At 37.2% G+C, this 72,089-nt stretch overlaps 1 protein-coding gene across 2 annotated transcripts; it reads right to left on the bottom strand.

Moving 5' to 3' along the window:
• Window positions 1–18,482: 18,482 nt before the first annotated feature.
• Window positions 18,483–70,651, bottom strand: CHD1 (chromodomain helicase DNA binding protein 1). Of its 2 annotated transcripts, XM_014951479.1 has the most exons (36): window positions 70,436–70,651; window positions 54,681–54,885; window positions 53,559–53,663; window positions 52,197–52,264; window positions 49,942–50,091; window positions 49,372–49,649; window positions 47,816–48,041; window positions 46,878–46,978; window positions 46,444–46,622; window positions 45,274–45,401; window positions 44,477–44,693; window positions 43,815–43,904; window positions 42,755–42,945; window positions 41,488–41,676; window positions 41,012–41,174; window positions 39,350–39,502; window positions 38,790–38,861; window positions 37,208–37,357; window positions 36,477–36,625; window positions 36,145–36,241; window positions 35,961–36,056; window positions 34,813–34,989; window positions 34,473–34,633; window positions 33,164–33,205; window positions 32,336–32,466; window positions 31,784–31,922; window positions 30,896–31,046; window positions 29,787–29,909; window positions 29,306–29,443; window positions 26,925–27,188; window positions 26,366–26,506; window positions 24,119–24,297; window positions 22,141–22,237; window positions 21,871–21,928; window positions 20,744–20,954; window positions 18,923–20,074 (listed from the first exon to the last, which is right to left on the bottom strand). In XM_014951479.1, exons 1-36 carry the CDS (start codon window positions 70,486–70,488, stop codon window positions 19,711–19,713), a joined length of 5,436 nt encoding a protein of 1,811 aa, XP_014806965.1. In that variant the 5' UTR covers window positions 70,489–70,651; the 3' UTR covers window positions 18,923–19,710. The 2 variants fall into 2 exon arrangements, with proteins under 2 accessions (XP_014806966.1, XP_014806965.1); XM_014951480.1 differs by lacking the exon at window positions 26,925–27,188 and having other exon boundaries at window positions 18,483–20,074.
• Between the last annotated feature and the right edge of the window lie 1,438 nt (window positions 70,652–72,089).

Genomic DNA, 72,089 nt, shown 5'->3' with positions numbered 1-72,089 from the left:
TGAGATGCGTTGTGGAAACGACTGTAGGAAACAAAGAGAGCTTTAAATATATATATGTTTAGCATACACAGAAGGTGGCCATCGTATCTGTTAGAGCTTACTTTGTTGATCTTCCACGACAAGCTCTGTGGAAGGCAATATCGCATGATCATCAGTATTTTAATGCAACAACTAGTAAGCTATTACTGATGCTGTCTGTTATTGGCCTTTGTCTGAAAAAAGTTAGCTGGTGCCTTGGATATTAGTTGCTTATTCACAAGGTTATTTTAAGTATCTTCCAGAGCATTTCTAATTGGAGTGTTTCCTAATCCTATGCTAACAGAGCTCTTAAAAGCAGCTGAGGATAGTTCTCTGTAGATGCGGAGTCTTGACAACTTCCCTAGGAAGCACGTCACAGAACTCAGCAGAGAACTACATGCTTAATCCTTCTTTTTGTTCATATGTATGGCTCCTAAACAAGGTTATTATAAAAGGAAATAGTATGCCTAACGACTGTCAAACCAAAAATTCTTTTTTCTCTCTTCCTGGAAAACCTGCCTGGAAGAATAATCTGCATAGAGCGCCTCTTAAGTGGAATGCAACTCAAGAGAATGCAGGGTCTGAGAACAACCTGACTTTTGTTCTTATGGCCCTTTAGTACTGTATTTCCTTTCAAACTGCTGCTGTACTGCCAGAAAATAGATCACTGACTATTTACATTCTCTTACCTTAGCATTATGAATACTATGCATTTGTTTTATGGGTTTTGGGGACGTGCAAGGGGCTATTTACTTGCACCCCAAAGTGAAGCCAAGCAAGGTTGCAAGCTTTGCACTGCCTAATGAGAGTTTTGTTAGTGGAGATCTTTTGAAAAAAAGCCCAAGTGACTTGTGACTTTCTTCTCCTTTGACAGACTCATAGTACAGTTTCAAATCTTGCATTCATTTTCTTCATGTAAATACAACTGTGATGTTTTACACTGACATTTTCATGCTCTGGGTTATTTTAATTCCCATTTGTGTCTTGACCGATACAAACTGTATTCCTTTCTGTCTTTCCCTGTTCCAGCTATTAAAGACTGCTATCTGTACAATACCTAGACATGAGTAGTAATGACTCCCTTTCTTTTTTTAGAAGGTATTCTTTGTTGTTTACAAGATAAGCGTTCTCTGTGTTGTGCTGCTAGTTGTCTTCATCTGTATTGAAAACAAACAAGGGTTGTGTGGGTCAGTGTTGTTTGTTCATGAGATTTTATAATTCTTATTAATTGGCTTGGTTTGGAGAGCAACATAGCCACAGATCAAGTACAAGTATGCAGGTAATTTCATTGTCATGTTGATGTAAAAAATTGCATCTGTTCTGATTCAGAATTCATTTAATCCGACTGTGTAAATTACACTGCATTGAAATTAAAAGCTGCTGATAGTAAATCAACTGTGAGCAGTAGGATTGATTGCAGACTCCGGATACATGCAGGAGTATGTCACAGAACTGATAACTAAATATAAAAAGGACTTAATGTGTCGTATGTGGAGTGCCAACAACTTATTTATAGGAAATCTTTTCATGATTGCTGCAGTTTTAAAGGTTAATTTCCACTTTTTTTTCTACATGGTAACAGTAGAAGAATAATCCATTATATACACAAAGCATGTATGTGTCATTGATTTCAGTATGTGCTGAGGGCTGACTCTACAAAAGGTTTTATATGTCTAGTTGGTGTGCAAAATTGAGATACACAGTAAAACCTTCTAGCTTGAACCCTGGTGTTTCTTTGGGATCTCTACTCCTCTCTTCTTTACCCAGTAAAGTCCCTCAAGGAACCTGTATTTTTGCTGCTGAGCAGAGAAAATACACAATCCTGAGGGTTGCACCTGCACCCTAGCCAGATTGACGTGGTGTTCGTCTGTCTGGTTCACTTGTAGGGCTTTTTTGGTAGATACTCGACCTTGCTCACTCGAGTTTGGCAGGAGTTTGGGAGACTGAAGTTAAAATTCCTCATCTGCCTTGATCTTTTGGGAGAGTGCCTGCACTCTAGCACTGGGAGCCATTACCATATAAATGCCCCGATGGGTACATTTTAAATTCCAGCCTAGGTTCCTACTCAGAGGCTCCCTATGTGTGCTAGAGACAAGCCAGCTGACCCATCATTTCCTGCACAGCATTGGGGCTGTCTCCCAGGCCTGAATGGTGGGTACACCTTGGCCCCTGAAAGCCCCACACCTGACCTTGATGCAGTGCCAGTGGTTTGGCATGACCTGCCTTCATCTAGTCCTCGCTCCTTCAGGTGCTGCCCGGCCAATCGTCTCTCCCCAGCTTGCCTAAAACACAATGAACTAAGCTATGAAAGACAGGTGGTACCAGAATAGACCTTTGGAAAAAATAAAATTTGGCAGTGTTTTTCATTTATTAATTTTACAATACTTAGGCAATTAAAAATCCTGTAAAAAGGCCCTAATAATTAAACTGTGGCTGTCACAAGTAGTGTTTGTGATTCTTCAGAATGCTACCATTTCAGAATATATTATTTTTTTCAATGTGCGTATAAAAAAGTCACAAGTCTCACGTCACCTAGCAAATGAGATGGCCTTTATGTATGCGAAAGAGATCAATAAATAGTCCCACTGGGAAGTCAGATACAGATATTCCTCTATAATAAGAACAATGGGTGAAAAGCAATTTCAGAGGTACCTACGTCAATGGCAATCACAGTCTTATGCCCTCTCCCCACAATTAGTTAAGTCTTTTCAGTCAAAAAATATCAAGTCCTTCAGGGATGACCCTCTGTGTTTGAGTCCTTGAAAGTTTTCTGCAAGTAGACATGCGTATTCCTTGACAGAAGTGCTAAGAGTTTCTTCATTGTCAGCAGAGCTTTCAGCTAACCCTTGTAAGATTGTGGATTGCTTTTTGGCTTTCTCTAGATGCATTATTTTTTATTGTTGACCTGCTCACAAAACCTGGAAATCCTGATGTTGCTGTTCCACTCACTGAAATAAAGGACCTTGAGAAATGTAAACACTTTCTACATCTGGGTTTAGATTCTGGTAAAAGGTCTAACTTCACAGTTATGAAAAACAAGCCAAATAGAACTTTGTTCAAAAAAGTGTTAGAATATTGCTCCTATATTGCTCAATGGGAGCAGAAATATATAGTGAAATCTCTAGTTCTGCACATTTCACAGGATTTTACTTTGGCTTAGTTCTACACTGGCTCGAACAGAGCAAACAGCTGTTAGCAGCTGGAGTTCATTACATGATCTGGAACACTTCTTCCCATTTTCCAGGAAAGATCGATCTCATCCCGCCAGAGATGTGAACCAAAGCATGGTAAGAGGGAGGAGGAAATATGGAGGTTTACTTTAAAAATTAAAATCTTACCAGGTTTTTCAATGTTAAGAAAAGGTTACTTGCCTGGTAGAGCTAACAGTTATAATGGAAATAATTAAAATCAACATGCTATGTAAGATCTCTCTGGATAAAAAACAACACCCAAAACTTGCAGCGCTGCAATCTAAAAGCAGTTCATTTATAAGTGAATGAGTCCAATGACAAGAAGCAAAAAAAACCTCCAAATTTTGGCTTTGCTCAGAGGATATTTTTACTGGACATTTAAACTGCCAGTAGTTAAGTGGCAGTATACTAGCCTCTGGTGGAGTACTTGCCTTAAACATAGAGCTGCTAACTGCATTTTAATTGTGGACAATAAAGGTTATCTGACAGTCATTAATGAAACTTCCCCAGATAACAATTTAAGTGGGGTTTTTTTTCCCCTAATTTCCCCTCAGTGGGGTTCTTGGAGACTGTGTATATGGATCATACACTGAGAGTCTGCTTGGTTTTTAGTCTCAGGATATAATTTTCTAATGTGCCAAAGTGACTTTATTTGGTGGTTTAGACCCACTGAGACAATTAGGCATTTCTCCATTTTGAATAAAGAGCCTATCCACTGCCACCACTTCTCACCTCTGCTCCTTATCCACAGAGTAACCATTCAGTCTGCCCTGCTCATAAAAGGGGAGTACAATTCTTCCTTTCTTCATTTATTCCACCCTTACACATACTTGGAATATATACGGATTAGAGCATCATGTATCAGCTTTGGATGGATCACTGCATCCCTGAATCTTGCGGAAGCTCTTTCCCCTGCTTGTGCTCCCCAAAGCTTTGTTTCAAGCTCATAGCACTCACTAGCAATTGTTTTTTTCTAAAAAGCATCAAAACACTTCTCATAACTTCCTCACACTGAGTGCCTTATGCTGTCAAGGAAGCAGTGGAGCTGAAGTTACCATTTCATCTCTAGGTTTTCTGACACCCACAAATCTAATTCAAGCGAGCAGATAGGCAGCCCACAAGAAAAAAAAAATCATATTTCATTGTGAAGTTAATGGAACTTTGTGTTCTCACTTTCCTACATTTTGACACTTTCTACTGAGACCGAAGAAATTCACAACACAGCCTTCTACACATGGATAATACCTATCCCATTTCTGGGATTGTGTCAAGAACAGTCTTGCCAAAGCCACAAGGGAAAATAAAAACATCAGCCTTGAGATCTGGCAATCCAGGGGCAAATGAAAATGCCTACTGGATTGAACTCCGAAGGATGACAAGTATAGAAACGAGTCCTCTTGGGTGTAGGCAGGAGATTGCACTGAGCTGCCCAGACCTTTGAAGCCAGGGGGTATTGCTGGCATGTGATCAGAAGCACAAAATTTAGAAAGGCAGTAAATTTTAATCCAGGTAAGTGAGGCCCTGCAGCTACTACCGGCTTATGCAACAGCTGTGTGCAGGCTCTGATGACTCCAGTATTGAGTCTAAGTGTCTAAATTCTTCAGAGATTAAAGGCTGTAATCCGTGTAAGTTAACAAACTCCTGTTTTTGCAGGTGAGCCTGGATTTTGACCATCCACAAATCCATGGGACCTGACGAGATGCATCCCAAAATCCTGAAGGATATGGCAGACATGGTGACTTAGCCGCTCTCTGTTGTATTTGAGAAGTCATGGCAGTCAGGTGAAGTCCCTCAAGACGACATCCTCCATGCATGTAGAGAGGCACCCAGTCACGAGGACTTTCCAGAAAGAGTGTAAGCACTTCCCCATCATGCAGTGCTCTCTGCACATCCTTATTAGTGTGCCTACACTTGGGATGGGCCCCCTTCTGCCAAATATTGCTAGCTTCAAGGTCTCCCCTGTCCACATTTCCATATGCCCTTTGCCTGTCAATCTCTTGGCTGTGCATCATCCTCTCCCTCCTTTGCTGTTCCTAATTTAAAGTTTTTCTCACCAGGTTGGCCAGACTTGAAAAACCTGACGAGATGTTTTGCCACACTCAGTCAGGTGAGACCAATTAAGAGTCCTTGATCCTCAAAATGGCCTGGTAGTCATAAAAGCTGAAATGCTATTAATTGATACCAGCTGTAAAAGTGGTTGTTGACCTGCAGGATCTACCCTCTCCTCCTCAAGCTCCTCCTTTCACTGGCATGTGACACCACTGGGCCCTGGTGCCCTTTGTCCTTGTCTCCAGAGCCCCGTAGTTGTTTTAGCTCTGCTCCAGGTCTGCCCTGGCTTCATTGCTGGTGCTCATGTGGAGGAGCACGGGGGGAATAAAGAGGGGAAGGGAGGAGAAGAGCCCTACAGCAGGCAGTTTGGCACTGCTGCCACTTGCCACTTCCCCTGGCCACTGTGGGGCTCAGGTGCAGCCAGCTGGGGCACTTCACCAGATGCTGCTCCCAGCCCCTCATCTGCTATCAGGGCACTGTAGGTCTTCTGTAGGTGCACACTTGCAGGTGTGCTGTTCCAGGACTGAAAGCCACCAGTTTCCAGCCTTTGCCCTCCTGGGAGTCTTCATTTCCCACACCTGCATGCACAGACTGTGCCTGCTTCCTCAAGTGCAGCAAGGCTTCAGGCTTTTGAAGCCACAAGCATCTCAGAGAAGCTGACATATCCCCTACTGCTATCAGGAGACATGACTGAGGTCAGGCAGAGGTTAACAAGGCTGCAATGCACTGCCCTAGACTTTAAGAACAGTGGATTGCTGGAAAAACTCTCCTTTGCCCTTTGTCTGCTTGCTATGTGGTTTTTTTTCCCATCAACCCTAAGGTTCATGGAAAATGCTGTCATGGTATCATCCTAAGCCATAATGAAAGTTTCACTTTCTTTATCCGCCAGCTGAGACATTGAATTTAAAGGTCCTCTCTTAGATTCCGTGATGCTTTGCTGCCCTGTTCTCGTCTTTCTCTCTGCTGCTCTCTCTGACGTTCGTTCCAAACAATAAAGTGCATCAGGCTGGAACAGGCTGCCCAGGGCAGGGGTTGGGTCACCATCCCTGGAGGTATTCAAAAGACAGGTAGATGTTGTGCTTAGTGACATGGTTGAGAGATGTTTTTTGGCCAGTGTTAGGTTGATGCTTGGACTAGGTGATCTCAAAGGTTCCTTCCAACCTAAGCAATTCTATGATTCTGTGATCAGAAAGAGCCATGATGACCTGACATTTGTGCCATAGTGGTCATTTTAGAATCTGATTGTTCTTTCAGCAGGAAAATAAAACAGGGCTCACTTCACAGTCTAGAAAGATCTGGAACTAATTGTACCAACCGTCCAGTTTTCAAATTTTCAGTTTTGGAATTCATTACAAGAGGATTGCTCCATTCTGGAACTCAAAAAGTAGAGCTAACGTATTTTACATAAGAACTAGGTTTATGAGAAATACACAGACCGTAAGAAGCACGAAAATCTCACCTATCAAACTGAACTACTCACGAAGCTGAAAATAAATGCAAAGAATCTTACGGTTAATCATCAAGTATTTAACATTTAATTAACAATCCAGCATGCCCGACGCGTGAAGAAAAAATAATCCACACTGCGAGCATCCGGGGTACTGCATTCTTTGAAATTACTGACCATTGCTGGTAAGTTTAGGGGAACCAGTATTTACTTACGACTATTAAGTAGATTTCTTTTAATTTCTTTTTTCTTTCGGTAGGAAGCTGTGGCAGGCCTCCAATCTGAAAGGGGACGCGGCGCCCCCGCCTTCCCAGGGGGCCCTTTCAGCCGCTCACTTGCCCTTCGGCGTAGCCGGAAGAGCAGCTCCCTCTTGTGGCCCGAACTGGAACTGCTACTCAGGATCCTTGGCAAGCGAAGGAACAGTCCTACCCCCACCCCATCCCCCCCCCAATCTTCTACTCCGGATGAAAAATGTATAATTATAAAATTGTATTGCTGTCATATGAGAAGGCTGAATAGCGGAGTAAAGGAGAAAAGAAAGCATATCCTGTTACAAAAAGCACATAATTTAAAGTGAATTTCCAAAACAAAGTGAATCTCAGTTTAGTAAGTAAACAGCAGTACTTTCTGATTAGCAAATAGTGCAGTACTTTCTGCTCACTCATAAAACCCCCTCTGCACTATGTTCACTTTCTAAAATCGTGTTAAAAGGCAGAACCAAGAGCAGTTAGTATCTGAAAAAATGGGCGTAGTAATAATAAAGCACTCGAGCACATTTGAAACGTACAGGCATGCATTTACAGTAGCTGCCATAGGGCTGTTTCTTGGTGATACATGTGAAGGGAAAAAATACCATCAAGAAGAAATGAGGATAATCCATCAGAACCTGCCTTTCTCAGGCACGTTCCACTTTTTGTTAATCAACTGGATTCAGTAAATACAGCAAATTGTTCTAATAATTTTTACTATAGTGGCAGAACAAAGCCATTATTTTTAATATAATACAAAGTGTTTGGTGCAAATGGAGAGTACCTCACTATCTCATTAAAATTCTAAATCAATAAGCTAAAAGCCAACAATGCATAAAACAGCTGGAACTGTGGCAGACCATTGCTAATTTGTACCCATGTGTGGGAGACCTGGAGTAACCATGAAAGCAACGGACTTGGAACAAAAAAAGGACAGACATGGTGTCCCTGCATCTGCTAGGAAGCACCAATCTGATGAGACCTACCCAGGGTGGGAAGTGTTCAGTTTTTCTGCTCTCTTTCAGTGCTTTCCTTAGGGGGAAGGAAAGCTCTGTCTACATTGTCAAGTCACAACTGGAGTGGGTTTGTAGAGGAACTAAACTGCATCCACAGCCTGGCTTCCCCTGAAATTAACCAGCCCAGGGCAGAGGGATACTGCTCCTCAGTGTAAATCAAAGTGCAGAGGGTGGAAGGGATCAGGAAATGCTCTTCTAAAATCCACTCCTTACTCTGTCCGAAATTCCACTGTAGATGCATGGGATGTTTTCCACGTAGTTCACATTGTCTGGAAGCTTCTGTACACCCACAATGTACACCCATCAGGCACTTAACTCAAAAGAGTCTGAAAACAGTGACGATCTCAAACCTTTTAAGACCATGTTCTAAAAGTTCTGGGTTACTGAAAGTAATAAGCCAGAAATGCCAACAGATATTTCGGGACAAGAGCATCTGGGGAAAAAAAAAAAAAAAAACAAACAACAAATAACAAAAAAAAACACCCCCAAAAAATAAATATAAATCAAGGCATTTCTTCCTTACCAGACTTCCAAAAAGCATATTTCTACTAATAATACAGTATTTTCTTTTACATATGGCTATCTTGTGGACTATCTTATGGATCTTTAGTCCATCATATGGACTAAATGGATATCTTATTATCTAAAAATCTCAGATGCTGTAGAATCTGCGAAGTGTCCAAATCTAGGTGGTTGAATGGTTATTAAATAAACAATTATCATTACTGACTTGTGAATGCTATAGCTATTTATCCCCCCTCTCCCGTCCATAGTAATTATGATTCTTAAAGATGTTGCAGTTGAAGAATCAGAGTTATGACAGAGTGAATAACTTCCTGTAGCATCCACTGCTATTTGGGTGGCAAGGTGAGGGCATTGGCAGAGGATGTGTTTATTTTAAATAGCTGTAACCACTCAACTCTGTCTAAATTCCCTGTTTCTGGGAAACATCTGGCCATGAGACCCAGGTGGTGCTGTTGACTGCCACAGGGCACACATGTGCTCTTTCATCTGCAGCTGTGTGCTAGCATTCCCATGAATGACTACAGAGGAGCTTCTTTTGCAGCAGGCTAAAATTCAGATTTTTTTCCACTGTCTCTGTGGAACAGTTGTTTCAGAGCCAGTCTTCCAAATCTGGTATCTGCTTTGCAGCTAGGTTCAGTGTTTGCCAAAGATCAAAAGATTTTATGCTTTACAGATTTACTTTGCTGTCACACTGCTAAAGGAGATGGATGATATGTTGGAGCGGTCAACCACAATGTTTGGTGAGACAACTAACTACTTTGAGACAATGTTGTCCACGGATGATGCCAACTACATAGCCCAAAGGTTCTTATTTTGTCATTGTGTGTAATTTTGGCATCTGGGTGTTTATATGTGGGACACCAACAAGGCCAATAACATTAATGTGTTTAGTTTTAAGATTACATGCAACCACTCAACATCTTTACAACAAATGGGAAGAGAGAACCAAGGGAAGGTTGCAGCTGTCCCACATTTGCCCCCTCACAGAGGTACCAGCAGGAGTCTGTGTCTCACTCATGACCCTGATGGGCACTTTTGCTCAAAAAAATTCCAGAAGGAGCAATTTTGTCAGAACAACTCTGGTCTCTAGTGCACTGGAACTCAAAAACTGAACTTTAAAATTTTCATTCAACTTTGCACTCAAGTTTTGAAGTGTGAGAAAGAGAGGAAGAGAATTACATATGAGTTCCTACCATAGAGAAACAAGACCTCATCTGCACACAGTTCATTTCCAACATTTGTGAAGTGATGAATATCTTGGAACAAGTCTCCCTCAATATGCCTGTTTTCAGCTTCCTTGTTTTATTTCCCGCATCAGCCAAGTATTTTATTTTTAAGTCAAGAGCCAATGAAAATACTTGGTTTAGTAATCAGAATTCCCACATGCTATATTTCAGATGAGTCTCATCTCACAGCTTGCCCCAGCAGGAACACCTGGTGCTGGCCATGCTTGCCTTCCTGCTGCAATCAGAGATCCTTCCTGGAGGGTGCAGGAACAAGCTAGGAGAAAAAATCCTCTCTCAGGCCGAGAGATCTGAGTCAATCCTGATGGCTGAAAGAAGATATGAAGGGATAAAGAAATACTGAATAAATTGTAGCATTTGGAAGCATGAGGTGATGATAAAATAAAATGCATTCCAGTATTTTGGTGATCAAAAGACATTGCTACTAACTGATGTGTGTCTCATGTCCCCCTTGTTAAACTGGAATAACACCAATTCATCTCATAAAACATGTTTTAAAGCATTTGCAGTGCTAAATTGAGTGCATCACTGCACCTGAGAAGAAATTACTGGTTTTCTATTCCATTATCATACACAGAATAGTGATAAAAGAAAAGAAATACAGGATTTACTTCATGTACCCTACAGTGTACTCTCATCATCTACTCCCTGCAGTGGATGAAGTGGGCTTGCCTAGAAAACGTACCTGGGGGCTCTGTCATTAAAGTTGCATCATAAGATTTGAATAGATGGGTCTGAATTAAGATTCTGCAAGCAAACTTAGTTCTGGAATCTCCTAACTTTTAAGTGATTTGTTTTGTAATTATGTAAAAGTCAAGTCACTCTTACATCTATGGAAAAAATAAAAAATACCGTCAACTAAAAATATTTGTGCCTCAGTTTTGAATGTTTACAGTGTATTTATTGAAAACATTTATTTTGTAAAGAAACAGTAGGTCGTCAGTCCATCTGTTTATTCTGTATGTTATTATACTACAATCCCATATAGTAAGCCTGTAAGTTATGAATGGAAAAATATCTTGACTCACAGTTAATGTAAGCAAATTTCAAATTAATAATGACAATGTCTTTTTTTGTAATTATGGAAACAGAGGTTGTGGTTCTAATAATAAGGTCTGGTTCGAGTTTTATGCTTAAATAGCATTGTGTTCTCCCTATTAAGAATAATTTTTGACCAAATCACAAGAGCGACCCTTAAGTACGGATGGAATAGTCAAAAGGTTAAAACAAATTGGATCATTTACAAGTAAACTGGTGCTATAAGATACATCACACTTCCTTATTTTCAGTACTGTAATCTATGATTGTCGGAAGCTATGACCTTGAACTTCGCAAAAGTATTTCAAGAGATAAACATACTTGCAGATGGTAATAATTGGGCCTACCACGACTTTCAGACAGTTTCACATTCATTTGTTTCCATATTCTGACTGTATTCTTGTCTTGTCTTGTCTTACAATGAATTCACTTATTTAAAACAGAGTGGGGAAGGCTGCACTATCAAAGGTCATATACCAGATAGAATGGGAGTTTATACTTTAAAAACTTGGCTATGGGCTTCCGACAGATTTATTGCGGAGGTTCAGGGCCATCGCAGTTGTGTGTGTTGCTCAGTCATCGACTACATTTCACAATTTCAAGATTCACAAGACATAGCACTTAATTATGATACTGATAGGCATAGATAGTTTCACAGAATATATTCTTAAGCACTTCCAAAACTCGTAACACAAGATTAAATTGAGCTTCACTTAAACAAATGATGATTTGATATGCTCACAAAAATCAGAGTTTTTAAGTTCTCTTTGCTCCTCTGTGATTAAGAAAAATGTTAAAGAAACATTTGTTAATTTCAGTTTCTCTGTACGCTACAGGGAGTGTGCTGGTTTGAGGACAGGTAGTCACTCACTTAACAAAACTAGGACTACTGCAAACCAAAACCAGTAGTTGATTTTAACTGATGAGTGAGAAGATTCTTTTCAAAATGCTCCAATTACTTCTGCAAACACTAACTCTATTGCGGTTAAAATTCAGTTGGGGTCTCAAAGTACTATGGTAATAAAAGGTCTCTCACTAGTTTCTTATGTGTGATCAGTGGTATGTGATTTTCTGACATGATTTGTGGATGTTTATTTTTGAGAAGACAGACTTAAAACTGAGCTTGCTGAAAACCTGTGACAAATAATATATATCCTTTTAGCAAATAAATAATAATAATGTCCAAATATGTTCTTTGGGATTCAGCCTTAGTGCCTGAACTCAATCCAGATCTAAATTTAAGCCCTCTAACAGACCAAATGTTTATGTTTTAAAAACCTCTCAAAGTCTTGCATCAGTGGTTTCTGTGTCTTCAATAATCATGTATTTTTCAGCTCTCTTGCAACAAAGCTCATGAAATGTACTTTGACAGTAGCTGCTCTTAGGATGACAACTGAACCTCTCTGCTCTGGAGCACACTGGTTTAACCCATTCTAGCAGTTTTGCCAGGTCCTTGTTAACAGCTTAAGAACTGACTTGCAGCATATCTCACCTTTGCTTTCTCACCTTCATTCCTCTATATGGCTTTTAGCCTAGCAGTTATTACAGTAAGCACCCATCTTCGCTGTATGAACTTAAGTCAGATAAGAACTCTTCATTAAGCATTTCCCAAGAACACAACGTACTTCACAGAATCCTGGATATGTCACGTGAGGAACTTCCACCTCGGGGGTGTCTGAGGAGAAAGATCTGGGAGTCCTGGTAGATAGCACACTTTCCATGCACCAGCAGTGTGCCCTTGCTGCCAAGAGGCCCAATGGAATCCTGGGCTGCACAGGGAGAAGTGTGGCCAGTAGGTCGAGGGGGGTCATTCTCCCCCTCTATTCTGCACTGGTGAGGCCACAACTGGAATACTGCATCCAGTTCTGGGCTTCCAGTTCAAGAGGGACAGGGAACTACTGGAGAGAGTCCACCGTAGGGCAACTAAGATGATTAAGGGATTGGAGCACCTCCCTTATGAGGAGAGGCTCAAGGAGCTGGGACTTTTTAGCCTGGACAAGCAAAAACTGAGGGGAGACCTTATTTATGTTTTTAAGTATCCAAAGGGTGGGTTGAAGGATGTTGAGCCAGACTCTTTTCAGTGGTTTCCAGTGATAGGGACGAGGGGCAACGGGTACAAGCTGGAACTTCTTTACGGTGAGGGTGACAGAGCCCTGGAACAGGCTGCCCAGGGGGGTCATGGAGTCCCCTTCTCTGGAGATCTTCAAGACCCACCTGGATGCAGCCCTGAGTGATGTGCTCTGGGCAATCCTGCTTTAGCAGGGGAGTTGGACTAGGTGATCTCTAGAGGTCTCTTCCAACTCTGACAATTCCATGATTCCAGATTCCTTTTCTAGTCTCTGAAAACACGCTTGGCTGATTTAAGGGAAGAGCAACCTGCCTGGGTTTCCATAATCCTCACCAAAATGAGAATTCAAGCTTTGGTTTTACAGCGCTGTACAAGCTTCGCTAACTGCCACAGCCGCCTGAGCGTATTAGCTAGCAATAGAGACAGCACACCTTTAAACAAATTCAGCTGCTGAGGGGCTGGAGGCTGCGTGCATGGGTGCACAGAGATGGGGGCCCTGGAGAAAACCAATTGATTAGAGAGTGCAGTTAAGGGCATGGGTAGAAAAACGTTGGAATAGGCTTGGGAAGATGGATTCACAAGCTGAGCAATGGGGAGAGGGAGGGGAAGGTTCAAAGGAAGGGTTTCCTGGCTCGCTGCTGGGGGAGGTTAGCAAAAGAGCACACTGAGGAACGATGAGGTTGAAGCTGTGGGGAGGGACGTTGGGCTGGGAAAATCAGGGGCGTTCAGTACCAAGCTGGGCTGCGATACTTCAGGTTTGAACAGCAGGGATCAGAGGGACTGGCAGGACCCTGGGGCACCACCTTCCCAGCAACCGCCTGGCTGGCACCCAAGAAATACACACTCACCTGACCCCCCTTTCCCAACAAACCCCCCAGACAGCTGTAGGACCACCATCCTTCCAGCAATGCCCTCCTGCTGCTGGTGCAAACATGACACCTCTTCACCATACGGGACCAACCGCGGTTACGCCCAGCCCTCACAAATAGTTCCACCAGTTTGCTCAAGTTTAGGATTACTATTTTTGGCGTGAAATCCTAAACAGAAAAATATGTCATATGGCTTTAGTGAGTAGTGCGTATTTTCACTGGCTTTCATTTATAGCCTTCACACAAAAAAAAGGCACTATGTTGTATTAAAAGTTTGCAAATCAGTTCCACAGAAGAGCTGGTACAGCCGGGTTCACTTTCTCTGTGAGAAATTGGACTACAGAGAAAAATGAAAAAGGATAAGAAACAAATCCCATGAATATCCTGTTTTTACTGCTCCGTGCCCATGCTGTGGTCTGCACTTCCTTTCCAGAGGCCCTTCAAGCGCTGCCTGAGATGGACCCGTGCGATGTACGAATTGTTCTGGCAGTCTGTGTTCTGCTGCCCTTTTCTCAAGGTGCTGCAGGGTCCTTGGTGGCCATGGGGTGGGAAGCAGATTGATCAGTATCTTCTTTATATTCAGTCATATAAAAAACATATGCCACCAAGGAAACACTTCAGGAGGGCGAGGGAAAATGGAGCACTGCTGCCTGAGTATCCATACATTCAAGATGAGGCCTTCCACATGAGTTCTATAGTGGAAGAGAGGTCCAGGTGTGCAGGAACTTCCATAAGAGGCCACGTTGGTTGCTGTGGCCAAAGGCTGTGGGTCACTTGTTACAGAAAGGGGAAGCAGTTCGCCAAGGTTCGGAGGGCAGCTACCTCGCCTATAACTCTCATGTTACTGCAGACCATTACAGGGCTACATTCTTCCTTATAGCTAGAATAAAAGAAGTGCTGTAATGAATCAAGCTGGGACTAAATAGTTGGGGGGTTACAGCCACATCCCAGGCGTTGACTAAACACAGAACTATAATTAGTCGCTTTTAAGTTTCTTCAAAAAATTGCAGTTAGCACTGATGTATCTCAAAGGACTATTGCTCAGTTTACTTCCTGTAAATGATTAAGATTCATGAAGGTAAGTCATACTATACAATGGTAGAAAGCAAATTTGAAATACAGTCCTGATCACCCACAATAAACGCGCACACAAATTTTCTGTATTTATCAGAAAGTTTATGTAAATAATGAAGTTTTGGAGTAAACTGAAAATTACGCACTTGACCAAGACTTGCCACTTTTCTTTAAAACAACATCCCCTCTTAACTTTTTTCTATAATACATATCATACAGAATATCAACAAATATCTAAGATTTAAAAAAAATATTTAACTGGGAATTATATTGATATAATATAAATTAAAAGCCTAATGCTGAGCTTTAAAATGTAAAACAAAGTAAGCAGCTGCCACAATAGGTTTCTGAAGAAGCTACAAATAATTTTAAAAAGTACATATTTTCTTTGTTATGTTAGGTCTAGAAATAGTGATTTTCAACATGACGACGACGACAATTCTTACTTCTTTATGCAAATTAACAATCATCATTAAATGTCATTATTTATCCCAAAGGAATTTTTCACTTGTTAAAAATTTTGCAAATAAAACCCCAAAAGATAATTACCAATAAAATGGTAGGGCTAAAAGGTCGGAAAATACATTATAGAAACATTCTTTCTTGTCGTATTGGCCGTATCTAAAGAGGGATCCTTCACACTGTATGCAGTGTGAGAATATAAGGATGGGTGGACCAGAACAGGCTCCCCATTACTCAGTTGTTCTCAACTTTTGTCTTAATAATAATAACTGGAGTACGAAGGAAAATCGAAAGGATAAAAAACAAATAACAAATTCCATGAAAAGTCCTCCTTTCTGCTCCTACCAGTGTTGCACACAATTGTATTTCTCAGCTACTGCTTCTGGAGCGTTTCACAAATAAAAGCTTCAGCATAAAGTTTTAAGAACAAAGCTTAGATTTCAGGTGCAGCCATACTGGCTTGTTGGAAGAATGGAGATACAAGAGATACAGCACGATGTATCTGTCCCAACATAGTTCAGTAAAATAAACCTTCATCACTACAAGTGGAGGACTTGTTTCAGTACTTATTTCATGTACTTATGTATGTACTTATTTCAGTAGTTTTGACTCCTCCCTCACAGAAGCAAGAGATTGCCTATCTTTATTTCTGTACAGGTAAAAATGAGACAACCTCATTTCAGCCATAGTACACAAAAAGAAGCTAGGATTTCATTAGTTTGCTGTTCAAATAAAACTTCATCATGGGAAAACTTCCAGTAGAAGGTTTCATCAGGAAGAAAAGCTGTGTCAGGATGATCTCCTTTAGTGTGCCTTCAGTCTTGCCCATCTTCTTAAGTAATGGTGAGGTAATTTCCTACCAAAAAAAGCTGTTGTCACTGAACACCACACTAAATTTAACAGTGGAGCCAAACAGCTCCTGACCAACAATCTACTCTTTTCAGCAGTACTGGGAATGGTAGACTAGAAATACATCACAGGATTAAGATGGAAGTCTTAGACCTCCATGCATGGTAGACGCAACACCTGAATCTTTATCAACAGCCATACGAGGAGTTCTCTTGCAGTCACCAGAATTCTTACTTTCCCAAACCTCTTATAAATGGGCAACATTAGTATCTGATGGATGCTTCGAAACTGGACACACTCCTCGAAGACTTTTCATTACAAATGAACAAAAAGCAGCATCAAATCTGCATGCATAGAAAATGAATTCTAAATAGCTTATTTGCAGAGGACATGGGATTCTCCTAAATAGTAAAATACAGTTGGCCTCCATTGCATATGGTGCTGACTGTTATCTTCACCATCACATTTTACACTTCAGTTGAAACCAGAGGGGAGAAATCTAAACAGCTGCAAATGCGAATTGTAAATCTGAATATGATTGAATAAAAGTTAACACAGCAGCCTAAGCAGCCTAACTGCCAAAGATCCTAATCATCAAAGCCACCAAGTAGTGTGTCTGGCTTATTTCAGAGACAACTGAGATGCAAACTAGCCACGTTATATTTGACATGCTCAGCCACCGTGCCATAATACAGCTGCACTGAGGGTGAACCAGGCACGATGGGACTGCTCTCTCTATGCTCTATTGATGGATTTATGCAATACCTAAGCAGTAATGATCACTGCATGTCTGGAGATGCTCCAACCTCTTGATTGTCACTACTGGAAGGACAAGACACATGGCACACGTGCGCAACCTTATCAGACACCACTCCACTCCCTAAACACTGCTTCAGCCACTTAGCTCAAAAGCAAAACAACTCAAACCCCTCCAGATTCTGGGAAAATGAAGAGTCAAGAAATAAAGCAGCATTAATTAACTGAGTCACAGCCTACATTAAACAAGCTTAAAACTTAACGTGCAGCAACTGTGCCTACAGTGAGATCCTAACAGATGCTCTGTGGATAGATTTTGGTGCTATACAAATGTTTTCATGTAAACTTGTTTAATTGGAAAAAATGCTCAACACTGCAAGAGCAGAGAAAAATCAGAGCAACAGATATGGCTCCAACCATATGATACCAGGCTAGATCTCCCCTAATTATCAGATTTAGTATTAAAATTTAGTACTTAAGAGTTTAATGCTTTTAAGGGTAAACCTGAGAATAAATAATGCTGTAGAGAAAAAACACAGCAGAAAACTACAAGAGCCCATGTGTCCTTTTAGTTTAAATTTAATTTTTCAGATAGAAGTTATCTATGTACAATCAGTGTGCATTGTAACAATTCTGTCAATAAAGTCATTCAAATCTTCTAAAATATTAACTGGCTGCATAGCACATTTGAGATTATTGCCCATGTTGAAGAGGGAACACAAATGGATTTACAATAATTTTGGCTGATTTGGATTCTGAAGTGTTGAGAGACTTAACACTCCTCCTTTAAAACCAATGCACCTGAAAAGCTTTCCAGAGCACAGTTTAGTTGGATATTTCTTACCATTACAATCAATCACAACACTGAAGCCTAAGCAGCCTAACTGCCAAAGATCCTAATCATCAAAGCCACCAAGTAGTGTGTCTGGCTTATTTCAGAGACAACTGAGATGCAAACTAGCCACGTTATATTTGACATGCTCAGCCACCGTGCCATAATACAGCTGCACTGAGGGTGAACCAGGCACGATGGGACTGCTCTCTCTATGCTCTATTGATGGATTTATGCAATACCTAAGCAGTAATGATCACTGCATGTCTGGAGATGCTCCAACCTCTTGATTGTCACTACTGGAAGGACAAGACACATGGCACACGTGCGCAACCTTATCAGACACCACTCCACTCCCTAAACACTGCTTCAGCCACTTAGCTCAAAAGCAAAACAACTCAAACCCCTCCAGATTCTGGGAAAATGAAGAGTCAAGAAATAAAGCAGCATTAATTAACTGAGTCACAGCCTACATTAAACAAGCTTAAAACTTAACGTGCAGCAACTGTGCCTACAGTGAGATCCTAACAGATGCTCTGTGGATAGATTTTGGTGCTATACAAATGTTTTCATGTAAACTTGTTTAATTGGAAAAAATGCTCAACACTGCAAGAGCAGAGAAAAATCAGAGCAACAGATATGGCTCCAACCATATGATACCAGGCTAGATCTCCCCTAATTATCAGATTTAGTATTAAAATTTAGTACTTAAGAGTTTAATGCTTTTAAGGGTAAACCTGAGAATAAATAATGCTGTAGAGAAAAAACACAGCAGAAAACTACAAGAGCCCATGTGTCCTTTTAGTTTAAATTTAATTTTTCAGATAGAAGTTATCTATGTACAATCAGTGTGCATTGTAACAATTCTGTCAATAAAGTCATTCAAATCTTCTAAAATATTAACTGGCTGCATAGCACATTTGAGATTATTGCCCATGTTGAAGAGGGAACACAAATGGATTTACAATAATTTTGGCTGATTTGGATTCTGAAGTGTTGAGAGACTTAACACTCCTCCTTTAAAACCAATGCACCTGAAAAGCTTTCCAGAGCACAGTTTAGTTGGATATTTCTTACCATTACAATCAATCACAACACTGACAGTTTAATAAGAAAAAAAAAAAAAACCAAACAAAAAATAAAAAAGCCAAAACATGTCTCTAAAGTATCCATAAAAAAGGAGCACTAAATGGAATTAAATGTTCCCTTTCCCCATTTTTACATTCTGAACAGTGATTCCATCAAGATATTTTATTAAAACATATAAGTACACCAATTATGTTTCATACTTATGACAAGAAGGCCTGAGTTGGTGGGGAAAGGAACAGTCAAAAAAAGCCTGAGAGGGGAAAAAGCTCATTTAATTAAGTTACAATAATTTACAGCCATTCATGTTTGTGTTTTTTTTTTTTTTTATTATTATCATTTTTGTTTGTTTTGTAAAAAGGCATTATAACTGATCACAAACAGGAGAAATCCTGGCTATTTTACAGTTATAGGTACAGAATTTAAATATTCAAGCTTGTGATGAAAAGCGGCAAGGTGGTCGCAGTGTACAATGTAAACAAGTAGCTTTGGAAAGTGAACAAAGTCCTTGAGAGTTCTTCACTAATAAACAAAAGAAAATAAATTCCCCATTCCTTCCTGAAATATGAGCACAGGTCAGTGTTTAAAAGTTCATTTACAAACATAATTTAAAACGTGTTCAGCCTAAAACCACTTTAACATGAAGAGTTTTATAGTAAGATCCAGTCTGAAAGGGGCAGTGTTGAGGTCCCTGTAAAAGTAAACATCTTCCATTTCTTAAAAAAGAGTGCCACAGCATTTGCAGCACAGTGCAGCATAAACTTTAAATACAAAAATATTTTTCTTCTGTTGGGATAATAGACCTTGCATCCTGGAAAGAAGTAACAATACTGCTACTGATAGAATATCCAGTCTGTATCTTTCAAGTCATGTAAGGCAATTACTGTGTTAGTTTACTGTATATGGCTAAAAGAAGGTCCAGAAAATGTCAGTCTTTGTTATGTTTTCCGGCTACTCCATGTATGTTCAGGTGTACTTTTGTGATCTGATGAGTGTTCAAATGGAGATCTGTGTCCTAGGGGAGATCTTGAACCATAAGGAGACCTCTGATCTAATGGTGACCTTGGGCCACTACCCGAAGCTCTGTGGTCCATTTGCCAGTCTGAGTGGTACCTATAATCCCTAGAAGATTTATGATGGCTGTACTCTGAAGTGGAACGATGATCTGAATGTATCCTGTGGTCTGAATGGGAACGGTGATCTGAATGAGCCCGGCTGTCTTTTAAGCTTCCTTCCAGGTTTGACCTGTGGTCTCTGCTCCTGTAGTCATCTAACTTTCTATGTTTACTGTCACTGTAGTATCTAAAAAATAGATATTATTTGTATTAGTGTTAGTGAACGCACATTGCGGCTCTTAATTATGTCAAAAGCAGGTCCAGAGGAAGGCTACGAAGATGATCAGAGGGCTGGAGCAACTCTCCTATGAAGACAGGCTGAGAGAGATGGGGTTGTTCAGCCTGGAAAACAGAAGGCTCTGGGGAGACCTTATAGCAGCTTTTTAGTATGTCAAGGGGTCCTACAAGAAACCTGAAGAGGGACTTTTTAAAAGGACATGTAGAGATAGGAGGAGGGATAATGGCTTCAAACTGGAGAAGAATAGATTTAGATGGGATATCAGAATAGTTATTTGCTGTGAGGGTGGTGAGACACTGGAACAGGTTGCCCAGATCAGTCATGGATGCCCCATGCCTGGAAGTGTTCAAGGCCAGGCTGGATGGGGCTTTGAGCAACCTGCTCTAGTGGGAGATGTCCCTGCCCATGGCAGGGTGTTGGAACTAGGTGATCTTTGAGGTACCTTCCAAGCCTAAACCATTCTATGGTTCTATAAAAACAACAGAACTGTAATGGAAAGACACACTAGTTGCAATTTTGCATTACTTGAAAAAGGTATTTTGGTGCTTGCTACAAGCATACTTAGAAAAACAGAAGGGGAATTCTGAATGGATTTTTAAAATTACTGAAGACACTCACCTGCTGTCTTGCTTGTAGTGATCCCAATCTCTGTGATCTTTTCCATTACTGAAGGCTGAATAGGGCCGTTTCCTAGAGTCACTTTTCTTGTAAGCATCTCCCTGATGCCTGTCTTTATGATGATCATGGTATTGTGACAAATGTCTATCAGAAGAATAACTGTCCCTGCTACTGTCATCATGGTTTGTATTCTCCTTCAGCCTTTCCACATCTATTTAATAAAACAGAGGTTAAAAGGGAGTCTCATAAAGTCATTTCTTCACCCAATTCAAACAGCACTTCTGTCAGACGTAAAGCCGTACGAAAGCAACTTAAAATTTCACAGAAACAAGACCTGAAGAGTTGAAAGACAAATGCACTAATGCGAGTGAAGTGAAAGAAATCTGAGAAGTAAGAGGGAATCAAGCTAGAATGTAGACTTGGAAACTGAACTTTTCAACTTTTCCATTCAGTCTATGAACTAAGTGTGGTCCAAATGATAAGTAAGCACATGTGCCTTTAGTACAGCAATTTTAGACAGAATGGTAGCAGCTTTCTCTCTAAGAAGGGATGGTCTTAGCATGAGTAAGTTTTCAAGGTACACCTTGTTAATGAAAGACTTTCACTAGTATTCCTAAAATACATTATGCTGACTTTAAGTCCAAGAAAATATACTCTAAGTGTTGCATAACACAAGATAAAAGCAAGTATTACAAGAAGCAGGTGTGGCAGCATAGAAAAATCGGTGTTATTGTCAACAATAAAAGACAGCCCATGTAACTGATTATAAACTATGACTTCAAGGAGTAACTTGCCTTCGTAACAGTAATGACAGTAAAACAGCTATAAACAAGCACGGAATTTTCCATCATTTTACAGGTTTTGTGTAGACCTCTCTTCATACCCAAAATTAAATACAAAAAATATTTCCAAGATTTTTGTGAAGGATGGTGAATTAACTTGCTACTAAAGCCAGCAAGTACCATACTCTGTCTACACTCAGCTGGATTTCATTAGCAAACTAGAACTTTTGCTAATCAGCCCATCTCTGTGATACACAGCAGTATGGGACACAGATGTAGGAGATGTGAAATGAAATAAACACGAAAACTAAGATATCTAACAAGAATATACTTAAGGTTGCTTACCTGGATTTCTAATTACATGTGTATTCACATTGCTGCTAATATTCTGGTCATTTTGTTGCTAAAAGAGACAAGTACAAAAACTCATTGCTAAATTCATCTGAATTAATTAGAAAAATATTCTAACAAAAGAGACTACTACCAAAACAAATGCTACTTGAAGTGTATTTCTGTGTTCCTTATAATACTTTAATAAAAGAGTTACAATACTTATAACATATATATACACCCACGTGTGTGTGTGTATATTTAGAAAGGATCTGAAAATACTACCTGAGACTCTTGGCGTTTTTTGATTGCATGTTTATACAGTTTGTGCAGCTTTCTGGCATCAAATTCTGTAAACTTAGAGACAAAAATCCACAAGTTTCTGAGGAAGAAGAAAAGAGAAGTCATATTTCTTCTATACATTTTTTTCTTGTATTATGCAACAGAACATGGATTTAACTGAAATTATTTGAATAGTACTTCAGTAAACCAGAAACACTGTAAGAATTACACAGTATTGCCTAGCTGCACAGCAAACATCACCTAGCTGTATTTCAAACACTGGAAAGATTAATTCCTTTAACAATTTGTCATTTTGTAATACTTTTAAGTACTTCAGCATTCAAAGTGCATGTAAAGTAGTACTAATAACAATTATGTTAACATAATGATTTGTGACGCTGCTTAAGAATGTGCTATCAGTTTATGTATGTCTTCTGAAAGTTTGTTTGAATTTTGAGTAATTACCACTCAGCAAATAATAATTTAAGTAAGTAAAGTAAGTAAAAATTATTTGAAATCTCTTACAGTGTAAGACCTTCGACCTACGAGCCTTAATTCATGAAAATATCAGTGAGACAATTTTTCCAAAGAATTCCAAAGCCTGGTAGAAGATTTTGAAATAAAATGAGAACTGGGAAAGAGGATGGAAGTGACATGGCAGTAAGTTTCTGTCTAATCTGTGCTCAAAGGAATGAGGGAACAAATCAAGTCTTTTGGCATCTAGATGCCCATCTAGATGCCAAAACCCTGAAAAAAGAAATTGCTTCTACTATCACAGGTAAGAGATCAGAGATCTGGAATTCTTTTTATCAAATTTACAGGCGGAATGCTTAAGAGATTACAGAATACTAGAGTTCAGAAGTATCTGAAGTGTGTAGGCTCAGAAAGCACCAGTCTGCTTATTCACTGTGATTATTTAAACACTGTAATTTTGGTCTAAAGGTTTGCAAAAGTAGCAAATCAGTCAATGGTGTGCCTAATGACACCTCTATAACTTTACATAAGCTAAGTCACTTAACTAAAATATGTGTTTTATTAATCTACATATAATACTATAGATTATGAACAGCAGCTGTATTACAATGCCAAGATCTGTGTCTTACAAGTTTCCACTTAAAGAAATACAACATTTACCAAAATGTATCTTAGATCACCTTACTATTCTGAAGTAAAGCAAGTAAAAACATCAGAAGCATTCTCCACTAATAGAAATCTACAAGAAAACGAAGCACTTCTATATATGGAAGTGCAGGATGTATTCTCAACCATAAAAGATTAAAATGCACATTCCAATAAAAGTAACTCAAACTGCATTAAGACTTTAACAATGAAATATAAGAAGTTTCCAAACCAACATTTTTAATTTTTTTAAATTGTGACCTCACAAGGATGCACTCTTCTTTCATTTTTGAAATACATCTGTATGTACTTGAATGTATTGATGTATTTGAAATACATCTGTATGTACATAATGTACATCTGAGTACATTATGGTAAATACATTTATCAAGTCATAGCTAATATGTCATATGTAATTTAATTTTAGAGTATATTTTAAAAAGAATAAAGAACTCTGCAACTCAAAATCATACAAAAGTCATCACAAATTTAGAATTGCTATTTTTAACATGAAATAAAAAAAACTCCAACACCTCAAAGTTGAAAAAAACCAGATCCTTAAAGGTAAGAATTCTTTTCCACTAAACCCAGTCTAAATAAAAAGTTACCCAGTGTTTGCTTTCTGTTGTAAGAACTGAGATGACTCCACCTGCTGGACAAAAAGCATTGCTATGCAGTATGAAAAAGTTAATCCCTTGAAAGAACAATCTACAATCATGTTGTTATAGATTCCTATTTGAAACAGCAGAAAGATACAAGAAAGGGAGAGCAAGAAACAAGTTAAATAATTAAAAACGATTCTGCTTAATTGAAGCAATTATAGATTTTTGTTTTTCAAGAAAAAAGGAAGAGAATAACTTACTTTCTCCACTGTTTTATTTGTTCAGGATTTGTGTACTCCTTTAGACATTCAGTAATGTGATCCCCAATTTTGATTAGACACTGTCTAGTGTGTTCCAGCTGCTCTCTTTCAGAAAGTCCCTTCTCTGGTCGGTCCAGCTGTTTTAATGCTGCTTTGACAGGCCTCATTCTTTCTTTGCACTGCAAAATGGAAAAAAAAAAAAAGTAGTTATGAATTCAAATAAAAAAAGAAAAAATAAGTATTCTAAGACATGACCCACCCTTTACTGTAATATATATATACAGGCAAAGACAGTATTGTTACAAGCCAAATGAAGCACAGGACTTTCTCACAGCTTTTAAAAATGTTTAAAAATGTTTTACAGGTTTCTTTTGGAAAAAAAGTTGTATTTTAAACTCAGTTGGAAATCTACTCCTTTATGAAGACATTAGATTGTATAAAATACTGATATCAGGGATTTAAGGAAGCACTAGCTTAATAGAAGGGATTTTCTGAAGAAAAGGACTCATTACAACTCGGGTTTACGATTAGTTACAACTTTCAGCACAAGTTTAGGGGACAAGACATACTTTTTAGCACCTTGAAAGCTATACAAACTCAATGCCAAAATTATATATGAGAGTGTTCAGTACATTTCAAGAAGATACTTTCTGCAACAGTTAAATGTGGCATTCAGCAGAAGATTAACACTGCTTCTCTGAGGAGTTTTTAAACTTTAGTCCTTGCAGATAGTAGTGGAACTTGTGGTACCTAGAGTTTGGGTATGCCTCGATTAGTAACAACAGCAACAGCAAAACAAACATATGTCATATATGCATTCTTGACTTTTCACACTTTGAGTCAAATGTTTTAATAATAAATCCAGACAAAGCCAGGTAGCATGATTTAAATTACAGACACTTGCTTGGGAATACCATTTAACTACAATGGCATGGTAAAAAGACTAAATACATACTTTCCTTATCATAAAGAGCCAAATTAGTTAAGCCTGAACAACCCAGAGTAGCAGTTTCCATTTGCAAATGTAGTTATATATGCTAATTAGACTGCATCTGATCATGGCATAAGATAAACATACATTCCAGAACAAAAAACCTGGCCAAAAAAAAAAAAAAAATTCTATACACAAACCCAACCTAGAATTAGAGTCTCAGTAAAAATTAAAGGAGGTAAATGTTTGGAACGGAGTGCCACTACCATGTAAGCATCTAGGGACAACTCAAAAATCAGGGAAGATGATGCATTGCCAGCTCAGTCCACTAAGTAATTAAGCAGCTATATTACACATTACACTAGCCACAGCTGAAGGTAGCCTTTAAAAACAGCTTAGAAAGTGCACTAATTAACGTAGAAGTAATCAGAAAAATAAAACTGTAAATGAAATGAAGTGATTTTCTGTCACTCAGCCACACAAACACATCTACCTGAATCACTTGAAGCTCATCCTGGAAATCACAGGTAAGGTACTTGGAATGTTTAGAATAAAACCATACATAGACCAGTCACTGCCATACTTAAGAGAATCTTACTTGCACGTTGCAGCCAGCACCCACAACAGCCCCAACAAACTTGGCTGGCAGAAACAAACAACTGTTGAAATCTGAATGACGAAACACTCACAGGAGAGCACTTGAGTAATTTCCTTGATTCCTTTCCAAAGGCCCCAGCCAACTTTGTGTGTTTTTTTCCTCTAATATTGATTCTGTTCTTAAGAAGCAGTGATTAAACAAAATTCTTCTGGTGTCAAAAGGCAGTACTCCAGCAAGGTATTTCTAAGGGCTTTAGCATTTGTTCCTTCCCTTGTCTACTAATTAAGTCTGCAATACTTCAGGAGGGAAGTGCTGAAACTTCATTTGTTATCTTACAAAAAGTAAGTAATGATAAAGTAAAGCCACAGACTCCAGCAATTGCACTGAAGTTCATTCATGTTTGCTCTTTAAGAAGCAGGATACACAAGTTATTCTTGAGAATGTATCTTTGCAGTCTATATATTAATTCTATTCAGCACACAGACTACTGCTTAAGTTTTCCTGCTATCCTGCATAAATACAGTAAACAACAAAATAAAACTACTGGAACAAAGACAAAAATTACCTTAGTACAGTGTCAGTAACATTCCTTGATCTGAAACTTTACTAGCAAAAGATCACCAGTGTTTCTGTGCCCAATAACAGAATTAAGAACATCAGAAACTATCCTCATTTAGACTATCAAGTACAAACACTAACTTATCAAAAAGGGACTTACCACACTAAAAGTTTTCTGATCCAGTTCTTCAGATTCTTCCAATATAGGAACAGGTTCACTAGTTGCAGTAATATGAACTGGAGTATCCAACAATGGAATTTTTTTAGTTTTTTCTTTATTTTCAGATTTGATTTCATTTACCTAAGAAGAAGATACAAAATTTTTAAGTAAATTTATTTTGGCTCTGGAATTGTCTGATAATATATGACAATCCCCGTAACTACTACATTCTCTTCAGTAATAATAAAAAAATATGCTGATATTCAAGACAGTGTATTTTACTTCTTCTGTGGAATGGAAAAGAAGAATGGAAAAGGAATAAAAGCATTTTAAACTTGTACTCTCATTCCAGCTAAGATACATATCATTGAAGATGTAATTCCCCATTGCAAATGCTTGACCTCATGGTTTCTGGTAGTAGAAATAAAACTGCAAATGATGTAAAAGACTTCAATGAAATGACAACTGATTAGATCCAAAATACCTTTTCATCTCAAAATCATTCATGTAAACCTAGTAGCCTTTTCTAGTGCTATATAAGATAAGTAAACCTAGTTACCTTCTCTTCCTTTACTTCTTTTTCTTTCTGTGTGGATTCTTTAACTTTGTTTTCTCTCTTTTCTTTAATATCTTTTTCTTTTAATTCTTTCTTATCCTCTTTTTCTTTTTTCTCCCTTTTCAAATCCCTCTTATTTTCCTTTTCTTTTGTCTCTCTTTTTTCTTCAGCTTCCTTCTTTATACCAATATCTGGCTCAGGCTTTTCTTCATTTTCTTTTTCTGCTTTAATTTTTTTATGTGGTTGTTTCACTGAAACAATCTCATCCTGCAATACGCAAGCATATACGTCACATCAGACTGAGTGCCTATCTATGCAAGTTTCGTAACTACAGATTAAAACATACTTTTTATCTGTGCATTTTTTTCTTTTTGGACAAAGATTTAACAGCTATTATATAGAACTGAAGGCAGTTGTAAAGAAAGATGAGAACTACTCACTTCCTTGATGTGACAAAGCAAGTACTTGATTTGGCAGTGGTAGTTGGGGGGTGAGAAATTATGTCCATTTAACTTAGAATTAACATAGAATTCTATTCCTTTAAAAGGTAATTAGGCTCTGAAAAGCTAAAAACTTTAAAGAAATAGTCTTGCAAAACTGAGCTGATTGGTCAGGACACTCAAATGAAGGAGATGTTAGAAGACCTCTTTCTAGTTAGCTTTGTCCAAGTAAATTTTTACCAATCCAATTTTAAACATTCACAGGAGAAGGTAACAGAGTCCCAACTTCTTTTTTTCCAGAGGTGTTCTTTTTTACTAGGCTTAAAAAAAAGTCTTGGTTACAGTTGTCTGATAGGCACCCATTTAATTAGTTGAAGGTAAAAAAAAATACCACCCTCCACTGCTCTTTACGATGTTCACTTGTAAAGCTAGAGATGGAAACTCAAATTCTTTCAGACACAGAAAAGTACTACAATATGTAAAGTATTATGTACAGGTGCAAGAATTACTGTAATCTTGAATTTAACTCAATACACCCAAAGAAGGCATATATAGAATCCACTGCAGAAAAACAGATGAAAGAATGCGTGATACAAGTTACTTAGATGAGGTATTGAGTCATCAGTCCAACCAGGACTTCAGTATTTAGGTATCGTGGAAACTTCTCAGCAAAAATCCAATGACTTCAAGGAGTTTCCTGAATGTTTTAAAAGTTAAACAGGTAAGTTTTAAATATTGTACATAGTATGGCAGCTAAGTAGCTAAAGCCACTCAGGTGGTTAAAGCCCCTCCTTGTGTATGGTCCAGGTTTCAGAAGTGCAATTGTCAGTCTGTGTCCAAAAGTATTAAAGTGATGAATAACTGTTATTAAATATACAAAAAGGGACAGCATTCTAGGCTCTTTCCCAAAACATAACAAGTCAATGAACTGACTGGCAGTGTCTCCTGTTTTGTATCTATAAACATAAGCCAGTCTACATTCAAATTTTTAAAATTTTTTTCGGGCTTTACGTTTTATTCCTCATAGTACAATATAAATATATACAGGAATGCTTTAGTTAAGAATTATTACTTTTTATAGATGTATCATGGTTCTTCTAAGGCTGACTCAGTTTTAACTGTGTATAGTGAAAACTCCTCAAGAGTCAGCTGACAATTACAATGGTTTTTACTAGTTTAAAGTCATTATGCAAGACACTTCAATTTAGTTTATTTTAAACCAAGTAGAAAGTATTTTAGTGATTCATATAGATTTGCACTGATTTATTTAAACTACTTTCAAATTTTTTTAAAAAAAATTACCTATTTTTTTTACCTAAATTTTTATCTGTAGTGGTTTCTGCTGTGTAAGCGTTAGAAATTAAAAGACCCAACAAAGGCAGAGGCCTAAATGAACATATCAGAAGTAATGGAACACAACAAGGTTAAATAGTTGGTTAGTTTTGGATTATAAAAGCCATGACTTATACACGAGATTTCCCATGCAAGTCTGGAAGTATCATTTATTCAAGCTGACCTTGATGTTTTTTCCTGAATAAAAAAACTTTACCTGAATAATGTCTGTCAGTAGTTATAACACATTAGCCAGAAACATTAGTTTTATAATTGTGTGTTACATTAGGTTTGCATTTCTTTTCATTCATTTACAATGCTGAAGTCTTTAAAGAATGCTAAAACTGAGCAATGCCACTTGTAATTAAAACAACATTTTTTTGTAATATAATTTGGAAAACTACTTGTAATTCCTCAGCTACTGGCTTCTCATTAAATTAAAACAGACACAGTCTTCCATGTGCTTGTACTGATGCAACATCAACTGTAGTGCCCACAGGAAAGGATGATGTTCAGGTGCTTCAATTTTACTAAGCCAAGAGAAGATAAAATAGAAATCGATACTAATAGAAATAACTGAATAGCCATCTTTATCATATGAAAGGTACTTACCTTATTATCCTCATCATCCTCTTCATCAGATTTTTCCGAGGGTTGTGGTGAAGAATCACTTTTTATTTCTTCTTTTATTTTTGCAGCCTTTATCACCTTATTCTTCTTAGTTCTTGTTTTCCTCCGCTTTGAATTGCCCTGAATGCAAATTGGTCTCTTTAATATGTCAATGGACAAGCATCTTTGCACAACAGTTGCAAAAAAGATTTGCTTTCACATCAAATAAAGGGTTCATTTTATTCTATTTACAAATGGCCACCACTTTTCTCAGGGCTGGAGACACAGAGTATATATACAAAGAATGAGAAAATAGTACAATATGAAACTCGCATTGAGTTAGTCTTCTGTAATACGATTAGCAACACATAGCAATGCTACACAATGAAGAAGAGTAGAACTGAGTACAAACAAGAAAAGGATCAGCTACCATGCCTGTAAGTGTATTGTTTTATCTCACTAACGAATGCAAAATTTTACTTACTGCCCCAGCAAGCCTCTGTGCTTCCTTCCTTGCAAGGTCTTTATTCAGTAATTTAATGAGGTAGTCTGCACGAGTCTGTAACTGCTTTGCCTGGGGTTTCTTATCTGGATCATCAGGCAAAATCTGAGGAGAAAAACGGTAGTATCACAGTTATAAGTACATATTAAGAAGTTTGGAAGATGGTAGCCTGGAGTACACAGAACAAACAGCTGCGTAAAAGAAAATGGAAAACAATCAATTTCAACTGTACCTAGCAAGTATGCCAGCATGCTTGAAGCAATGGAGAATTTCTTAAATGTTTTCACTTCTCTCTAATCTTGCAGCCAATTGGAAATTTCCTCACAGTTTGAAACAAACTCAAGAAATCAGCCTCAGATTTTTGTTTCCACTCTGATACTTTAAGAAATTCTGGCACACAACTCCTAGTTCTGTCTCATTTATCTTTTAAATGCAGAACTCTCTACAGTGTATTGTAGAAGCCAAAAATTATAAATGGGTGGTTCCAAGAAACCAGCAAATTAATGGAAGGCAGGAGTAGGAGTCACCGTTGAATGAACTGGACACAACCTTTGCTCCTCAAATGCCAAAGCTGTAAGTTGTTGGAACTGTCACAAAATTTACTTCACCCCGGTGTTTCCCTTAATACCTGTTGCTCACTAATGCTAAGGAGCTACTGCACTAATTCTAGTACAGCTATTCTCATGTTCTGAGTGAAAGACAGCTTCAAGTGAAGAACCTGGGCATTAGTGAGGATGGGGAAACCTAATCAAACCTCTAGAAAAATCTCCCTTCCAAAAGTTCAAGAACACAAAACAGACAAAACTAGAAAATCTCAAATTGAGAAGCAAAATACTGAAATTCAAATCACAGATGTCCAACTACGTGGAAATGCAGCAACAAAATTGACTGCAAGAACGCATATTTCAACTGAATACACAAGACCGTAAAATCTAATAATATAGCATAAGAACGATACTAAGAAGTATAACTGATGTATAATGTCCCTGCAAATTCCAGTTTTCATAAAATGAGCTCTTTCAGTACCTGTTCTTAGTAGCATTATCACCTAAACAAAGACAGTCCTTCATGAAATGCTGTAGATGACATACCTTCTGTGTCAAACTGAGATCAGGATCCATTTTTATCATTTCCCAGCTGCCATAACCATATTCATAGATGCCTATTAACAGATTGGAATCATCTTCCTTACCCCAATCTATATCAAAATGAGCAGCCTTGGTGTGGCATGGGATGACATATCTAGCAGAAACAAATTAGAAAGACAAATAAAGGATTTTTACTTCCGAAGCTTAGCAAGGCAGAAGGAGCATATTAAAAGTGATGTAACTAGATTTATTTTCCCTGCTAAGATGCTGGTATACTTCATAAATTAATTCAAGTATTTATTATGTATTCTTAACATTTATATAAAACATGTATTGAAAGCCACACTGAAAGGTATTTTAAAGCAGATTAAGACTAAAATATGAAGAACACACACCTGTCCGTGGCCATAAGCTGCATCACAGAGCGGGCTAACCATGAATAACAGCATAAATCATCATCCAAATGTAACTGCTAACCAAGTGGACAATTTAGGGATTGTGATAGACAAGGTGGCAAGGGAAAAAGTTCAGAATGCAGAAATAACTACTGCTGCACTTTGACAGATAATGCTTTCCCCTCAGACAGAGATGACACATAAAGCAGCTCCTCAGCAACCATGAATTCTAGTCCTGATTATTATTTGTAACTGAATAGAGTCCTCAGTGAATACAACTGAGAAGCCAAAACTAGTACTGGCTTCTACAACATGGAAAGAACAAATGAAAAACAGATGTAGAGCAGGTTATTGCTGCTGTCCTTATAGGGAATTGAGAGACAATGCTGTCACAGTGTGCTTTGAGTCAATATTGTCTGAAAAAACCCAGTAAAACTTGAAATTTTTTCTAAGTTACTACTTCCTTTTTTAAAAAAAAACAAACCAAAATCAATACCTTTTTCTTTCTTCTGGATCTGAAGGAATGGATTTGTGCAACGGTGCCAACTCTTCTTCATGAGAGATAACTAGCTTTGCATTCACCTGCACTCCTGAGATTCGGAATGTTGGCCCTTTAACTTTCCCAAGTCTACCTCCTTGAAATAAATGACAAAGGTATTAAAATATCTACCTTTAGGAATATCACGCAGAAAAAAGTAAAGAAAACAAATAAGACTGATGCTATAGCAGCAAACTGTCAAATACCAAATGACATTTTCTTAACTAAATGCTTAAGTTTAGCTCTGGAATAAAAGGGTCTTCCAGATAATAACAGCAAATAATAAGATAATAAAGCAAAAACATACTGCATTCTCCAGTGAGAATTCACACACAGAAAGGGGAAAACTAAGTAATCTTCCTACAATGCGTTTTTAAAAATCACCCAGCGTGTCAGCATATGTTTATATTTTCCCCCAATAGAACTGTTTTCTGTTAGGATCAGAGTGCAACAATAATTCAGACTTTTTGACATTTTTTATTGCCCCTAAGTCCCTTGAACATATTTTACCTGCTCTTTCTTGTCCAGATGAATTGTCCTTTAAAGCTTTAATGCATCCGTTATGTACAAGCTCTCCCAAACGTCTAAGATCCGTCTCTGATTTATCAACTAGCTCAGCATCTCTAGCTACAGCATCTAACCTGTAATAAAAAAATACAGGTTTTTATAGCTCTGAAACTTGAGTAGTTGTGAATGACTCCTTCAGACTTTGAAACTAGAGAAATCATCATATCAGTCATCTGCACTTGCTATGCTGTGATCCAAGAAAGAAAAATAAGTGATTCAGGTATCAGAGGACCAAAAACTGTAAAGGACCCTAACCCTACATCGTTGAGTTAAATTACTGTACATTTCTTTAAAAAAAGAAAAGGAATCATTCTGTATCATATGTCCATTGGACTACAAATATTTATAAGGAAAATAAGAACGGCAAGTTTTTCTTAAAATATGGAATAATAAAAAAAGCTTAATAATAAAAAATGACAATAAGGAAAATGCAAAACTAAGTTTGACAGTCACAGTGGGTAAACCGATAGGCTTTCAACAGGGTGTCAAACAAGACAACTGAATGATTACCACCAACAAAGATTAAACAAGGCAGTAGGTAAAGTATACAGAGAAAGAGTAAGTCCTGCAAATTGAAAGGTTTGTTGTGTGGCTGTTTGCACACATACCATATGAAGAAAGGGAAGACATTAAGCTAGTCGTGCTATATTGGAGGCAGAAGACTAGACTCTGTGTTTTCTCTTTAGACTAATGTTTCTTGGTATATTGTTCTTAATTTTTATGAAAACAAGGTTCCCAGTTGCCACACAAATAATAATCAAACAAATTTACCTTTCAAGAGGGCCACCAAATTTCTTGTAACTCTTGATAAACCTAGTAAAAGAAAAAAAATTTGCCACTTAAATACATGCTTAACTAACTTCACTGGTTTTAAAATTGTATTAATACAACTATTAATCTTGGTATAGTGACAAACGGACAACAGAAGAAAAACCAACAAGTAGAGAGAGTAGGGCAGGTTAGTACACCCAGATAACCCAAAGTCAGAGTTTTATTGGCTTAAAAACTGATGTAAATAAAACAATAGAAGGTACAATTTATTTCAGAAAATGCTTTATTAATTTCACAAGACAGAAGATTCAGCAGCTGGATGTGTCTAACCATAAAAATTTAATGCAGATTTACAGACATTATGCCTAACATAGTAAAGGAGCCACCTGCAACAGGTGATTTGAAGAAATTGAAAATATGACATTAAAGATATTCTCTGTAGGAATGTGTAAGTGCTTGAAAGAAATGAGATGCCTGCGATAGAAAGGAAATGAAATAAAAATAAAATAAAGAAAAATAAATTTAAAAAAGAAAGTTTCCTGAACAATCAAGGCCTCAAATTGCTAGTGCAAGCACAAGAACAGCCTTGAAAAAAACACCAATTCGCTGTGTTGTTAGATGAAATGGAAAGGCACAAAATTCTTTAAAGTCACTTCTCTGACCAAAAATATTTTGAAAGCTTTACAGCATTTAGACAAACGTGCATACTTGAATTTCAGAAGCAAACTAGCATTTCAGAAAAATTCCTTCTTCCTGTACCAAAAAACTATTTTAGCACCAAATATTGAAAGCACCTGCTGTACAAGATTCAAATAGATATTTTTTTTTAATTTAAAGAAGCATCACATTAACATTAATTCAATAACCATGTCAAGAAGTTTAAAAAGAAAACAAAATCCAGTCAAATTTTTGTAGTTGTCACTAAAAATGTTTTATGCATTCTTTCAGCACTGCAGTATTTAGATAAAATGGAAGCCCATTATTTCACTTGCGTATCAAAAGAAAAGCTCATTGTAACATGTGGTTTTTGAAATCACTGTCCTCATGGGTTGCAGGGAATTAACAAATTTAAAACAGTCAAGGATATTTTTCAAACTTAATTTTAGCCCTCACTAAAATGTATTCAATGTATTCTTGCCATGACAGTTCACTACGTCAGAACCACAAGGTAACACAAGGGAAAACATTAAATGCTATAATAATAAAAAAAAAAAAAGATTCAAAAAATTCAGGCAAAACATACTGACTTCTGTACTGTCAATGAAAATTGTCTTGTCCTTTTAAACGTGCATGTCCCCCCATATCTTACCGCCTGATCTCTGCATCACTAAATCCTTTAATATTTTCTCGAGGAATAGTTCGTGGCCTTCCACGTTTTTTCGGCCGTTTTCTTTCTGAGATGGAGTCACTATCAGATCCAGAATATCTTCTGCTCCTACTGCGCCTCCCTTCACTTCCATTAAAACTGATCTGGAATTTCAGAATAAATAGTTCCAAGCTATGTGATTAATGAACATTAAAAGTTTTACCTAGCCTGTCAAAAACGTGTTCAGAAAAGGGAAAAACCAACCTCAAACCCAAAACATAACATCTCCCAACAGCAAAGTAAACCAACAGCAACATAAAAGTCAGTCAGAATCAAGAGATACCTGTTTTGCACAGTTTCTCATCCTTGGAAGCATATATATTTCTTCAAGTTCTTTTTGTCTTTCCTCCTCTTCTATTCTTCGTCGCTGGACTTCTGGAATGATTTCTTCCCAATTTCTTGAATTTCTTTCTGGTTCCAACTCAATATCATCTTCATCCATATTGGAAAAGTTGGCCACCTTGTTTATCAGGATATAAGTATTTTCATCAAATCAATACATGACTTTATTTGGAAAAAAAAAGAGCAACTAATATATTGTAGGAAAACAAATTTCTTGATGGCATATTTTAGGCATGTATATATTTTATGTATTTTTATATATGCTATTGTTTTATAATATATAAAAAATTTATTCACACAAAGTGCTTCTTGAGAAACTGTCCCTAATTAAAGTATTGTATTCATTTATGAAACAGACAGACTCCATACAACATGGGCTAAGATGAGAAAAGATGAGAATGTTTTTTTTCTTTTAAAAGTTGACTAATACAGATGCATAATGAAATATCTCCCCAATAGCTGTATAATTGTTATTTGACTTCCTTCAAAAAAAGGCTGACAACATTTGATTGCCCCAGTTAATGTGAAGCTATGGTAAAAGTAACTAAAACACATTAATACACTGTAGAAAACAAAATACATTGCAGATGAACAATCAGCAGGAGAGCTATTTAAGAATCTGCTGGTCTAAACAAATACATCATGTTCTGCATTTTTTTTCTGCACCCAAATTCTAATATGTTTAACTGATAACATTTTGCATTCAAGTCTACGTTAAGGATAAAAGCCATTTCTAGAAGTCATCAACTAAGAAATGCAAGCTTTCTATTTTGAGTTCAACAGTACTGCAGCTGTTAAACAACAAAGGCGGCATTTAAAACACAAGACTACCTAGAATTCTAATCATTAATACATTAATAAATATTTCTTCTTTTATTAGCAAAATACATCATGTATTTTCCAATGTTTATACTGATGGTAGGTATTTGGCATAGGTCAAAATGCATTTTAGTAAAAAGAGATACGGAGTTGGCTTACTATGACATGTATTTCATAAGAATGAAGAGACTGATAGGTACACAAATGAAATATAGTGCCATTTAAAAAGGAAAATGTAATTATGGCATGAGGGAGGGGACTGAGCAGTACCTTAAACTGTGAAAGCAACTCATCTCCTACAGTTAATGGACCTGGCTCATTTTCCCGAGTTTCTGCCCTCTTCAAGATTTCATCTATATCCATTTCCTAAAAAAGAAAAGTAGTTTCTTTTTACAATGAAATTGTATACATGCTTTTGGTTGTTTTATTTATCTAGATGAGAAATACTACTTACCTGAGGCTCCTGTTCTTCCCCTTCAGGTTCTTTAAAAAGTTCCTCAGCACCAAACTTCAAAATCGCTGATAACTCCTCCTTATTAAAAGGTGTTGAGCTGAAATAAAGGATGTTTCAGGAAAAATATTTTGTCTTAGCAACGTGAAAAAGTTCTCTCTAATAATGAGTCAATTAAGCTTTATTATTTAAAATCTACAAAGACAATATACTTTGTATCTTTACTTATTTAATCTTATTTTGCCTTCCATTAACCAAGGGAAATAACTTATGTTTTCACTTACTTATCAAATATACTTAAGGGAAAATTAGTATGGAAATAAATTCAAATATACCTTGAAGGAGTAGAGCCTGTGTGTAGTATGGTTTTCCCTGTAGTGTCCATTCTCTGAATTACTAAGTGATCTAACACCATCTTTTTCTTCGCTCTTTCAAGAATATCTTCTTCTACTGATCCTTTCGTGACTAGTCGATAAATATTAACCTATAAATATTTTTTAAAAAGTAAACAACATGGAGAAATCTCAGTCTTCACTACGTATCTTCTGAATTTATTGACTGTTTTCCAATATGAAATACTAGTTCAATCATGCTACCACAGTCTTTACTTCAGCATTTAAATAAAGAACACAGTGAAATAAACTCTTACACCTGTCTTTTTTAAAATTCAGTGATTTGGTACAATCATTGCCACAGGCAAAACTGCCACATTTCCTATTATTACTGTATGTCTTCTGCTAGAAAGAAAGTTGAAGAAAATTAAGAAATGTTTAAGCAAGACAGATGTGCCTGGTGCAGCAGTTATTTTCATGAATGACATGATGCCAACAAATGTGGGAAAGACAAGCCCGTAACTCTTCTCCTTCTCCCATCCGCATACCACACCTCCATATAGGGAGATGTGAAAAAACAGAGAAGGTTAAATGAGCTTTACTAACATTTTTGTGCATAGGCAGCAAGTATTAGCTATTCTCAAAAACACATGAAGACTGAATGGTGCAGACAGTGGACAGCTACTGTACGGAACCTCTCCTCAGGTTTGGAGCTTAAAGCTGAATGCACGTACCTGTTTCTTCTGTCCAATTCTATGCGCTCTAGCCTGTGCTTGCAGATCATTCTGTGGATTCCAGTCAGAGTCAAATATAACTACTGTGTCAGCAGATGCCAAGTTGATACCTAACCCGCCAGCTCTGGTAGACAGTAAAAAGCAGAAGTCCTGAAATCATAAAATAATGAAACACATATAATATGACACTTGTTCATGCAGCCTGTGGCGCAGACTACAAAATCATATACTACCAATTCTGTAACTGTTCTACAGTCAAAACTTCTTTAAGCGTAAGGAAAACATTGATACCAGTTTCTTTCAGAAATACTTACTGACTTCTCAACAGTTTAATGGAAGCAGCATCCTGGAAGATGACCACTAACTAAAAAATCCCAACCAAACAAAAGACTGGCCAAAAAAGTACAAAACCCATACTGTTGAAGCCTCATAAGTTAAAAAGTCCCTCTCCCACGCCCCCTGCCCCAAGCCCTGGAAGACTAAGCAGCCATGCCAGAGGGGAAGATGCTTGAGCCTACAGCCAATGATCAGTAATGGCCAAAAACCATACAGAATGTTCTGAATTTTTAGGAAACAAATAAAAAATAAAACTGAGATAATTTTTTTTGCTGCAGAAATGCATACTTTGCCTCCATTTTTGAAATGCATGAAGTTTAAATACCTCTTCAACTCAAAAAATGTACAGTGTTACCACAAAGATTTCAAAAAAAGGCAAAAATCTCCATGCTAGAAATTTGAAACACAATTTAGTTTTTTATTCAACAAATATCTGAAGTTTACATTATGGAGTTAAGTCCTTCTCCCTCCATCATAGAAGAAACAATCTCAGCAGCAACTGACAAATGCTATCCTTCAATTACTGACATTTAAAAAAACTGAAACAATCCAACAAACCAACCCTTTCTCCTCTAAACCCGCCAGTGTGGGACAAGAGATTTAAGCTTATCAAGGGTATGGAATGGCTTGCATATTATGAGTGCTAAAGAAACTACAAATCTTCCAACTTGGAAAAGAAGCAATCTGTAAGAGACACCTATATATTCATGGGTTGCTCACAAAGAATGGCTAGAAATCAGTTCTTCACTATTTCTTCCAGGGCAAGTAACAAGTAGGCGTAACAAATGAAGGTAACAGAGAACAGATTTGAAACAATTAAAGACAGTTGTTCATGCAAGGATATACACATTAGTTCCGCTCACTGCCAGAGGATGTTTTTGATGCTAACTGCTTGTGTAAATTCAATGCTCTTGTAAACATTGCTGGATTCAGTTCTACATAGCAACAAAGCTGAATATTTATATAGTAACTAAAATTACTTTGATAAAGAGCTTTAGAAAAAAACCTGATAGCTATATAACGGATTAAATATCATATTCATAAGGTATGTGTTTTCTACTTACCTGGTTCTTAGAGGAAAAAAAACCAAAACAGATGTAAACCTTGTAGTATAGGCAATAACAATGAATTTTCAACCCTACTGATAACCTCACTTTTCTCAGCCTTCGCTTCTATGCAGTGTGGTTTTTTTTTAATTTCTTGGGAAAAAAAAAAAATCAGATTCCTTAGGAAAAAGATAGCATACCTCTGATCCTTCTGCATTAAAATGATCCAGTGCTTGTTTCCTCAACTCCCCTTTTATTGATCCATCAAGTCTCTAAAGAGATTGAGTATTACAGTTAAAGAGTAATTCTTATACTATATTCAAAATGAAAGCAACTTGAATTCTCTGCCAAAACTGCTATGGGAAGTACATAAAAGTAATGCAACAATTCACATTATTTTTTTTTGATTTATCTGTTTCATTTCAAAATACTATTTAGCATATGGCAATTGCCAGTCTTTCTAGAAAAGATGACATTTTTATATATCTTTTCTTAAGCAAAGTGGTGAGGATCTCATAATGACAAAACAGTTGAGGTTGGAAGGGACCTTTGGAGGTCATCTCGTTTAACTACTCAGGCGGGAACAGCTAAAGCAGGTTGCCTGAGGGCAGGTGCAGGTGGCCCTTGAATGTCACAGGGGATGGAGATTCCATAACCTCTGGACAGCTTGTTCCAGTGCTCTCTCACTTGCAAAGCAAAGAAAATATTTCCCTTGTCCTGAGGATCAAAGCTTCTTGGCTACTACCACGAAGATTCTTACCTGAAAGGGAAACTGACGATACTTCAGATATTCTGCTAGGATGTCCAGCATCCTCACCATCTGTGAGAAAATCAGAACTCTGTTGCCACGTTCTCGCAGACGAATCAATAGCTTGTCAAGAAGGATTAGTTTCCCGCTGCTACGTATTAAATGCTACAAAAACCAAGAAATACATATTACAAACTAAGCTCATCTCAACACTATAAACACTGCAGTTAGTTAGACATTCACTTGAGATTTGCTTTTCTTTCTATTAACGTCAGAAAGAATAAAGAAAAGGAAAATTCTGACATTCCTTCAGAATTTTATAGTTTAAAACATGCATACAATATGTAGTCTCAAAAATTCAAGAGGTTTTGATGTAGGCCCAAGTTCTTTTCTGCCAAGTAAAAAATAGAAATAGGTAACCAATAAAACAGAAGATTAAGAAAAAATTACTTCAGTACTACCTTTGCTTTACTTCCCATCTTTTAAAAAGAAACAGGTACTGCTGCTTCACCCTTTTTTTAAACAAAGCCTATCAATCAAGTTTCTCAGGAAAGATAAAGTGAGAGAAATACTGTTTGTGGTACTTAACACTGTAACCCACCTAAAAGCCTGTTAATCCTTCTCAGCTCCATTGGGAATAACTAGGAGAGAAACCTGAGCAAATGTGAAATCTAATGTTGAAAACATTAGGCCTCTTCAGGTGAAGAGGCTTGGGACAGAATTTTGGGAATGCTAATTTTTGAGCTTGGTGCTTTTATTCTTTATGCCAGAAAGGAGGAAGATATTTGTCACTGTAGAAACTAGTAGCTTTAGGAAGGTCTTTAAATTATCTACTTGAATGCTTACAGAAAAATCAACTCTTGAAACATTTATGTCGGTATAAACTGCATCAACAGCAATAGTTCTCTTATCTGTTGCTGGGCTTCTCAACAGTTTTGGTAGAAATATTTGTTAAACTTAATAAAAAATGAAGGAATACCACACCATCTTTGGTAGTGATGATAACTGTTTTCTTCTGTTACAAAAACAATAGCAAAATCAGATTGAGCTTTGGATGATTCTTACTTTCACTTTCTTTCACTTTGGTTCTTTGCAGGCACACAAAGAACAGCATTTGATTATAGGAAAAAAAGCTTAAAGCATTATGCAGATCACTTTCTGCTAACACATAGATTGCACTTATCACTGCCAGTCACGTGCGTTTCCACTCACATTACCTTTAGCCTGCCTAGCTGCTTTATTTTACTTAGGTTTAAAATAGGTCTCAAGTTTATTGTGCATGAAAATACACAGCCTGTTTCAAACTATTTATTTTTTAACTATGATTGTAATTAAAATCAAGGATATTTTATTTAATCAGTTAGAGAATCACAGAATCATAGAATGGTTTGGGGTTGAAGAGACCATAAAGATCACCTAGTTCTAATCCCTTGCCATGGGCAGGGACACCTCTCACTAGACCAGGTCTCTCAAAGCCCCATTATTCAGTTCCAATTAAGAAACAAAATATCAATTCACTTACCTGTAAAACCCAGGATGCCCATTTTCCAGAGAACCTGTTTTTTCTTAATGTACTTCAATAAGAATTAATAAACTGCCAAATCACTATAAAATAGTGTGAATATCACAGATGTAAAACAGAACTTTTTTTTTTTTATTAAAAAGTGACATTACCTGTAAGGCCTCCTGTTTATTATAGAATTCATTATCATCTGGTGGTTTAATGAGGTAGCAATGGTTACAACACTTCTTGAGTTCCATCATGATGTTCAAAAAGCCTGAGGTACTGCCTTTTGAACCTTTACTGAGGGCTTTGTAATTCCTGGTTAAAATCCACCTATGATAGAAGATGTACAATACAAGTAATTTCTAACCATATGTGGAAGCAAGACAGATGTAAGTTCTCAAAATATAAACAAGCTGAAAGAAAAAAGCACCTCCCAAAAGAATGCAAGAGCATTCCTAACAAAAGAAATTACATGAATAGACAAGATCAGCGTAGTTCTTGATGCCTTGCTTCACAGAACTGTAGCGTTGTGAAACCCTAGAAGGCCCAAGTTCTAATTGCATTATATAAACTATTATACTCCAGTAAATTGCACGTAGACATATCACTAAAACAGCATAATTTACGAAGTGTTGTTACTTACTTATAATATTGCTTCTGCAATGCACTCATTTCCATCCTCAGAATTTGCTCAACTTTAGCAGGTAAAGACTTTTCTACATCTTTTTTAACTCTTCTCAACAGAAATGGTTCAAGTTCTTTGTGAAGACTTGCATAACCATACTCTCTCCCTTTGCCATGCTCCTCTTCAAAATCTTCCCAGGAGGAAAACCTTCAACATAATAAAGAATGAGTGCAAAATAGTGACATAATGTGAATGACCTGAGGAAGCAAAATTCAAGATGAAAGATAACACAACACAGAAAATGTATGAATATACCACAAGAGTGCAAACACACATTTGGATTTCTTCCCCATTCCCTTCTGTTTTATTTATACAACTTCTGAATTTCATCTCACAAGAAATTCCAAATGTTTTGCCTTTAAATAGAAGGATGGAATTTTCCAAAAACACTTACAGAATGAAAACTACTGAATTTTAACTTCCCTGGGGGAAATTCAGCATTTTTCTTTTTCTGCAAGGATACCTTGATGGTTGCAACCTAGATGGTTGCAGAACTTCCATTACTACATTCATCGGGAAGAGCATGAAAAGCCATACTTAATGTATGCTTTGCAGCTTGTGTGGTCTAGCTGAAGCCTAACTGTCCTCTGCAAACAGATGTGATGATCAAATGAAGAATGGGTACTAGACCCTAGTGACTATGCTTGTAAGGTTCTGAAGAAGTCAGTACAATCCATAGCTCAAAATTAATTGGAGCTACAGTGCTCGGTGTTTACAAGGTGTCTGACAGGAACATGTGCTCTCACACACGAGCTCTCATTTATCTCAGGTATAAAGAGGTCAGTATAAAACAAGGTCAATACACTAAGCTTACTGGATGCAAACTCTAAGGGAAAACCAGCCATCTGACTGAACTACAGGATATTGGGTATCTTGGTACAAGTTAGCTTTCATTAATAGTACTAACACAAAAAAGATTCCATTCTATTTCCCCGGAGCAAATCCATACATTTTTCTTCCTAGGCTAAGATGCAGGCTTTTTTCCCAGGTTCTAACCTACCCATCAATCCATCATTTTTTTTGGACTGCTAAAATGGAAAAAGGTGACAACTGCTACCAGTGTTACTTACCAGGAGCAGCGTGAAAAAAAAACATATATAGAATATTTAAATTATTTTTCATGTTGATTCTCTACCTCAATTGATTCTCGAATCACTTTGCTACTTCACAATACTAAACTTGGCCAAAAAAATATTAAAAAGAATCATGTAAAACTCTTCCTTACTTTTCTGGCATGATGAAGTGCAACAAAGACCAAAGCTCTTTGAGGGAGTTTTGCAGAGGTGTTCCAGTAATAAGAAGACGATGGTTAGACTTAAAGTCAATTAAAGTCTTGTACAGAAGGGAGTCATCATTTTTTAAACGATGAGCTTCGTCAACTCCTATGAACGCCCAATTCAGACCACCAAGGAATGTCTTAAAGAAATGGGTAAGAGGGAGAACATTACACAAATAAACACCACGTCATTTCCCACATTTTATAATCAAGCTATAAACACAATCACTTTTTGGTTTATTTTTAATAAAATATAGACAGCTATGTATTTTTAGTACTAATTATGGCTTTTACATTTGCCGGATTCAACGAAAGGCTGTGCAAGCATTCCACGAAAAGCATAAATTAATTTTAAAAGGAAATAAAATGGCCAATAGTCTGACACATTAATTTTTACATGACAGAAAAAAACCCCCAAACACTATTGACCTCTTCTTCCCAGCACATAAAAACAAGTGAAGTAAAAATGTTCTGTTTCTTGACTAGCTATAAAGATTTCCATGTACTTTTAGAAGGATTGACAATAACGCTGTGTGCTACGATTATGGAGACAGTATTAATACATGTACACATATTACTGTATGCACAATAACAAAGAAAAGCTATGTGGGATTTCAAAGTTCTGTATCATGTTTGGGGCTAGAGGCTGGGTTCTTTTTCAGTTCCTCGACAGTGTTCTGCAAAGAAGTGGAGTTATTGATGATGGGAGCAGATTATCACAGCAAGGAGAATCCCAATTAAACTGGAGAAAAAAAGAAGTGCTATCCACTTAATGAAATGGAAAAAGGCTGAAAGCCTCACCACATATACAGAAAACCTAGTGTCCTTAAAAAAACAAAAACCCCCACACCAAAAAAAAGCAGAAACCCAAACCACACACTGTCATATTTCCAAACGCAAACGCTATCACACTCTCCATCAATTTAATGGCCCACAAACCAAATATATGCAAATCGATATACAGTTCTACAGTGGAGATACAATTTTTATCTTCCTGAAGTGTGATTACCTTATCCTTCAGCAAAATTTCATATGTTGTTAGAAGTATGTTAAACTTTAACCGTTTGGTCTGTGGATGCATCCATTCATGAGTTCTTATCTAGAAAAAGAATCAAGTGATAAGCTAGAGAAAAAAGGTCTTGCATAATAGGATGAATTTAAGTACTGCAGTAATGTAAATGTTTAATGATATATAGTAATATGATCCCAAAACAGAAGCACAACATATTAATACACACAAGACTGAACTTCCAATCTGCCTAGGTACTCCAAAAATATTTTGTTTAAACTTCTGAAGAAACAGCAAAGAATTTCTACAAAACAAGTTTCACTTTAATGGGTAAGACATTTAGAAAACACATTAAGAAAACAAACCAACAACCTTTAAGGAAATAAATTAAGATCATGACTGGCTTTCTTACATATTTATTTTTACCTAAATAATCAACTGGCAGAAGATATTATGTTTTCAAATGCAAGACTAGATTTTTAATCCTGTCCACTATTATGCAGGAAGGAAATCTTTCACACACATTTGTATCAGATTAAAATCAAAACACATAGTTTTTCAGTATTTGCTCAGTCCTAACCAAAATATTGGAGATTAGCAGAGGACAGGAACATGAAGTGAGACTTATCTACAACCCTTTCCAATGATAAAGAAATACTCACCATATTTCTGCTAGTTATATCTCCTAAGTAAACTACAGCATTCATCTGAGGAGCCCAAGTTTGAATCTCTCTTTGCCACGATGTCAAGGTAGAAAGTGGCACGACCAGCAAGAAAGGCCCATACAACTGATGTTCATGAAACAGGTAGTTCAGAAAAGAAATTGTTTGTATTGTTTTACCCAGACCCATTTCATCTGCAAGAATACAGCTATTCCCTCTAAAAAAAAAAACAAAACAAAACACACAGAGGAAGAATTTAGAGATGGACAGGAATTGGGCAAGAATAAATTGTCTTTTGAGCATAATAACCACCCGTACAATTTTTCAAGATTTTGCAACTATACATCTTGAAGAAGTTTATTTCCATGGTTTTTCCATAAAAAGAATTTCCACACACACCCCTTAATACTTAAATTAAATTAAATTAACAAGAAGGTTGCAAGTATTCCTCATCAGTCTGATTTAGAAGTATAATACTAATGATGACATTTCAGAAGTGTTTGCTCTTGGTTCTCTGGTTTTACTGTTGTAGCTTGTTTGTTTTTTTAAAAATACGACTTACCCTCATATGAAACTAAAAGCAAAGCAACAACAGAGCTTGGCTGTTTTTTGAGAACAGCCATGGAATGATAAGCTTTGGTACTAAAGAGCAAAACTGCTCCCCTTAGACCTCTAATTTAAGGTTACTGTATGAAACCCTCCAACTTCAAAAAAAAAAAAACAACAGAAAAATCAATTTAATAGTTTTATAAATGCTTATTATTACAAACAGAAAACTCATTTCAGACTACACTTACTTGCACCAGGAATGAGCAAGCCAATTCAATCCATTTAGCTGATAATCTCTTAACTCTAAGCTTTCATGTCCTCCGATGTATGATGGTTGTTTCTTTAGTGCAACAAACCTTGGCCTCTGCTTTAGAACCTATCAAAAGCAAACTGATGATCAGTCATCACAACTGACTGAAGTTACCAAAACATCTTCCCATAGGAAAATAGCAATAGGGATCTACTGGGTCACCAAGTCTAGTCTTTATCCATGGATGAAATATAGGCCATATAAAAACACCAAGCCATTTGCAAGCTGAAATTACTTTGACTGCTAATCTAAATTTCACAATGGGAGTCACATTAACTCCAATGCCAAACAAGACCATCTTTGAATGTCAGTAAAAACACTTTTAATCTACAAAATCTACAAAATCTACAAAAAGCTTAGTAGTGATATTTTCCACATATATTACTATATATATATATATATGATTATTACTATTCCGAGCAACCTTCAAAGAATATTTCAAATATGTACCTTATCTCTGGATTCTTAGAAAATTTTCCCATTTTTATTACCACAGCTGATGCTTGATCAGGCATTGAACCTGGCCAGTAGCTAAGCCACCCAGTTGCTTATTCACTCCCCACCCTAGTGGAACAAGGGAGAGAACTGAAAGGGCAAAAGTGAGGAAAAACTTGTGGGTCAACCTAAAGAGTTCACTGGGTGAAGGAAAAACACCCAACCAGTCAAAAGAAAAACCCACAACCAAAAAAACCCAAAACAACAAAACCCACAAGTGACAGAAAGACAGAAAGGGAGTCACACATTAATTCACCAGGAGACTGATGACCAGCAAGTCTCCAAGCAACATCCACTTTCGAATCCCCTGCATAGCCCAACCAGTTTTACAGTTGAGCATGCCATTAAACAGCATGGAATATCTCTTTGGTTAGTTAGGATCAGCTGTAAAGACTGTGTTCTCTCCCAGCACATTCATGGTGGGGAGGGCATAGCAAGAAACAGAGAAGGCCTTGACGCTGTGCACTCTTCAGCAACAGCCAAAACAATAACATTTATTAACACTGTTTAGGTAACAAATTTAAAACATGGGCCATACAGGCTGCTATGAAGAAAATTAACTCCATCCCAGCCAGACCCAGTACAACTTACCCATTGCAAATTACATACTCACCTTGCAGTCCCTAAAGGGAGTGGTCTTGGATTGATTTCTGCTAAAGTACTCATCAATGCGTGCCTGAAATTTCTTGGCAATGAGCGCACCATCTTCCCAGCTACATTCTGAATAAGGCAGACCCTGCCATTTACAATAGTAGTCTGGATAACCAGCTGCTGATTTCTGGTTTGAATGAGCTGCACAAATACACCACAGATATCTGATCAGCATTTTACTTCTGTGTCTAATGAAAATACTCATTTTAGGTAATAAGACAAGATAAGCTAGCTTCAAGACACAGACACTATGACAACTTTTCACTCAAAGTTTAGTTTTCAATTAAAAAGTTAGTGATACTCATATTCTGAATTTCTTAACTACAAAAGCAACACATAAACAGTGAACACGGAGAATTCTCAACACTGTTTTCTGTCTGCAAGCTTGCAACATACCAATTATTCTTTCCACTATCTGATATTGTTTATGCAGGTCATCTGTAAGCTCCTGCTGGCAGTTGTAATATTCCACATCTTCTGGAGAAGCATTTTTCAGCCTGTAATGGGAATTAATTTACAACACTTACTACACCGTGTACTTCTAAAACTAAGAAAATTTGGCAACTCTAAAGCTCTGAATGTAAGCATGACAGGAATGTTGCTTAGAGAACTTCTTTGAAGGGACAACTTAAAAATTCCTACCACAGAACTGTTGCATCTAGCCTAGGTGCCTCATTATCAATGACCAAGAATGCTTATCAAGAGACAGAACTTATACAGCTACTGGTGGTACTAGTCATGCAGCTAACTCAGAGTACCTGTTCTCAACAGTAAGCAGTGTACTTTACAGGGTAGCTTCCTGGAACAGTATTCAGGATGTCTCACTCCATACAAATTCATCTTGTGATTAAGTTGCTAAAAATCCCACCAGTATTCATTGAGTATATTAAACAGACTAATAAAACTGAAACCAAAAAGGTTACTTTAAAATGTATGGATTTCTTCAGGATTTTGTTCTCAGGCTTGAACCTCAGTTTTGAGCCAAGAAAACTGAATTCTTTAAAGTAGTATTTTCTTGGTTCATTAGCCATTTCTGCAGTGACTCCTGAGGAACTCTGATCAAAGTATAACAAGAAAATCAGTAAAAAGCACAATTTATTATTTACTTTTAAACACTACCCATCTTGTTAAAACTCCATTTACAACACACATACACACACTAAAATCAGATTCAGGTTATCTTAAAGGAACATGTTAAGGAGACTTCAACTATTAAAGTCTTTTTTCCTGTTGCACAGACAGGATGCCCTGGATATAACAAGGCTCAGAAACACAACAGAACATGTACATTGTTACAAAACAAATATCATGGAAGTCTACATAAAAATATTCACCATCGTTTTGTTTCCTGATCCTTTTTTTTGTAATTGTCCAGTTTCTTCATTCCTTTAACATTTTGTTGCTTCAGTGTTTCCTCGGTTTCCCAAGTGTTATGGATGTGTGACCAACCTTTCCATTTAATAAGATACTGTATTTCTCCTGGCTCCTTTGACTTTTCAAACCCAGCATTTGGGTCCCCATCTGCCTCAACTGCATAGATGGTGGTTGCAGCACCCGTGGCTGAGGAAGAAACCACATCCATTAGGCTTAATTAAGTGTGCATTCTCTAAGTTAACCAGTAAGAAACGTAGTGCAGAAAGTAATTAGTGATACTTTTAGATGAGCTTATATTTAACTAGTATCTACAGCTCTCATGTCATTAATCTTATTTGGATGATTATGACATAGATATGTTAATACATGCTCAAGTAGTCAAAAGAGAATCAAAAAAGCAACTCTAACTTCTGCAACTGACCTACAATATCTTTCCTCATAAGAATCTTTGTAGTTTTTAAAGCGATCACCAGTGAACACTAACCCTGCTTGACATCATCTCTATCACATTACTCTCATCTCTGAGCATACAAAAGGCATCTGACATTATGCTTGGTCAGCCTTGAGACATCAATAACCTACTACTAAGGGATACTATGAATCTATTTCTTCCTAAACATGTTTTACTACTTTTTCTGCCCTTTTGATCTGACCTGGGAAAATTTTTAATTAAGTACAGTCTGTATCACAGCTGAAGTATACTAGCAGCAGAAAACAAGCTCATTTGTGAGGACAACCAGATAAAGCCACAGAGTGTGGCAACAGCAAGACAACACAAACAGCAACATCACCCAGGCAGGAAGAATACAAGCAGCTTAGTTCCAAAGGGTTTGACTACAGCAGTTACTCTATGCACGGAACAGGATACGCTAGAATTTGGGACAAGAAATTTGGAAGGAAGAAGAGTGCAAGTTCTGAGATGTGTCACAACCTTTAAAGATTGGATATAACTAATGGAGAAAAGTAGCTCTGAAGCGCAAGGGGCCTAGGGCTGGGGTTTTTTTGTGTGTTTGTTTTTATAATTAGAATCCTAGTGTTCAGACTCAAACACAAAAGCAGAGCTGCTAGACACTGCATCCTATTACTACAAGAAACACCACATGCCTACCACTATTCACAAAATACTTTCAAGAGTAACCCTTTCAGGGTTCAGGTTACCAGTCAGCTCCCCTATCTAGTCCACTTTCTCTACTCCGCTACACATAATATATACTGATCAAGTATCACTAAATGGTACAAACATTGGTGTAACAATATGGTATGCATTTATGCAATACAGAGCTATCTTCCACTTAATTTTTATTTTCTACTTAGATGTGCAATTCTTCTACATCTTACTTTGCAACACTTGGACTTCAAAAAGGAACATCATTAGCAGATACGAAAGACAAAACAAGGTGACTTTTTATTGATGTTTATATACCCCAGAGGTGATTAACAACTGAGAACACTTGCTGAAGTTGCATCACAATACACTCTAAAATCTTAAGAACACCCTCAAAAAAAATAAAAATACCTCCTTTTCGGCCAACTCGACTATCCATGAACTTCTCTATTGTTTCAAATTCATCTTCTTCAGGTTGTGGGACGTCTTCTCCACAAACTTCCAGCAAATCATCAGAATCTGTCTTGGTTTCTTCAGCTTCTTTGTAGCTAATGTTGACTGTTGCCTGGCGGCGAGATCCCCTCTTATCATAATCATCATCATCATCCTCCTCCTCCTCTTCCTCATCCGATGAATCAAGTTGCCTCTTTTTCAGTACTGCACTCTTTTTCCCACTTTTTGACTTAATTCTTGAAAACAGTAAGGTATACACAATAACAATGTTTAAACAGGAACAGCTATAAATCTTCTGTATTGCTCTCTGAACACATGTATTTCGTGAATGCTCAGCTACTCCAATTTCAGTTAGAGAAGACAGAAAAAGGGATTCGCTAGAATGCATTACTATTATCAACACCTTATGTAGCTTTAAAAAAACCTTTTTTTTTAATAAGCATTAATGTTTTCATTTGCATATACAGTGGTAGTAAATACTCACTTACTAGAAATAGTACCACAGTACCCAAATGCATGACTTCTTACCTGGTTGGAGGCTTACGGCTTTTAACCTTGTTTTTTGGCTCATAGTCAGATTCACTCTCTTCACAACTGCTTTTCTCCCCATCTTCCTCTGATTCAGACTCAGAACCAGTTCCTGATACTGACCCTGATCCTGACATTTGCCAGTCTTCACTGTGTATATTGGAAGACAAAAGAGGAAATTACATTGGGTTTTTCTTTTTTTTTTTTTTAACTTATTTTATTTTAAATCATCTATTCATCCACAGGGTATCTGCTGTAATTTCAACACACTGCACAGTTACTTCAGCTGATGAGACAGAAAATTGTCATCAACAAATATCAGGTAAGTAAAAACACCCAGTGGCTTGAATGGACTAAGTTTTCTGTTACAAAGAAATAGATTTAAAATCCAAAAAAACAAACATCTGGATTTCTATATAAATTTTACCATGAAGAAATGAGTTAACATGACATTAAGAAAACAAAGCACTTAACAAGTCTAACTGGAAAGATACATAATCATCAGAACTTACACGTGCTCAGATCATTAAAGGACTGTCATGTTTTATTCCAGAGTTGCATATTGTCTAACGCCTATGGTCCCTGTGGCCCATATAAAGAATCAACAACTTTTTCACAGGAATCAAAAAATAATAGAAGCAGATTTGAGAAACATCCAGAAAAATTGAATTGCAGCAATCTGTGAGTGGCACTGGTGCCCAAAAGCTCCCCATGAGTTCTCAAATCAGTGCTTCATGACTAGGCAACATACTATGAGTAAGACAACACTTGTGACTGAGCAGCAGGATCTCCCTTGTTCTTGCTAACTGAGATCTTCCTCTTTGCAACAGGAAAGATGTACCCACTGATGAATGGTATCTTGCTTCAAACTCTGACTTTATAAGGACAAATTTAATCTTAATAGCTTCACAAAAAAGAAAGAAAGAAAGAGTCTGATATACATTATTGAAAAGCTGCTAAATCATTATAGTAGCATCAGTTTTAGGTCTACTTGACCACAGTGCTAGAGCAGTAATAATGATCAAAGCTGGAATATAACCAAAAAATCTCTTCCTTAAATATCCAATCAGGAAGCCTAAGAATCATTGCTTAGATCCCTCTCTTCTTCTCTCTTTCTTGTCTTCCAGGACATTGAGTCCCGGCAGACATCACACTACCATCGTTCCACTCATTCAAGACAAACACACATATATGTTTATTGTGCAGATGGCACATGGCCAACGGTACAGAATGTCTTATTAGAATACATTTTCTGCAAACAGTAAATTAAAATAACACTAACACAAATCCATGACCTGCATTTATTTGGAAATATAAAAAACAGATGTAAAGCACCATCCTGTATGGTTTGATCATGTACTAAGTTAAATACTGAGAAATGTCCAGTTTGCATGTCAGATAACAAGTGCAGACACACTTGTTCAGGAGACCCATGGGACAAAAATTCAAGCAGTAGATATACAAAATGATTTGGTTATGGGTTCCTATAATATCCTTCCTTTAATACAATATGCTATTAAATGCAATCAAACTCTTAACTAACAGAAGACTGTGAATAACAGCTCATGGCTAGGGAAGTACCATTTTACATAGTGCAGGGGTTTTTTGTGCCCCTCCCCCTTTTTCTTCCCCCCAACTACCATTTCTTTAAGATATTATACTGGCAACCTTGAACACTGAAGTGATTAATGAATTGGCATCTCACTGCCACAATAACAATGTATAATCCTTTTCACAACTTTTTGATCTATCATTTAGAAGGAGCTTATTTGCAGTTAAAATTCTTTGCTACCCAGTAAAGTTAATTACAATCAAAACTATATCAACTTTTAGGCATGTCTGGGGGAGGGTAAGAGGGGAGATACCAGAAGAATCTGGCATTAACTGTAGGATTCTAACTTAAGTTTGTTGTGAGACAATCTGCTTAAGTAGTTTGTAATTTCTACAAGAATTTTAGGGACAGCCTTCAGCTGAAAAATAAACTGCAACAAAGTATTTTAAAAATAGAAGCACTGATGAATGTTTTTGAACAATACTGCAGACTTGTTTGCTGAGAAATTAATACAATATAGATGTTTCTTTAAGAGCTTATTTTAAATATTCCAAAATATTTATCAAAAATTGGAAATGCAAGATCAAGATGAATTAAAAAGGGAACTTAAGCATTTCAAGTGTGGAGAAATGAAGCACGAATTCTATGCATATGTCACTACAACAAAAAAAATTACGTGATATCACTTATAAAAATATCTTACTCTTTATGTTTTTTCTTCTTGGTTTCACTGGATGAGTCATCTGCAGAATCTTCACTACTTGATGAATCCTGCAAGTGAAGAAAAAAAAACCCACTGCATCGTTATCTCAAAAAGAATGAAGTACTTCTAACATCGAAAAGATAAATCAGCTCCCACTTTCAAACTGGAAGCATATTATTCATGTTTCACTCTCTTTGTCACCCCGTTAATGCAAAATGAGATAAAGACCACTACTGTTCTTATATTTATCCATCTATGAATACCTTGTGTCAGCATAGCTCTAAAGAACATCACAAAAAAACCCCCGTCTACAAAAGTAAACATCGTGCCGATGTAAAAACAGTCATGGTTTAAGCTGCCCTAAATTAATTAAAATGAATGTTCTATCAAAATCCTAATAAAATCTCTTACCCTCAGGAACTTTCTGACCTGCAAAATTCTTTCATATTTAAACACCTGTTTAAGAAAATTTTGAGGATAGCATGTTTCTTCTTTCTCTATGTTCAAAGAAAAAACAAGAACCCTCTTAAAATTAGATTTTCCTAAAACCACTATCACGATTAAGTTTAAATTCAGATTAAGATTTATCCTGAAAACATTCTTCTGAAAGAGAGTACTTAACAACATCTGTCAATTAACCTTTTAACGATATGTGACTAAGTTCTGTGTTTAAGTTTTAATGATGAGCTGCTAAACCAGCCAAAATCAGAAATCCAACCAAATGAGTCTGATTACACTGCAGTTTTCATAGTGAAGGAGAAAAATGCAGCTTTATAAATAAATTCCAGTTCATAGCCACTAGTGTCCTTAAGATGTTCCTGCTGCACAAAGTCAACATCTCTTTAGCATGTAATTTAGGTTTTAAAATATCTAGAATACAGGTGTTCTTCTAAAAGTATGAGAATTCTTTTGTAGTAAAAGTTTAAAAAATTGCAAAAAAGTTTTGTACTCCATGCAGAATTTTTGAAAATTATAGCAGCTACCTTTATACAGAAACAAGCTGAAAAAAATCTTTCAGCTTTTTTACAGTTTTTACAAAACTCAAGAAGCCATAAATACAATGCAAGTCAGTACTGTGTGGCTTGAAAATTTTGCCCATACATCACTGAATATCTACCTAAAAATACCACATAATAGAGGCTGCTATAGTTTTGGCACAACTCACTTGAAAATTAGTAACTAGAGGTACTTTTACTTTTCTTTGTAAAAATGTCAGTTATTTGAGTGTTACTTTTGTAGACTAAAACCAGATTTCTAAGCACACTTAGAGAATATAACTTGGCTCTACGCAATTTTATTCTAACATACGAGATAATGAGACAGGCACGTTTACATTTTAAAAATCTAAATTACATTATTCACCTCTTCTGAACCACTGTCTGAGGAGGCTGCCTTTTGTTGTTGCTGTTGCTTCTTGAGCACTGCTGATCTTTGCACAGCAAGTATGCTTGGACTAGACTTCCAGAACTGAACAGGAATAGAGATGCAAAAATCAGTTAAACATACCGAAAATCTCCAGTTTACCACATATTTACCTTTCCTGAATTGCACAGCTATTAAGACTGATCTTAATTTTATAAATTAAAAAAATTCACTACAAAATAGTGCATGCATTAGTAGTATTAGATAGCATTTTAAAGTAGCAACATTTCCACAGAACAGAATGTCATATAGTAATTGCCAGGACACTTTCTACAGCACAATAGTTGTGTAAGTTTAAGGTAAAACATTTATAAAGTTATGAATTATTATCTATGATTTTCATATTTTAAGGTAAAACATTTATAAAGTAAATTTTTAAACGGATTCAGCTAAATCCTTTCAGACCACTTGGATGATATGTTTTTGTTTTATACTATAACAATGAAGTACATGAAAAAAAATGTAACAGAGAGTCCTTAACAATCTTCAATTCTGGTAGTAACTAACAGATGTCTACCTTGAATAAATATGGTCTACCACCCCAATTAAGTCCATAAAACACAGAAGAGTGTAGGTAATTTTGGCTCATAGGATTTAATAGATTTCTAAACACCACTATTTCCTGAATTTAGCTAACTTATTGACAAAGAAAGCCAACTGTATGTAAGCTTGAAATTTTTATGCAATCATTTATTGATACAAGGAAACTAAGGATTAGGGAAATAACATAAAAATAGGATTTCAGAAATAACAGCATTATGTGTGCCTTTGTCTTCCATAAGTACCAGTAAATTAGTGCATGCTTCTGTATGATGAAATTTAGGTAAGCACTTAACTCAAACTTGAGAATTTTAAAAGCGTCAACTCAAATACTTATCCTTGAGAAACTCAGCCCAATTTTTAAGACAGATAAACACTAAGCCAACCAAGCTAAAACCTAATTAAAAACACTTCATCACTTCTTATTTTTTTTAAATGAAAACTGCTCTTGAGACTAACCACACAGAAAGATTTTTTAAAATATTTTTTCCCTTACAACAGGTTCATTTATATTTTGTTTACCTCAGATCCGTCAACTTTTGGCGGTTTCGCTTGAATATGTTTCTTCTCTCTAGATGTGTCAGACTCTGACTCTGACTGAGTGCCTGACTCTGAACCGGAGTCAGAGTCACTGCTGCCTGACTGGCTGCTGCTTCCGTCACTGCTGCTTCCAGAGCTTGAACCAGATCCAGAACCCGACGCTGACCCAGAATCATCATCTGACTGGCTGCAATGAGAAGTTAGTACGCTATTACACAATTGCCAAGGTAGCAGGGTTAAAAGGAAAAAAAATGCCTTAGCTTCACCTGTAAATCAATTAAGTTAGACCAAACAAATGAGTAGCACACAAACGGATGCAGTTCTATTAAATAAGTTGAGATGAATAAAGTTAAAAATGAACAAGAACTGAGAATTCAGAGTATAATCAGATACTTTGTGAAGCCAAAAAAAAAAAAAAATCAAGAACATTCAAATTGATATTGAGAAGTAAAAGTAAGGGAAAAAAAGCAGTAGAAATGTTTATTACCCACGCAAACCTTGCACCCCCACATGCTCCTAAATCCTTGTTTAGCTCCATCAAACCCCATAGATACATACACCCCTCTTCACAGTTAAGTCTACTCCACAAAGACCTGTCCAACTAAAATGTATAAGACTGTTTTCAATCTTTACAGATCGGCAGTACTCATTAAAACAAAAAAGTCATTTAGCAGTGTATCTCACTTAAAAAAAAAAAAAAGAAGCTATGCAGACTGTGTTTTATTGTCACAGTAACAGCAGCAGAACTCCCCATGCAGACAACTCTGGATGTGTCACTGGCAGTGGTGTTTTCCTTGGCATATACTTGAGCTGCCACATTATCCACCTGTGTATTAATTTTGCAACATATTTAACATACTTAGAAAGCACAATATTATTTCATGACCATTCAAAAACTTAGAAAAATTTAGTTTTCTACAACAACTTCACAAAGTAGCCAGGTTAAAATGTAAAAAGTAAGACTCCTCATTAGGTTAATACTACCATATTTCAAAGATATTACTAAAAAAACCCATCAGATTCATACCACCTCAGGGCAAAATAATTTCAAATTATTTACACATTGGCTGCAAATGCACTTAAAAAACAGAGTAAGCACGAAGCCAGAATGGAAAATGATAAAACCAAAAGCTGGTATCAAAACTTAGCCGATCTTTGCCAGCACAAATCACCTGGCTGACACCTCAGATGCCGGGGGGGGGGAAAAGGGCAGATTGATGATCCTCTGCCCTAGAACATACTTAATTGGCACCTTTCTAAAACCACAAACCAGAACAGAAATCACTCCTGTTTCTGCTTTTGCTAACACCAACAAGACTCTACTGGTAAAGAAGAAATGAAGGTATTCCTAAACAGAGTGCTGTAGAATGTACGCCGTCTGCAACTGTCAACTTTGAGAGAAACAAACCGACCTGGTGAAGCTTCCTTGTTTTGAAGGGGGAGATGTGGAGACTTCTGCTGGGTCTCCTCGCAGCTACTGAGAGGAAAACTGGGAAGCAACAAGTCTGCTCCCAAACTTCCTATTTCTGTCATCAAAGGCTTACTTCAGGTATGGTACTACACCACTACCCTCTCTCCCCAAATAAAGCTGGGCATCCATTACAGAATAGAACTGGAGTTTAAACTATTTACCAGAAATTAACAGCACTCCATGACGATTTTAATTGTGATAGTGTTCTTGTACATAAATGTTACCTTACATTTAATGCTGGGTAAATCAGACCTATAAAAAAACAGCATTTCTCAGCATAGCAAAGTGCCACAAGTAAATGTCAGGGGAAGTGCTGTGGAAGTCAGCATTAACTATAAAAGAAGAGCAATAAGATTTCTCTATTCTGAGTTTTCTGTTGAGACACAAGTAAATACCAGCCAGCCAAGTCCCAGCACCAAAAAGCTACCAAAAAATGGGTAAATCCCACATAACCTCGGAGGGGGGAAGGGAATCAAATACTTCCATGCAGGACAAGGCTTGCCCAAAGGCAGCAATAATAATGTGGATTACCAAATCTAAAAACGATGCAAACACTAAGCCATAAGGATGGTAATTAAGTTAGCTTTCCATACAGCAGCAATGTACTTCATACACACCACTACAGTGCTAACCATAGGTTCAATGGCACATGCACCCAGAGGCAACCAAAACCAAGTCCTTTTTTTTTTTTTTTTTTTAAGGTAGCATAGGTCTGACACTGAAATAAGCCATCTTGGTCAAACAACTTGCCAACATTAAGAAAAACATGTAAACCAGTAACAGGAGAGAATGGTGGAGAGACTACAGGGAAAAAAAATCCTGTTTACTTAGATAAGTAAGCAAAAATCAAGTCAGTTAGATTCATAGTTGATGGGAAATTTTAAATGGTTTGATGTTCTTGAACATAGAAATTAAGTGGAAAGTTCAAAAACAAAGCGACTGGGACGGGATAAAAAAAAAGTCTAATAAATAATGCTAGTAGTTACGGAGCTGGATGCAAAAAACCCAACTAATTCATTATCTTTTTCTTTATGAAATGGTCAGCTAGCTATCACGTAAGGTCTCTGTTAAGTGCTAACAACCTCTCAGCAGATGTGGGTCATAGAATACTCACTATTCAGACAAAATATGTAACTTATCTTGCTTATTACCTCTCAACAAAGCTGGGAGTCTGGGAATAAATTCGTTCTAGGCTTCTGAGCAGGACCAGCAAAGTAAGAGCTATTTCACAAACCCTGTTTCTCACAATAAATTGGCCTAATAAGGACAAGAGCAGACTAATAATACAACCCAAATGCATATCAACTAACAGGAACACCCTACAAGAGTGAAAATCTTTAAGTCAATACTCAACCACCTTACTAATAAATGCAAGACTACAAAACAAACCTGCAGGCAGAAGTGCAAGGGATGGGGAGAGAAAGAAAGAAATTTACAAGACACAAGAAGAACAAATAATGTTCACAACTGACTTAGGGTTGCCATGTAGGAAGGACAATGCAGGATCACCACTGTAGACTAACAGCTAATAAGTACACAGAACAAAGAAAAACACAGAAACAAAATCTAAAGGCCATAGCATCAATAAAGTCCTACTAAGCTTTCTTATCCCAGCGTGTTAAATCAACACAAGGAAATGGGAAAAGACAAACTGAGTAGCAGCAAGCATTTTTGAAACTAGAGAAGCATTTATCAACTCTTTAGATGGTATGGCAGTATTCATATATGCTTAAAAAAAGTTTGAAATTAACTCGTAAAAAGCACTATAAGAGTTCAAGCAAGACTAGCCTATGCTGGGCAGAGCTTACTTCAAGTCTAATCATTCAAATCATTAGAAATGTGTGAAACTACACCAGAGTTTCTGCCTGTATGCTTCCTTATGGACACCACATACTCCCACAGGTCTTGGTACAACTACAGCACATACAAAAAAACCAGGTAAGATTAACAGGTGTGACTTCATTTCTACTGAATTGTGAGAAACTTTACTGTTTACTGGCCATAGGACAAGTAACTGACAGGCTCTGAGGACTACAACAAATGGTTACTTCATCATGTCCTTTCATATGATGTTTCAATCTGAGCTTCAGCAGAATGTTGACTTGGAGGCATAACCTCTACTAAGACAGTATTACAGCCCAGAAACCTGAAGCTCTTACTTACAGAGGAGGTAGTAGATGGGGCAATAAATGAGTAAGTTCTGCATAAACGTATGCAGTAAAGACACGCTGCAGATTGTTGAGACAGTACTGAGAAGCACTGCATGGCATGTAACACCCTATAAATCCCCAATAGCTGCAACTGCCCACAAATCACAGGACTTTCCTCTAAGAAATTTAACAGATTTAAATCAACAGTAACAATGATGGGAAACCTGAGGCAAAACACACACCATACAGTAATAACTACAGGTTCAGTGCTCAGTTTTCAGCATAGAAAATATCTTCCAAGTAAAAAAGAAAAACAGCAATTTTCTCTCTATCACTCAAGTCACTGCAGTCAAAGATCCAAATAGGAACATGTTTATGCCAATATCAAAATACCATGCACTTCTGGGTGCAGACTGTGTCCCTGCTTTTTCTATACTAAAACCCAAGAAATTTGATTTATTCTTTTTGATGATATCTTCTTTCACAATGTGTAAACTAATATATCACAATTTCAAACTATGACACATTTTTTTTTTTTAAGAAAAACTTACTCTTATCCAATTGCAAGTGATTTTACATAACGCAGGTGTTACCATGAGAAGGCTGAAGAACAGAGAACTTAGTTCAGTTATTCCCTCTATCAAAAGTCACTGCTTCTGCTGTCAAAGATTTTTTTTCTTAAACTACGGGGAAAAAAACCCATAAAATTGGAAAACTCATTCCCTAATCACACCATCTGAAACGCCAGCCGTTAAAAGAAAACCTTTCTGTATCAACACCACAAAACCTCTCTACAGCCTATCAGGACCAGCTGCCTATTAAAACAGAAACTGAATGGAAATTTTCAGCCTAAGACTTATTGCTTAATTATCTCTAAATTTAAGTATCTAGAAGGCAGAGAGAAAGAAAGAATATACTTGATCACTAACTGGGTTTTTTCTTGGTTTTATTAATCTCTTGTGGGAAACAGTTTTAGACCAGCATCAGACCGAACTACCAACTTGTCAGACTACCCATCAACTTCTGATATAAAGGAGCCTCTTATTTGTTTTTTTAAATAATACTTGTAAGAAAGCAGCAGCAATAAAGTAAAAACATAGTCCTATCTAACTTTTCCTAAAAATCAAGAAAGCCACCAAGATACGCAAAGACTCACTTGGGACAAATGAAGAAATGTTACGTAAAAAGAATAATAAAGAACTGCCTTTCCTCTCGTAGCAAATTGAAAATTAAAATGTTTCTGTGGCATTTTCTAGCCATGTCTCTTAAGCATAATGAAAAAATGAGGTACTGAAAATGAAGTCTTACTGAAAAACTACTGTAGCTGTAGTTTTTAATTTCAACTTCTATTCAACATGTATGATATAGCACACTGCTGGTATAGCAGTTCAGCATCCAGACATCAACCTTTTCTAGCACTTTGCCTCTGCAGATGTAGAATCACTGGGACATTATCTGTATGTGGCTCTTTATTTTTTGTATTTTACATGTAGCGCTGACCAATATAAAATTTAACAGTGTGCCACTGCTTCTCATTATCATATAAACAGGACCCAGAGTCACCCTGCCTCAGGACTTAACTGAGAAACATATCTCTAAGAGCTAGCCTCCCTGGTGAGAAAGACTATCCATCCTTCTGCTAACTGATGTGAGGAATGCCGAAATTTAACCAAAAGCTTTACCATCCTCAAAGGAGCCAGTCTTTTAGCTGCAGTATTAGCCCAAAGGTGTTCATGAAAGAAACAGCTCCCCCCTCTCCCAGCCCCAACACACTTCATTGTCAAGACCAAACTACTGTCACAGGAAAGCAGTGGTCTCCAAAGAGGGGTGCACACACCCAGGAGGTGCACAAGACAACCCATGGGGATATCTGAAGAAAATACTGGAACTTCTATTTAGATTTATTCTGAATCTAAAAAAAACCCAGAAACCAATCAAACAAAATCAAAACAACAACAAACCAGCAACCCAGGAAAAAAAAAAAAAAGAAACAAATCAAACCACAAATTCAGCTTTACAAAAATTTAATACATGGATTGACACTGTCAGTCTCACTCAGTCTGTATGTCTGAGGGTCCTGTGTCACATACGGCAGGTGAAGCACCCTGGGGGACACTGTGCTCCACAACACAGAGGGGTGACATGGGCACCATCAGCCCTTCATTCCCTTTCTGTGCAATGCGACATACTGCTGTTTGCCTCTGCCTAGTTAGGTAGATTAATGGACTATATTACCTAGTTTTAACCAAAATAACCCTCACAAAATGGAAAAGTGGATTTAAAAGATTCCTGACTGAAGACAACACTAATACTGCAAGCAAACACCAAAAAATTGGTAGAGCTGACTCTTCTACTCCTGGACAAGCTCTTCATCATCCACATGCAAGGTGAAAAACAATTACAATCTAATTACATCTGACAAGAAGTTGGACCAAAAAAACCTGGATTATCAAGACTAGTTGAAATATGTTACTTACATCGCTATTGTTAACAATTAACCTTGCCTTAAGCATATACTGTGCATTGAGACACTAGCTAATGATAGTATGAAGCCATCACAATCAGCAAGACATTTGAAAACAAACCATCCAGAAGACAAAGACAAACCTCTGCTTTTCCCAGCAATGTTTCAAGTCATGTGATACTCAATCCTGCACTTTACAAAATTTCACTCTACTTACTGATAAATGTTTAGAAGCCTCTTTTGAGGTTCTTTTACCTGGAGAGAAAAAAATGCCCCATACTATTGGAGAATCTACTTCTTGCTTCTGTAAAAATGATAAAACAGTGCATGGAAAACAATAGTGGCAAACTAAAGGGCATTTTCTGGTCAGCAAACTGTTGAAAGACACATAGAAAACACTGGCGAAGATTTGAAGACACAAGTACTAGAACAAATCATGCACTGTAGGAGGTTTGCTCTACGGTTGGATGAAAGCACGGATGCTTCTAACAAGTCCCAACTTATGCTATTTGTTACATTCTGTTTCAATGATGAAATGTGCAGAAAAACTACTTTTTTGTGAGAAAAGGAAAGATGTACCAGAAAAGATATGTTCTCAACAGTAAACAATTTTTTCCCCAATTTAAAGAAAAGTTTTATGAAAAAATTGTGGAAGTGTAACCATTGATTAAATAGATGGACTGGCTGTTTTGACTGGAATAAAATACAGATTCTAATAATGGTGATACAGACAGCACCAAAGATGAAATTAATCCACTACATCGACAATACGGAAGCTATTGCAGCAAAGAATCTGCAGCCAGAAGAGTAAAAAGTGTGAAAGGGTGTCACTGATGTGGTTAATTTTATGAAGAGTGTTAAATGGTAAAATTTTTATGATACTTTGTAATGAGATGGGAAGTGACCATAAAAATCTTTTTACCAAGGGAGGTTCACTGCTTAAAAGCATTGTTGACCTTGAAGATCAGTTTTTGGTGGGGTCTGGAGTTGTTTGTTTTGTTTTGTTTTTTTTTAAAAAAAAAAAAAAAGAGACAAGTGTTCCAAATTTGCTGACCTTTTTGTGAAAACAAATGGTCATCAGTAGTATGCTGGCTAGCACATTTTTGAAAAAATAAACACACTTAGTGTACCCCTTCCATGTGAAGGTGACCTTTTAACAATGAGAAAGCAACTGCTATTCGAAAGAAAGAAATTCATGCTATGGACAAGAGCACTTTGAAAACAGATGTTTAGAAAAGCTTCCATGATAATGGGATTTTATTGCTAAAAACAATGTTTAAAAATGTTACAAAGAGTTTCAGTGAGTTTCAAACCCATTTGTTAAAAACATAAAACTGCATAAATCCTTCTGATTAATTTGCAAGAACTGACTGACACTAGGGCAGATGGAAATTTACTAGACGAATTTTAAGAAAAACCTTAACATTAGTACTTGAAAAAACTAGTATCGTGATTTAGTAAGCACAGTTAACGATGCATTTCTTCCATTTGGATCCATGTATCTTTTTCAGCTATGCCAGCCATTCAAAAAGTACCAAGATAAACTGAAATTAGACCCACACCTTCAAACCACTGTATCACAAAGTGTTAAACCAAGATTTCAGTACAAATACTCATAATCATATTTTTAGTAAGAACAAAAAGGGGGTTTGCCATTAATAAAGTATTTTCAAGTATTACTTAATGTTTATCTCACCCTTTTGAAATTTCTATTTCTTGTGAATGTTTTGTAGTGTAAGTATTAGTACAGCTGTACATGTGTATAATTTATAAATTAACTATACATCTATCGTAGGTGCATGCTCAAGTATTTTTTTATTGACAAGAGTATGCAAACAAAAATTCTGGAGACCACTGTATTAAGGGATAAAAAAAAAATAATGTAATGGAGAGAAGTCTTCCTTTTTCCCTAACCCAGACACATTAAGCAAGCCTTGGTTATTAAAAATGAACATAAATCTCTAATCCCTTTCACAGGATTACTTATGACCCTCTTCTACATAAGAAGTAATTCAGATTAAATCCTAGTATGCTAGATGCTAACCCTAAGACTAAAGGTAGAATTATTTAAGAAAAGGTACACCCATTTGCACACACATGCATTCAAGAAGAAAATTCACATTTGTCATGTCCTCGCAGTTAAGTGGAAACTAAGAAACTAGGAATTTAAGAGTTTCCCTTTAACTGCTTCTACTTTTGCTCTGAGTTTCAGCAACTTTCACACAAGTGGAACAACAGTACGAGCAGTAGTACAAGCTACTGCTCTTTGAAAACAGTCCCAGTCCTCACCAATACATTCACCTGTTGGTGAGAGTTCTACAAGAATAACTTCTGCTGACGTTGTTATTGCTGCCCTCTCCAATCCCCACTACAGTTGTCAGCACCATCCATAGAGGGAACAGATTCAGCTTTTCAAAACAGCTTGTTTTCATAAACATGCTAAAGGGTGGATGAAGTGGAACAAGCAAGCAGGAGTGAACGGGCAGTATTTCTTAAGACTCTGTCCTGAAACATAAGTATAAAACAGTGCAAATCAATACAGAATTTAGAAAAAAAACCTAACTAAATAGATTTCAGATGAAAAATGTTTTTATAGTAGTTTTCAGTTTTAGTACATGCACCTTCCACACTGCATCATGACATACCACAAGCCAATTTTCCTACTCTTCAATCTGCTACGTGTTGTAATGCCTTCTGAAAAAAGCATGATTAAAACTGGAACGTAAGAGAAAATCTCCCCTATTTTCAAGCAACCAGCATAAATTAGGATGTTCCTGTCTTTCCCTCACTCTTTCCAATACATAGTGTCTCTCTCTCTGCCAGACAATCCAGAGCTGGAGCCTAATGTAGTTCTTCATTCAATTTTTCTGGTAGAAAAGTCACACAAGAGAAACAGCCAGCATACAGGATTTCATTCTCAGCTAACTATTCACCTCTGTTTGTTAAATTTACCTGTTCCACCATGTCACATTATGTCTTCCCTTTGCTGTGGTTTTGCACTGCTGATCTCTTCTAACCAACTCTACTTTGTGGTCTAACTTGCTTTTTTCCTTACCTTCTTCACTGATGAGTGGATGTTCAAGAAACCAAATGCCAACTGAAATTAAAAACACTATCAAGACTAGGATAGGAAATGCAGATGGAAAAAAAAACAGGGCAAAGGAAGTTAAGCTACAGAATAGAGGAGCTGCTAATATAACATATACAGAAATACAATATTTGCTAACTTTAACTATTGAAGACCATTTGTCCTCTTTTAGGCACTTAACTTCATTACTCAAAATGGAATTCCTGCTTTTGGAAGTCCCTCTTCTAAAAATATGTCACGTAAACCTTCTTCCCTCCTCCAGCTCCAAACAAATTACATACATTACTTATTTAAAAAAAAAAAAGTCAGTAAAATGAAAAAAGCATTTAGAGGTGCTCTTGAATAAGAAACCTTACATTACATTTACTTTGACCATCTAGAAAAAAACAAAAAACCTAAACAAAAAACCAGTAATCCCAAACTAAACAAAGACAACAATACACAAAATTGTACAAAACAGTGGAGCATCATAAAGGTAAAGAAAAAGAAACAAACATGATTGATAAAGCAATAATGATGATCTCTTCAGTACTGTTGGACTATTTCTCTACCATGCACACAAACCACAGCAATGATGACAAAGTTAGCTGCCAATAATAACCTGCAGGAGCAGGCATGCAATAGTATAAACTGAGTAGCATGTGCTCAGGATGGAATTTCTACATGAAAAAGTATAGTTTCATGTACAATGACAAACTGAGTTGTGAAGTCTATAAAGAGGACCTTCCACGATATGTAGTCAAGAAACTTTGCTCACCCCGAGCCCTTGAGTCAAGTAGTTCCATCTGTAGAGTAGCACATGTCAAATCTGATTTAGTGTGAAAGTTTGACACATTGAAGTAATTTGTTCTTTTTTTATAAACACTGTCTCCATACGCTCCTTACATATTCAAGATGATGCAGTATTTATTTATAAACTACTTTGCAAGAAATGCAACATAGATTAAAGATAATTTTTCACATTTGTTTTTACTTTTTTTTTTCCAGTCCCCCCAATAAATACCCATGAAATGAAACTGGAGAATGCTTTGAGTAGATGACAGGCTTAAAGATAGATCACTGAAAGAGATTAAAAGCAAGTATCCTGCCACAGAGTCATTAGTTCTTGCAACAGTCTCAAGTTTAGGTTCACTAGCTTACCCCTTAAAACAAGGTGCCCTAACAGGATCACACAATGAGGAACTATGTCTGCTAATTTACACAAGGCACTCGGAAGACAAATCCTTATGATGAAAAGCTACACAAGTCACATTGTGAAAGAACTGATTGAGCATTTAGGTTCCTGTGTAAGGCGTAGGTTAATAATGGATCCAAGAGCAAATAATTTATTTATTACCACTGATTTCAAGTGCATTCATTAGGTTAAGCTACCTTAAGAATCTTCTGTTTTAAGAACAGCAGGAAATAGAGTACTGATTTGAGCAAAATATATTTCAACACACTTAAAAAATAAAATTACTTTTGAAAACAGCTGAGATGACAGTGGACTATTTGCCTGAGTTTTGGGTTTTTTTATTAAAATAAACCATAAGTTGAAGGAAGGCAAGCATTAGAATATGAAGAACCCATTCAAAGTGGGCTGAAGTAACAGACACTAAATGCCAAACTCTTAAAATTGCACGTTCACAAGTAAGTTTCTTTAGGCAAGTGCTATCTAAAAGTCTTATTTTTAAAGAAATCTTAACTATTTAATTTTATTTAGATGCAGAAGGAAGATTTATCTTATTTACCACCACCAGTAAAAAGCAGAGGGAACAAAGAGTATAAAGGTCAGGGTACCAAGTCTTATCTCCTGTCATTAGCTATCACAAAGCATGAACTCAACTGAATTTTCCTGATACGGACTACCAACTCAAAGAGACATATTGTATTTCCCATTCTGCAGACTAGTATCTGCTGCCACTACCATAAACCTTCCCCAAAGCAAAGGTTTTGAAACTACACTGATCATCTACCCACTTTCATGACTCTATGAACCCCATTGCAAGCCTTTATTTGAGAGCCACAATCCACACAAGTTTAGAGTGCACAGGAGTTCCAGAAATCCTTCACAGGCAGGAGGTATCAGTGGTTCTCCAGGGGTCTTGTACTCTGTTGTGCTATATGACCACCCTTTGATATGCAGCTGGTTCCTGGGGCAACACAATGACATCTTTACCAGAAGCTCCTTGCAGATCAGCAAAAAATTATTAAATGGAATTTAATCAAAAAAACACCAACCGTTTGAGGGGCCACATCTGGATACATCTGGTGTATGCACTGCCTGTATCGCAAAACTTCACTGTCTTGAGCAATGTGAAAAGCTTGCATCAGCTAAAATTTTGAAACTCTCAGAATGATGGATTTGGACGTAAAATACAAGGAACAAGTATTTGCCAGCCAGGTAGGTTAGACTGTATAAACTCAGCATGAGTCCCAAAGCCAAACTAGAGACCACATGCACAACAAAAGCCATACCATAAATTTGTAATTTCTTCTTTTAGCTGTAAAAGTTCCTAGAAAAAAACCACTTGGGTTTTAATGCATATTCTACCTGAACTCTTCCAAAAAGAAGTGAAAAGATACTTTTAACTTGGATCAGGACACCTTGTCATGCTTTAGTATGATTAATTCCCTAAGAGATGATTCCTGATAAAATAGCTACTTACTAACCAAAGAGACCATCCCTGCTAACAGAAGTGAAGAGCTTGCTTCATCCACCAGCCATTGACAGTAAGTTCTACCAGCAGTTTCCTTTAGCATTCAGGTACTTCTGTTGATCTGAGAAATCCTCTGCATTAGCATGTAAGTATGTGTCTGTGTATGTATATGATCTCTCTTGCTACATGCACACATTTTATATTATCTATTAAACTTCTTCCAAAACGAAGCCAATACATGTGAATAATTCTGCAAATAAACTTGGTGAATCTCTGTTTCAACTCCCACTTAGATTTCTCGAAAGCGAGAAACTAAAGTCATGGCTTTCAATTCATCTTTTTTACCTCCTACAAGAGGTGTGAGTTCATATAGTACACTGAAGCCTGCTGACAAGTCTTTAGTCTTCACCTAACCCTCCTTTGCAGCCCACAGACTACTGAATCCACAAAGCAAATTAAACCCACTGAAATTACTATCTCCCATTAACACCAGCTTTCAAGCATGTAAAGAATGGTTCAAGTCTTTGGTGTAAGCAGCTGCTTACTGCAAAAATTGGAGTACAAAACTGGAAAGTAGCTGGCTGAAATGTAAAGCTGCACTGAGCACAATCCTTCTTACCTATGGAGAAGGAAGGTTTGCTCAAGTCCTCTCTACCTTGCTCTGCAGGAAACATAGGAAGAGCAAAGAGATGGGAAATCAGATTGTTATTCAATTAGCACCAATGTTTCACTTCTGTAGTCCCTGTTCTACCTGGAGTTTGTCTTGCAGTTCAGGTATAACTGCTCTTCCTTGCTGATTATGCTTTCTTATTACTATCTAACTAGAATGCATTTACTTAGATTCAAGTTTGCAACAGAATGCTTTCAAGAACACTACACAAAGATGCTTTGCTTGATTTAAGGCTCGGTTTCTCAGAATATTGCTATAGAGTTTGTGTCTACAGCCACTTGCTGTCCAGATGAACAGTACCTGCGATACTTATCTTGAGCTATTTAAAAATATTCCAGAGTAGTGATTTCAAGAAGCTGGAGAGTAGACTCCACTGTAATTATTACACAGTAATCAGAACATCAAGCAACAAGGTTAGTTAATAGTGTTTATGCTAGTCTACAATTTCCATCATGCTTGGTTCTAGTACTGATTTACAGCTTCTGATGATGCTGAAACAGGCAAAGAAAGTCCAAACACTGCAGCCCGTTATTCAACCATGAAAATACAAGAGATGCACTCTTCCACCTGTAGCAAAATAGAACTTCAGGCCCAAAACCTGGAGAAAGATAAAGTTCTCTACTTATCTACCAGACAGATGAATAGATGTAATGCTGGCAAGGAGTGCAGGAGCATAGCAAATTGGTCATTCCTTTCACACATTTCAGAAATAATTCACCTTCACAGCCAGTCAGAGGGAGTAAAGGACAGCTACAATTCCTTACCACAATGCTGACCAGTGCATAAAACCGAAGGTTTATGATCAGTCCCTTCTCCAGCCCCTCCTACTGCTGAGAACACTACAGGCTTTCCACAGCTTTTGCAAGTCATGGTGTTTCCATAAACAACACAACATGGTATCCATAAGGTCTGTGTATTTTTGTAAATCCAGCCCTGATCCACTGCTTCTCTTACGTTCTAAAGTAATGATGTATGCTGCTCTACATCAGACTATATTTAATTGTTATCAATGCTGTCACTCCAGAAAAAAGAGCCATGGAAGTTTTCACCAGCCATAAAAGGGAAATGAATGGCTGTACTGCATTTAAGTGTCAAATTTGTAAAGTGACACAAATTTTCAAAGTCCCCTCCAAGTGAAAACCACCTAGAGTTCTGAAAACTTACAAAAAATAAAATAAAAAATAAAAAAAAAAGACTAAACAACAGGGGCAAGCCGTATAAAGATATTCCATGTGACACTCCTTTTGCAATAATAATTTTAAATAATGGAACCAGGCTACACAGAAAAGAGTTCTATGATTTAAAATGGAAAGCTTTCACCTTTCATTTACAAAGTTTCCTGATAATACATAGCAAACATGAAAATAAGCTTTCCGAGATCTGCCTGTGGATCAGGGTATGGGGTTAACGACTGATACAAACATAGGAAAACAGTTTTTAGCATTTTAAAACTTTTTAAAGCTTTAAGATGTGCTCAGCAGAACATTTAAGACAAAGAACAAGGTCCCAATTCACAGGCAAGTATCAAGTTTTGAGTGTTACGCAAACTCCTGATACTTATGAAGTTGCTGGGAACTTCATGATATCAAACTGGCTTAGTCTTATGAATTGCTACAGTTTTAAGTAACTTTGGTATTTATGGACAGTTACAGTTTGATACTTTCCCCTATATCTTTTTAGCAAGGTGGCTTGCTTCAAGTGGGAAGAAAATTCACACACAAAAATCATCAGACTTGTCCCTGGTAAATTCATGTTTGTTAGAGGTCTTGTAGTTCAGAAGACTAGCCTTGCTCATACTACTATATTTGTTCAAATTTCTTGTTCAAGTTTCTCCTCTCACCTGAAGAGGCCTTTTTTTTTTTTTTTTTTTTTTTCAAATAACCAGTAGAAGAAACTCCAAATTTGTTTGCTAACTGGAACAGTATCAACTTTATTGGAAGCAGAAATCCTCAAAAATTTTTATGTACTAGAGATTACAAATTATTCACAAGATTAAAAGTTCACTGTCTTTCTAGGACATTCCTCTATATAACAGGAAGCCTGACATAAAAATATACAGAAGTTATTAAAGCTTATTTAGTTTTACTGTGCACTGATTCCCTTGTAATTTGCACCTGAAGTCGCTTAACCACTTCTTTCTTCCCCTTCTTCCCACTCCATGACATACTGTTACGTGCAAGCTTAATGGCCAGCACGTGTTGACTGATCAGCTGGCTATTACGTTCTTCTTGCATTTCTTCACTTAAGGCAATAATTTAAATCTCTCTCTACCCAACTGGAACTTTCCATAAAGTCTGCAGAACATAGTTTTCTTCATGACCCTCTGATTGACAGAATCAGCTAACTGGTTCAATAGGCTGTGATCACAAAGAAAGGCAGAAAGACAGATGGGTAAACTAACAGCACAATCACAACCACCTCTTAGAAGAGAAGTTGAAAGCCACTTTTTATTTGCGAGTTTACTTTGACTTCTTAAACTTTCAGCATTCATGATATTTCTGGTTTTAGAAATCTAAGCTTTCTAGTGCAGAAGGGACTTCTTAAACTTAGCACTGTTCTAGAAAGAGAACTTAATTCCACTCCTACAAATTGGCTGTCATCCTGTATGGATGCAGAGAAGTTCTAATCTGGCTCTTCCAAACGTGGGAACACTCTGCACATGCTAGAAGGCTAGCATTCAATGTTGGAGGACTGATTTTTATTTTTATTTTTTAAATTAAAAAAAAAAAAATCAAAACAGCTGGAACACTGTGCTTTCACTTCAGAAAACAAAGTTAACACTTTCAGTTATACTGCTCTGACAGCTCTAAAGAAGGAAGAAACATTAAGTACTCTATATCCTGCTCCACCCTAGTTAGGGTTTTATACAACACATCTTATGCATGTGTTCCTTGCACTTTATAGACAGTAGCTTTGTTTTAATGTTCTAATCCAAGGTTTCAACTTCTGACACTCCAGATGTATTCCCGCCCCCCCCCCCAACACCAATACTATTCTGTTGGATGCTGACGTGGTTTTAATACTATTTGAGCTTTGTTATGTAAGGTGTATACAAGATCATTACAATTCTTAGCTGAAACGACGTGAATGAAATAAGCAGATTAAGCACCTGTAAGTAAGCACATCCAGTCCTCCTAACTATGGTCTGTTTGCTGACCAGGAAGTTTGGCACCAAGTTAAAATATAAACCAGTTTTATTGAAAAAAATATAGGAGAATATATAGTCAAGAAAAACTGAAATGAGCAAGCACTTACCTTGAGTCTCCGCTACTGTTTCTTATGCTTTCTTCATCACTGTGCCCATTCATTGTAAATATTAAGAAGTTTAAAAGATAAATAAAAGTCCACTCAGGTTACAAGGTGGATATCAAGAATCCACTTCTTGGTACTCTATATCTTTTCCAGGTGATGTGTTTGCTCTAGTGTTCTCTGCAGGTATTCAAGATTTCTCCCAAAATACCTAAAATAGTAAAGGAAAACAATAACATAATTTTAACGTAGGTTTGCAACTAAAAAGGTATCAAGAATAACGTGGTCTTTCACTAACACTGAAAGGAGGCATCATGTTTGATGTCATGTTTTTAACTGAAAGTAGCTTTTTGAGTGTTACCTGTTCATGGCTGATCATTTTAATCACCATTTTCTTGCCTGAAAAAAAAATATAAAAATCTTTCCTGATGTGTATAAAAGCTTGAAAATTTCTTCTGGAGACAAGACGAGGTCTTTTTACTAGTTACACTTAAAAAAAATTGAAAGAACTAATGAAATACACAAAAAAGCATGAAAGTAAAGATCTGTCTAGCTTTTTGTTCAGCTGCAGCTGGGTCCCAGCATACAGAATATTATACTATTTCATGCAACTTTTCATTGATGGTGCTATAAAGATGGAAAATTCTGCTGAACCACTAACTGCAGAATAGGAAATGTTAGAGAAATTACATTCTATTTGGCATTGTAGAGTGAGGAAAACAGCTTACTGCATGTCTGTACTACACCTTGTGGCTTAACTTTTGCCATAGTACTGACTTCAGGACAAAGTAGATGGAAATTTTGAAGAGAAACTGCCTACCTGAACACATATGTAAAAACCATAGATATCAAAGTTCCGCTAAGTAAAGCGTATTTCATGCACAAAACATTGTGGAAACACTTCCAGATACACACATAATGCTTACATCCAGTTGTAGGTAGAGGCAGGAAGATAAAAACTGTCCCCATTAACTCCACTAAATCAAACCAGCAAGATCCCACATAGGGAATAATCATTATTTCACATCCAAAAGCATCCTCAATCAGATCACTGCAGTATCTGATGCTGCTAGAGAAAGTTTAGGCTCACAGTAAATGGCCTGCGCGTATAAACTCACCGATAATCAGATAAAGAGCAGCGCCTCACAGATTTAGTGGTGTGAAAGCGATTAGGGGCTCGACTGCCGGCTACGAGGTGCTCTCCTCTGACACACAACAACCCAACCCAGAGCTGGCGCTCCTCGGGTTGCTGGCGGCGGAACGGGGTCGGGAGTGCCCTGAGCCCAGGCACCACCTCAGACACCCGGGCCGCTCCGGCCAGCAAACAAAGGCGATGAGGGAGGGGAAAGTGATAGGAAGGAGCCCTGAAACCCCGCAGGGGCCGCCAAGCGAAGTCGGGGGACCCGGTGGGGGCTCCCCGCGGCCCGGCGCCGAGGCCGCGCTCTGCGCCGCCCCCGGCCTCAGGCTCCCCGCCGCCCGCCCGGGCGGACAAACACCCCCTCGCCTCCGGGGCCGGCACCCTCTGCACCCCGGCGAACACCCCGAACAGCGGCGAAACTTGCTCCCTGCCGCCCGCTTCCCGCTCGGCGGCGATTCCAGCCCCAACCGTCCGCACCGCGCTCCCGCGGCCTCCCACGGCCGCTCTCCCTCTGCCCACCCC

This window comes from Calidris pugnax, unplaced genomic scaffold, assembly GCF_001431845.1.
Source record: "Calidris pugnax isolate Ruff unplaced genomic scaffold, ASM143184v1 scaffold148, whole genome shotgun sequence".
NCBI lineage: Eukaryota > Metazoa > Chordata > Aves > Charadriiformes > Scolopacidae > Calidris > Calidris pugnax.
Note: the sequence above shows the minus strand (reverse complement) of the source record. Positions and strands in the feature narration are given on the sequence as shown.

Bases quoted from the DNA above. Each gene is read 5' to 3' on its own strand.
- CHD1 (XM_014951479.1), bottom strand. From the start codon at position 70,488: ATGAATGGGCACAGTGATGAAGAAAGCATAAGAAACAGTAGCGGAGAC. The intron at 45,402-46,443 runs GTGAGTATGTAA...TGCTTTTGATAG, and splicing joins CTCCCTTTAGGGACTGCAAG to GTTCTAAAGCAGAGGCCAAG. The intron at 37,358-38,789 runs GTATGCTATCTT...TTATGATTTCAG, and splicing joins TTAATGCAGAAGGATCAGAG to GACTTCTGCTTTTTACTGTC.